At 40.7% G+C, this 72089-nt stretch overlaps 1 protein-coding gene and 1 non-coding gene across 2 annotated transcripts; both read right to left on the bottom strand.

Annotated features, from left to right (window-relative positions):
* Positions 1-16811: 16811 nt before the first annotated feature.
* LOC138880554 (small nucleolar RNA R71) lies at positions 16812-16917 on the bottom strand. The gene has a single exon (XR_011403288.1). It is a non-coding gene; the product is annotated as a small nucleolar RNA R71 (small nucleolar RNA).
* A 33881-nt stretch (positions 16918-50798) lies between these two features.
* On the bottom strand, positions 50799-51452 carry LOC138879130 (uncharacterized). Its single transcript, XM_070158716.1, has one exon. It carries the CDS (start codon positions 51450-51452, stop codon positions 50799-50801), a length of 654 nt encoding a protein of 217 aa, XP_070014817.1.
* Positions 51453-72089: the final 20637 nt, after the last annotated feature.

The following is a 72089-nucleotide window of genomic DNA, read 5'->3' as shown; positions in this document are numbered from 1 at the left end:
CGAAGCACCTGGCATAATCACTTCCCTTGAAACTCGCATCTATACAAGGTATAAATCCTGAATCCTTCCCCAAGTCTGAATATAAGCCAATAAGGCCTACCATAGCACACCTTTAAAAATCCCTTTGCTCAAATTACCACTTATGTTACTTTTCCATAGCTAAAATAACCCATCAATATGCTACTAACCAGAAACCTCGTAAGTAGTTAACCGTGCAACCCAATCATAGGCGGTGGGACTCTCCCACTTAGCTTGAAGCCACTATTACGCACCTTTGGGATTCACCAGGATTCTCTATCTCTTATTGACATGACCTCACACAATTAAACCACCAGATTCCTTCAAATCCTTCCATTAGCACTACATGAACACCCTAAATTTCCATCAACATTCACATATTAGACCTCTTACCAGAATGGCCAGTAAAATCCTCCGCAGAAGCTTCGCCACACGCGACTACTAACCTGCTCACATGGAATAACCCACATGTGGAAATCACTTTCCGACATCTTCCAACACTGTTGCACGGGGTACAATCACTACGACATCAATAACCCATCCTGAGTTTGAGCTCACTCTCTACTTGCACAAGTCCATTCACCCCTCGTGATCAATTAAATGTGCGGCAACATCTGTCCAATTCAAAGTTATATTGTATCCTTCTTCATTTCGAGTAGCTCCTTTCCATTATATCAAATCTCCTGCCGCATAATAGCCCATACTTCAATTTAAATCCGTTGACCCCGATCACCAATCACTAAAATTCCCAAATCATTCCAAACTCTCCTTAAGGTGCGTAGTCATCCTACCGCAAAGCCAATATGCAACTCCGCCACTCTCCCACTTTGGCGGAACTCACCCTTTTAATCGACTACTCGACCTTTGATTCTTATACCTGGCCTTCTAGAAGTTTTAACCACTGCCTGGCACTCCCCACATGTCCTTCCTCATCCTTTGCTGCTCAGCTGTTGCCTTAGATAAAATCCATCTTCGTAGCGCTTGAACCCACGAACCGCTACTAACTTTAAATCTCCCCGAGGTCATCTTTCTTGGGCCATCAACACTAGATATACTGATTCAATCCTGAACCACCGCACATCGCGATCTCTGACAGTTGCCTCTCCAATATTATTTCACAATATCCTGCCCCAAAGGCGAATTGAAGGAAGCCATAATACCGGCGAACTCAACATATTCAATCGAGGACGACGATACCACGTTACAGATGAAAATTCCACCACGCTCGAAAATACCAAGTCTCGTTACTCCATCAAACCAAACTTGAACATTTATAGCCCGATTGACTCTCTTCCGCCGGGAAATAAAATTTTGAATCTCTGAATCTTACATCGAGTAAACATCCTTCCAAGTCATTCACTGCTTCAACGTATAGACAAACACTCTACCATTACACCAATATTGTGCGATAACAACACACGAATCGTCATAACAATTAATGCCAAATCTCAAAACCTTAGGTAATACTGAAACTGAGCTGAAACGACAGAACGACCTTCTACAAGGCGACAACAATAGCCCGATCAAATACACAGGGAGGAACATCCCGCACCACATCTATAGTACCATTACATTTTCTCAATTCCCCATTTATAATAAGCATTTCACATCGCATAAGATTGAGTAGGAAAGAAACAAAGGCATAAGCCTCAAAGGAATCAAACCGCACGATGAGGAATAAAGAAGGAAATTGCTCTTAACAGTCCTGTAGCCTCTCAAAGATAAGTACATACATCTTCGATCGATCCGCGAGACTCTACTAGACTTACTCATGACTTGTGAGACCTAAGGGAACCTAGTGCTCTGAACCATGTTGTCACGACCCAAAATCCACTAAGGGTCGTGATGGCGCCAGACACCGATGCCAGGCAAGCCAACCAAAATACTTAATTAAATTCTCATTTAAATAATTTTGAAAACTATGATTTTCCTTCAGTTTTACCAGTAAAAGATAATCGTTGCAAATCAAATATGAATGTTAAGAAGTTAATACAAGATACCCCATAATCATCCCAGAACCCGGTGTCACAAGTGAATGAGCATTTACTAGGGAATGGAATAAAATACAGTAACTATCCGGAATACAAAGTGGACAAAAATGAAAATACAGTACAATACTCTAAAGGGGACTCTGCTGGCTGCGGGTCGTCTCGATAAATGCAGCTCACCTAAGTCTCCGTATCAACCATACCGCTATGCCACTAAGCAACTAGCCACATATGAACCTGGGCAACAAAAATGCACAACAAGTGTAGTATGAGTACGAAAACAACGTATACCCAATGAGTATCCCATCTAATCTCAAAGAAGTAGTCACGAGAGGTCGACTTCAACACTTACTAATGGTCCATAGATAATATAGTAAAAGTGTGAGGAACTCATGGATTTCATAAATCAAAATTTAACTCATAAAGCCGGAAAGCAGGTAAACACATACAGAAAGTCAATCAAGAAGTCATCAGGGAACAATTATCCAAAGAAAAGCCAATTCTCCTTTAACAATTTTATAAATGAAATTTAATCCTTTTAGAAATTCATTTACCAATATAGGATTTAAGCAATTCAACTGTCAATAAGATTACAATTATTCCAAGTATAGCATGCTTTTGGGTCCTAGACTACCCGGACTTAAACATAATAGTAGCTACGCACTGGCTCTCGTCACCTCGCGCGTACGTAGCCCCCACAAATAGGAGCACAAATCCAATTAATTCACCTATGGGGACAATTCCCTCTTACAAGGTTAGAAAGGAAGACTCACCTTGCTCCGAAGATTCATAACCGGCATTTCACGCCCTTCCGAAGACCCGCATCGATGCTACATGCTCCAAAACTAGCCAATAATTATGCAAATATATTAATATTGGTTCAATTACTCATTATAATCCAATTTATAACAATTCCTAACCTCGATCGAAAAGTTGACAAAAATGCCCTCGGGACTACGTACCTGGATTCCGAAATTTTTCGAAGATAAAATTTACCCATGGCCTCACGAACTCAAATATATAATTTACTCTCAATTTCATGTCCAAAATCGTGGTAAAAATCCAAAATATAATTTTCTAGGTCTTCCACCAAAAATCCACAATTTTCATGCTCTAATCCACATATAATCCAAGTATTTATCTCAAAACTAGTAGAAACCACTTACCTTGACATGGATAACAAAGATGGAGCTCCAAAATCGCCCAAAGATCGGCTCCCATGGAGAAAGTGGGGTTGAAATGAGCTAAACCCCCGTTTAAAACAACCTTACTAATTCTAGCATTTCCGCACCTACGGTAACCTGACCGCTTCTGCGGTCCCGCAAGTGCGGGCTACCCTCCGCTTTTGCAGTCCTCCTCCTAGCCTTAGCTTCCGCATCTACGCTCCTCCTTCCGCAGGTGCGGTCACACATCTGCGACAAATCGACCGCATCAGCGGTCCCATCCTGGCCGGCCCATTTTCGCTTCTGCGATCCAATGGCCGCTTCTGCGGCCCAAACCTTGCAGGTGCGGTTACACCAAAAGGCAGCTGATCTCTTCTCTTTAAATTCCCAAAATTGATCCGTTAACCATCCGAAAATCACCCGAGGCCCCGATCAATCATACCAACCAGTCCCAAAACACATTACGGACTTGCTCGAGGCCTCAAATCATATGAAACAACGCCAAAATCATGAATCGACCCCCAATCCAAGCTTTAGGAACTTTAGAATTTCAAACTTCTATATTCGATGTTTAATCCTATCAAATCACATCCGATTGACCTCAAATTTTGCGCACAAGTCATATTTGACATTACGGACCTACTCCAACTTCCGGAATCAAAATCCGACACCGATATCAAAAGGTCCACTTCTAGTCAAACTTCTCAAAAACCTTCAAATTTCTATCTTTAGCCATATAACTCCAAAATGACCCACAGACCTCCGAATTCACTTCCGATCGCCCTCCCAGCACCAGAATCACCATACAGAGCTATTCCCAAATTGGAATTCCAAACGGACATCGATAACACTGAAATGCACCTCAACCCAAATTTATGAATTCTTCCGAAAATGGTAGCTTCCACAATAGGTGCCGAAACGTTCCCGGGTCTTCCAAAACCCAGTCCGAACATACGCCAAGTCCGAAATCATCATATGAACCTGTTGGAACCTTCGAATCCTGATTCTGAGGTCGTTTACTCAAAAATCCAACCTTAGTCAATTCTTTCAACTTAAAGCTTCCGAAATGAGAATTCTCTTTCCAAATCAACTCCGAACTTCCCGGAATTCAATTCCGACCGTGCACACAAGTCATAATACTTAAAGTGAAGCTGCTTATGGCCTCAAACTGCTGAACGACGCGCTAGAGCTCAAAACGACCGGTCGGATTGTTACATAGAAAAGACACTTATTTTGGACCAAAATAAAAAAGGCCAAAAAGTCACTTATTATGGATCGGAGGGAGTATGAGATTTCTTCTCATATTTTTAAGTTTTGGTGGATAAAATTATTCGATAGATGAAATGGTAAGAAGTTGCAAGAAAAGTTAACTTGCGTGCAAGCTGACTCGAACCACTGCTAGAAAAACGCTAAATTCCGACCGAAAATTTCCGACGGAAAAAGGTTTTCGAAAATTTTCGATGGAAACAGTCGGAAAATTTATAAAAAAATAGTTACATTTTTATTAAATGACTTCGATTATGTTTCCGACAATAGTGGTCGCACAGCTTGGCGCTAAAATCTGCAAACCAAATTTTCGACAGAATCCGTCTCTATTTAAAATTCAAAATTTTACTGTTAACCATATTTGCGACCGAATCAGTTGCAAAAATTAAAACAAATTTAAAATTTAATTTGCGACTGAATTGGCCAGAAAATTTAAATGTATAAAAAAATAATTATTAATGTTCAGACCAAAGCGGTCGAAAATCTGTTTTAAAAACCCTATGCTTGACCCCTTTCTTTCTCTTCATTTCTCTTTCTCTTTTCTTTCTTCTTTAGCCACCCCGTCCACCCCCGTCCCTCTATCCCTCGTGCCTCCACCGGTCCCTACGGTACGTCTCTCTCTCTCTCCACTTCCTTCGTCCATCATATTTTTACATAGTGATTTTTTCTTTCAATTTTTCAGTGAATCAACCGCGATTCCATCTTCTCCAAAGCTATTACTTTCTCTTCTCCGACATTTTTCCAACTAGGTAAGCAATTTATTTGTTAGATTTCTTCCTTTGACTTTGAAGTTTTAGCAAGTTTAGAATTTCATTTATTTGACTTGATTTTTTGAGGCAAATTTGGAAATTTGATTTGTAGGGTTTGTTTTAATTATTTTTGTGAAGATTGTGGTTGATATTTGAGTTCCATTTTTCGTCTTGGTTTGGATCGAACAAGCAAAAAAATGGCAAATTCAAGATTTGTTATCTAAAGTTGAAATTGAATTTAGAGTCAATATTTTAATCTTGAATTTAGGATTTTTAGTTATTCATGATTTTCAGAAACTTTATACTCTCACGAGTCTATTCATATCAAGAACACTGAAATCAGAGTTCAATTGACCCCTCAAATACCCATTTTAAGGTCTCTTAATCTCAAGCCCTAATTACCCATTTTTGCACTGATTTTTACATAATTTTTCACCACTAATTAGACCTTTAATCACATATAATGCGATCACAACCATCTCTATGCGATCGCATAGAGCAATTCCATCACTTCACTGCCACTCCAAGTCCTTCTACGCGAACGCAAAGGTCTCCACGCAAACGCAGTGACCAAGACTGCTCACCCTACGCGATCGCACTCCTACCTTCGTGATCGCGATTCACAAAATCCGCCTGGCCTCAACTTACTCTACGCGATCGCGGATGATCACAATGAACAAACCACTACTGCTAAAACATCAGAAAACCAGCAATCTCCTAAAGACCAAAAGTGCCCGTTTGAGCATCCGAAATACACCCTAGGTCCCCGGGACCTCAACCAAACCTACCAACATATACCATAACACCATTCAAATTTGTCCCAACTTTCGGAACGTTCAAAACAACATCAAAACACCAATTTACCATCGGATCCAAGCCTAAGAACTCCAAAAACTCTCAATTTATGCTTTCGATCAAAAAGTCTATCAAACCTCGTCCGAATGACCAGAAATTTTGCACAAACGTCACGTTCAATACTACGGAGCTACTCCAACTTCCGGAATTCCATTCTGACCCCGATATCAAAATCTCTACCGAACCGGAAACTTCAAAAATTCAACTACATTTCAAGCCTAACTTAGCTACAGACCTCCAAAACACAATCCGAATGCGTCCCTAAGCCCGAAATCACCTAACAGAGCTAACGGATCCAACAGAATTCCATTCCGAGGACATCTTCACACTGCTCTGACTACGGTCCAATTTCTAAAACATAAACTCTCATTTAGGGACTAAGTGTCCCAAAACTTTCCGAAACTCAAAACCAACATCTCGGCAAATCAAAATAGCAGAAATAAACACGAGGAAAGCAGTTAATAGGGGATCAGAGCGTTAATTCATAAAATGAGCAGCCGGGTCGTAACATCCTCCCATACTTAAACATTCGTTCGTCCTCAAATGAGCATAGAGACATACCTGAAGTAGTGAAAAGATGAGGGTAACGACTTTGCATATCCTTCTCGGTCTCCCAGGTCGCCTCTTCGATCGGCTGACCCCGCCACTGAACTTTCACTGATGCAATGTTCTTTGATCTCAGCTTTCGAACCTGCCTGCCCCATATTGCCACTGGCTCCTCAACATAGGATAGATCCTTGTCCAACTGGACTAAACTAAAATCCTACACGTGCGACGGATCACCTTGATACCTCGGGAGTATAGAAACATGAAATACCGGATGAACTCCTACCAAGCTGGGAGGTAAGGCAAGCTCATAAGCAACCTCCCCAACACGCCTCATATCTCAAAAGGGCCAATAAACCTCGGACTCAACTTCCCCTTCTTCCTAAATCTCATAACGTCCTTCATAGGTGAAACCTGAAGTAGAACCCGCTCTCCAACCATATAGGAAACATCACCAACCTTCCATTCCGCGTAACTCTTCTGTCTGGACTGGGCTGTGCGGAGTCTATCCTAAATCACCTTAACCTTCTCCAAAGCATTCGAAAACAAGTCTGTACCCAGTAATCTAGCCTCACCCGACTCAAACCAACCCACTGGGGATCTACACCGCCCACCACATAAAGCCTTATACGGTGCCATCTGAATGCTTGACTAATAGCTATTGTTGAAGGCAAACTCCGTCAATGGCAAAAATTGATCCCAAGACCCTCCAAACGCAATCACACACGCACAGAGCATATCCTCAAGAATCTGAATAGTGTGCTCGGACTGTCCATCCATCTGAGGGTGAAATGCTGTATTCAACTCTACCCGAGTACCCAACTCATGCTGAATGGCCCTCTAGAACCGTGATGTAAACTGAGTACCCCTATATGAAATGATGGAAACTGGGATACCATGCAGTCGAATAATCTCCCGGATATAAATCTCCGCCAACCGCTCCGTAGAATAAGTAGTACACACAGGAATGAAGTGCGCAGACTTGGTCAGCCGATCCACAATCACCCAAATAGCATCGAACTTTCTCAAAGTCCGTGCAAGCCCAACTACAAAGTCCATGGTGATCCGCTCCCACTTCCACTTCGGAATCTCTATCTATTGAAGCATCCCACCCGGTCTTTGGTGCTCATACTTCAACTGCTGACAGTTGAGGCACCTAGCTACAAATCCGACTATATCTTTCTTCATCCGCCTCCACCAATAGTGCTGTCTCAAATCTTGATATATCTTTGCGGCACCCGTATGAATGGAATACCGCGAACTATGGGCCTACTCTAGAATCAACTCCCAAAGCCCATCAACATTGGGTACACAAATCCGACCTTGCATCCTCAATACCCCTTAATCACCAACAGTCATATCTCTGGCATCACCATGCCGAACCTTGTCCTTGAGGACAAGCAAATGAGGGTCATCATACTGGCGCTCCCTAATACGATCAAATAAGGAAGACCGAGAAACCCGACTGGGCTCCTAAAGATCCAATCTCACAAACTGGCTGGCTAAGGCCTGAACATCTGTCGCCATAGGTCTCTCTGATGCTGGTAAATAAGCCAAACTCCCCAAACTCTTTGCCCGGCGACTCAAAGCATCGGCCACCACATTGGCCTTGCCCGCGTGATACAAAATAGTGATATCATAGTCCTTCAGTAACCCTAACCATCTCCTCTGGTGCAAATTTAGATCCTTTTGCTTGAACAGGTATTGCAAGCTCCGATGATCAGTATAAATCTCACAAGGGACACCGTACAAATAATGATGCCAGATCTTCAGGGCGTGAACAATGGCAGCTAGCTCGAGATCATGGACAGGATAATTCTTCTCATGTACCTTCAACTGTCTGGATACGTTGGCAATCACCCTACCGCCCTGCATCAAAACAGCTCCAAGGCCAATACTCGAGGCATCACAATAGACAGTATAAGACCCCGAACCTGTAGGCAATATCAAAACTGGGGCTGTAGTCAAAGCTATCTTGAGCTTCTGAAAGCTCACCTTACACTCTTCCATTCACTAGAACGGAGCACCCTTCTAGGTCAGCCTGGTCATAGGGGATGCAATTGATGAAAACCCCTCCACAAAACGACGGTAATAACCCGCCAGGCCAAGAAAACTACGGATCTCTGTAGTTGAAGATGGTTTGGGCCAACTCTGTACTACTTCCACTTTCTTCGGATCCACCTGAATACCCTCACTCGATACCACGTGGCTTAAGAATGCCACGTAATCCAACCAAAACTCACATTTTGAGAACTTAGCATACAACTTATTTTCCCTCAGAGTCTAGAGCACTATCCTCAGGTGCTGCTCATGGTCTTCTCGACTCCGGGAATACACCAGAATATTGTCAATAAAGACAATGACGAACGAGTCAAGATACAGCCAGAACACACTGTGCATCAAACGCATAAAGGCTACTAGGGCATTGGTCAGTCCAAATGACATAACAAGGAACTCGTAATGACCATACCGAGTCCTGAAAGCAGTCTTCGGGATATCTGGCTCCCGAATCTTCAACTGACGGTACCCTAAACACAAGTCAATCTTAGAAAACACTCGTGCACCCTGAAGCTGGTCAAACAGATCATCAATACGAGGAAAAGGATAACAGTTCTTCACTGTAACTTTGTTCAACTGGCTATAATCAATACACATACTCCTACCATCCTTTTTCTTCACAAACAAGACAGGAGCACCCAAGGTGATACAGTGGGCCGAATAAAACCCTTATCAAGCAATTCCTGCAACTGATCCTTCAACTCCTTCAACTCAGGAGGAGCCATATGATACGGAGGAATAGAAATGGACTGAGTGCCCGGCAACAGATCAATGCCAAAATCAATATCTCTATTAGGCGGCATGCCCGGAAGGTCAGCTGGAAAAACATCAGAAAAATCCCGTACTATTGGGACTGAATCCACTGAAGGGGTATCAATACTGATATCTCTCACATAAGCTAGATACGTGTCACACCCCTTCTCAACCATACACTGAGCCTTAAGGAAGGAAATAACTCTACTGGGAGTGTGATCTAAAGCACCCCTCCACTCAACACGCGGTACACCAGGCATAGCCAGCGTCACGGTTTTGGTGTGACAATCAAGAATAGCATAATGGGGCGACAACCAGTCCATGCCCAAGATAATATCAAAATCAACCATGCTGAGCAATAATAAATCGGCTCTGGTCTCAAAACCACTAAGAGCAACCAAACACGACCGATAAATGCGGTCCACAACAAGAGAATCTCCCACAGGAGCAGAAATATAAACGTGGGAACTCAAAGAATCCCGAGATACACCCAAATATAGAGCAAAATAAGAAGACACATAAGAATAAGTGGAGCCTGGATCGAATAGAACCGATGCATCTCTTTGACAAACCAGTATAATACCTGTGATGACAGAATCGGAGGCAACAGCCTCGGTACGGGAAGGAAGGGCATAGTATCTGGTTTGGCCTCCCTCTCTAGGGCGACCTCTACCTCCCCGACCTCCACCTCTAGCTGGTTGAGTAGGTGGGGTAGCAACTGGTGCTGTGATCATAGCCTGAGAACTCTGCGGGGCACGCTGTGGTTGAGAAGTCTGTGGAGGTGCACTCCTCCCAAGTCTAGGGAAATCCCTCACCACATGGAATGTTTCACCACACTCAAAACAAGCTCTGGTAGGACGTGACAGTTGTGACTGGCTCGAGCCAGGTCTGCTGGACTGACCTCTGAAAGCACCCCACGCAGGAGGCGCACTGGATACTGGAGGTGCATAATAAGGCTCCTGAGGCCTAGGAGGAGCTGGAATACCACTGACTACTGGAAGATCTGAATGAACGAGGCGACTCATATAACCCCTACCATGACAACCTACAGCTGGGTCACGGGCACTAGAATAATGGCCCGACTCTCGAGAACTCTTGGCCTCCCTCTCCTCTCTCTCCCTAGCATGCATACCCTCAATACTCCTAGCAATGCTCACCACCCGCTGATAAGAAATATCCATCTCCAACTCACGAGCCATGCTAGATTTGATGCTGGGAATAAGCCCCTCAATAAACCGGTGAACCCTCTCACGAATAGTAGAAACCAAGGATGGGGCATGTCTAGCCAAGCTAGTGTAATAGACAGCATACTCTGAGACAGTCATAGTACCCTGGCGCAAATGCTCAAATTCTGCGCGCCATCCGTCCTTGAGGCTCTGAGGAACAAACTCCCTCAGGAACATATCTGAAAACCGAGTCCAAGTCAGTGAAGCTGCCTCATCCGGACTGTCTAACTCATAGGTACGCTACCACTCATAGGCGGCTCCTCGAAGATGGAAGGCAGTGAAAGAAACCCCACTCGATCTTGATATACCCATAGTGCGGAGGATACAGTGACACTCCTCCAGAAATCCTAAGGCATTATCTGATGCTAACCCACTGAATACAGGAGGATCATACTTCTTGAACCTCTCAAGTCTTCGCTGCTCATCCTCTAAAGTCGCTGCCCTGTCCTCGGGCTGACTTGGGACTACAGGCTGTACAGGAATAATCTCTAGGACCTGATCAACATGCACTCACTGCTTAGGAGTGCAGGCGGCGGGAGTCTGTGCTCCTCTCCCGGCCTGAGATGTGGCTGCAGCAAGGGGAAACAACCCTGCCTGAGCCAAAGTGGTGTACATGCTCATGAACTGCGCAAGAGTCTCTTGAAGAGCTAGAGTAGTAGTAGCAGTAGGCATATCAGGTGCCTGGACTCCGGCTGGAACTGCTGGTGGTACCTCGGTGGTAGCTCGCGCGGGTGCTCTGGTTGCAATGCGTGTGCGTCCTTGACCTCTACCCCGGTCGCGGCCTCAGACGGCTAAAGTAGGGGCGCGAATGCCTGATCATCTCGGGTAACACGTGTCCTAACCATCATTGAGAGAATAGAAGACAGAAGTTTAGAGTTGTAATATAAAAAATCTCGCACGATAAGGAAATCAAATGAAGTGGAATTTTCCTAACAATTACATAGCCTCTCGCAGATAAGTACAGACTTCTTCGTACCAATCCGCGAGAGTCTAATAAACCGGCTTGTGATTCATGACTCCTATGAACCTAGGGCTCTGATACCAACTTGTCACGATCCCGGTTCACCCTCCGTGAACCATCGTGACAACACCTACTCTCTACGACTAGGTAAGCCTAACAATGCGGAAAAATAAACAAAATTGCAGAAGAAATAATTAAAAACCGAAATAATAAAGTAAAACAGTGTTTAAGATGCCGCTCGGCATATACAATAACAACTCTCGAAACTCACAACATTACCCAAAACCCAGAATCTCATGAAACATAAGCTTTTGAATGTCTACAAGTGTCTAACTCTAGAATATCTAGCAAGGAAAAGAAATACAAAAGGGCTAATACTAAAAAGGAGAATAGATAGGGACTCTTCGGTCTACGGACGTGGTAGATATACCTTGGAGTCTCTACAAGCGCCTCGTCTCAAGCGTGATAACTCTGAAGGGAAGTACCTGGATCTACACATGAAAAAAAAACATGTGCAGAAAGGGCATGAGTACACCACAGCGGTACTCAGTAAGTGCCAAGCCTAACCTCGGTTGGGTAGTGACGAGGAAGGTCAGGGCCCTACTGAGGTTAAATAAACTACAAGGTATAACAGTTTAGAATGAGACAGTTTAATTAAGTGCAACAGTAGGAAATAACACATGATAGGAAGAACAACATCAATTATAACAGAGAAAAGATAATCATGGAAAGGAATACAACTCACATGGAAATAACAACCGGGGATCTCTCGGTATCCCGAGGATCTCTTGGTATCCTTAATATATACTAGGGATCTCTTGGTATCCTCAATTTATGCTAAGGATCTCTTGGTATCCCGAGGATCTCTTAGTATCCTCAATATACATGCTGGGGATCTACCGGTATCCCGCACTTCAGTTCCAATTAAAGTACGTACAGGGGATCTCCCGGGATGCCATTCCATAGTCCCAAAGTAAAACACACAGCAATAACACAAATAATACTCAACTAAACTCAACTTCGTACCAAGGTAAAACGGGTAATTCTAACCTAACATGCTTCACATAATACAAATAAGGCAGTTTAAGCAAATAAAGAAGTTAAATCAATTAGACATGCTTTTCTAAGCTAGCAGCAGGCTTAAATTTCAAGTAATGTAAGCAGGAAAGGAAAAACACAATTAAAGCTACTTTAGCGAAAATAGAATTTTCAACAATTAGCATAAGTACGCACTCGTCACCTCACATACAAGGAATTCCAATTATCACAATACCAATCCTAAGGGGAATGTCCCCCACACAAGGTTAGGCAAGCCACTTACCTCGAACCGGCTCAAAATCAACCCGAAACCACGTTCTTGCCATGAGTACTCGACTCCAAATGGCCCAAATCTATTCAATTCAATTGCATAATGTAAATAACTGATTCTACAAACAAATTCTAAGCTAATACGCGAAATTAGGTTAAATGACAAAAATGCCCCTCAGGCCCACATCTCAGAATGGGTAAAATTTATATTTTCAGAATTCTCATGCTCTCACGAGTCTATACATATCAAGAACACTGAAATCGGAGTTCAATTAGCCCCTCAAATACCCATTTTAAGGTCTCTTAATCTCAAACCCTAATTACCCATTTTGCACTGATTTTTCCCTAATTTTCACCACTAATTAGACCTTTAATCACATATAAATGAGTTATGTAGTCAAAAATATTACCTCCAAGTGATTCCCCTTTGGTTTCCTAAAAAATCTCCCTAAAAGCTTCAATCCCGTTTAAAAATGGTGGAAAAATGAAGAAGGGTCGCGGATTGGCTATTTAAATACTGCCCAGTTATTTAACCCTACTCGGTTGCAGAAACACCTATGCGATCGCATAAGACAACTCCTAACAACAATGAGATCACGACCAGCTCTATGCGATCGCATAGAGCAATCCATCACTTCACTGCTACTCCAAGTCCTTCTATGCGAACGCAAAAGTCTCCACGCGAATGCAGTGACCAAGACTGCTCACCCTACGCGATCGCACTCCTACCTTCGCGATCGCGATTCACAAAATTCGCCTGGCCTCAACTTACTCAACGCGGTCGCGGATGAACTCACGCGATCACAATGAACAAACCACTGCTGCTAAAACACCAGAAAACTAGCAATCTCCCAAAAACCAAAAGTGCCCGTTTGAGCATCCAAAATACACCCGAGGCCCCGGGACCTCAACCAAACCTACCAACATATCCCATAACATCATTCAAACTTGTTCCAACCTTCGGAATGCTTAAAACAACATCAAAACACCAATTTAGCATCGGATCCAAGCCTAAGAACTCCAAAAACTCTCAATTTACACTTTCGATCAAAAAGTCTATCAAACCTCGTCCGAATGACCTGAAATTTTGCACACACGTCACGTTTAATACTACGGAGCTACTCCAATTTTCGGAATTCCATTCCGACTCCAATATCAAAATCTCACTACCGAAACGGAAACTTTAAAAATTCAACTTTCGGCATTTCAAGCCTAACTTAGCTACGGACCTCTAAAACACAATTTGAACTCGCCCCTAAGCCCGAAATCACCCAACGGAGCTAACGGAACCAACAGAATTCCATTCTGAGGTCGTCTTCATACTACTCCGACTACGGTCCAATTTCTAAAACTTAAACTCTCATTTAGGGACTAAGTGTCCCAAAACTCTCCGAAACTCAAAACCAACATCCGACAAATCAAAATAGCAGAAATAAACACGGGGAAAGCAGTTAATAGGAGATCAGTGCGTTAGTTCTTAAAACGACCGACCAGGTCATTACAATTTCTGACTACTCTGGTCGAAAAACTTCACTAGGAATTTTCAGATTTAAGTGGTCGAAAAAATAATTATTTTTTAATTTAATTTTTATTTTCCGACCGATTTGGTTGGAAATTATGAATTTAATTTAAATTAATTATTAAAATTACCATCCAAAATGGTCAGAAAAGTCAAGAAATTATTAATAATTTATTTTAAATATGTGACATATTCAGTCGCAAAAGTCAAATTTTGCCAATCTCCTAGTTTTTTCCTCTTTGCGACTGTTTTGGTCGTAAATTTTCGACCATTTCGGTCAAAAAAAATTTGTGACAATTTATATTCTCACCACTTCATTTTCGTAGGAAATAAGTGATTTTTGACGAAAATGGTGGTCGGAAAATTGACATTTTCTAGTGGCGAATACTATTGTTATTGAAAAAATAACATTTGAGCATAAATAGAAAAAATAAGGATTAAATTATGATTGGAGTGCTCATTCAATATACTTTTATTGGTAGATATTTAGTTTATTAGAATAATATATATATATATATATATAAAATACGTGTTTAACTTTACACTAGTTAAACTTGGATAAACTTTTATTTTCAATTTTAACTTTAGTTTTCTAAAGGCCTTGAGAGTAGATTTTTATAGACGGCATCATTTTGCTATTTATCCAAAAATTATTATACAATATTGATGAGGGCGACATAAAATTAATACTACAATTATAATATAAATGATCCCAAGATTTGTTATACTGAATTAAAATTCAATCAAATGCGCAATAAAATAATTTTATATTTTATTCCAAAATTGTCGTCCCTTATCCTCTTAAACCAATGATGTGTGGCTATAATTCATGATTTTTCCACATTATATGCTTTGCGTTTTACATGCTTTAATGTTAAAATACACTTTGTTTGAGCGTAATGGAGGCTATTTTATGTGTAGGTGCATCGAAAATAAAAGTAGAGTTAAAGGGATGCATAAACGTCGAAAGTGCGCTCGATAAGGGTGAAAAGGAGAAGCCGGGCAAAAGCTAGCTCGACCAGGCTTTATCCAGGTGAGGCCAGCTTAAAGCCAGGCCTAAACAGGCTTTATCCAGGTGAGGCCAGCTTAAAGCCAGGCCTAGGTTGGCGTTATCCAGGTGAGGCCAGCTTAAGCTAGGCCTAGGCTGGCGTTATCTAAGCGACGCCAGGCCTAAGGCCATGCCAAGTCCGAGTTTTGAATGTTTTAAGTGTTTCCCGGTTTGACTAGAAGTTAACCTACATGTTTAGGGCTTGTCCCAAACATATAAATAGACCAAAAAATGCCACTTTGAATGATTTTTGCAACCGGAGGCAAGAATAGCTCGTGGAACACAATTGGGAGTTGAAGACATTGATTTCTACATCTCTTAATCCTTACTCTTAATTATGAAAATCACTTTGGATATTTGTACTCTGAGTATGAGTAGCTAAACTCATAATTTAGGGTTTTGATGGAACCTATTGAAGGGTGATTTTCTCGTTATGTTAATATAGATTTGCCATAGTATTTTCTCTATTTGTTCTACTACATGCTTATTGTTGATGATTGAAGGGCCCTCAATTAGTTGTTCCTATTTAGTGTGCATTACTCAGGAGAGAGTGCATATTTAGGTAGTTGTTGAACATCATCACTCCTAACGTATATGATGGATCAATATGAAGGGTTTAAAGGTGGGATTAGGGATAACGAAACCTTGGGTGCGATCTAAGTAAGCTGTACTTAAAGCTAGCTAGCATAATTCGGGATAATATATCTAGTATATTGTTGTAATTACTCCGGAGAGAGTTACGATAGTTAGAGTTCTCATGATCGATAGAGAAGACTTAGGCAAATTTACAGCAAACATAGTGAAAAGGATTCCGACAACAAGCGAAATCCGAACCTTAGATCATCCCATTCTTGCTTACAAACTATTCATAGTTAGTGCTTAATTACAACATTTTTATTACGTAATATTTAGTTAATGTATCCTATTTATTATATTTGAAGATTGAATACATGAATTTCTATGAGTCCAATAGCTGTGGTTGATAGGTTAATTCCCTGTGAGATTCGACTCCGGACTTGTTAACCAGAATATATTTGCAGCGATCACTTTGTCCTTTTTATAAGGCATAGTTGGGTGTGATCAACCAACTACATTTGTTGCAGAACAAGGGACTATTCTCCGGGTCATACGTTGAAGATCCTCAGTAGTATCTGAAGAATTTCCTATTAATCTGTGCCACGCAGAGGCAACATAACGTGACACCGGAAGTAATACAGCTGTTGTTGTTTCCATTCTCTATGACAAGAGAAGCTTAGACTTGGATTAATTCACTCCCCATAAACTCCATCACTACTTGGGAGGAATTAGTCAAGCAATTTGTGAACAAATTTCACCCACCCAACAAGACTGCTCAGCAAATTGATGAGATATTGAGCTTCAAACAGAAACCAACAGAGACGTTACAAGAAATGTGGAAGAGATTCAAGGGTCTGTTGGTTACGTGTCCACATCATGGTATTCCGGAGCAGAAGTTGGGGTAGAGATTTTACATGGGTTTGGCAGATAGCTTGAAGGCAAATGTTGATGCTTCAGCAGGTGGAGCATTTTTGAGCAAAACTTTTAGAGAAAGCAAGATCCTACTTGACAAGATGGCACAAAACTCTGGATGGACAACAAGAAATGCTCCAATCACTCCTGTAGTTCACTCAGTGGCATTAGACCCAACTAACTCCATAGCTGAAAATATGACCACTCTACTGACACAAATGAGTATCCTCACCAAAAAGGTTGATGAATCAGGCCAGAAGTAGCAGGTACACATAGTTGATACAACTAATGGGGGTTTATTTACATCATGCATTAATCAACCATATGTCTACTCGTGGAGTGCTGAAGGTGATAACCAATAATATCAGGAGAACATGAATTATGTGGCCAACTATGGGGGACCGAGACCAGGTGGTCAGAATTGGAGTCAGCAGAATCAACAATATAGGTTGGCTCAGCAGCAGTACAACAACAACAATAACCTTGGGGCTATGCGACCACAGGGTCAAATGGTGCCTTACCAAAGGCAACAAGGTTACAACTAGCAAAATCAGTAGCAGGCTTATCAACAACCTCAACATCAACATCAACAGACTGTGAGACACAAAGATGGGTTTGCTAAACTCAAGGGAATGATACAACAAGTGATTGGGTCTACTAGAAAACTAACTGACAGAGTAGACTCACATGAATCAACGATAAAGAATATTGATATCCAATTAGGACAGATTTCTATGGCCCTAAATAATCGTCCCCACGGGATATTACTTGTAGATACCCAAATCAATCCAAATGAGCGGGGTCCGAAGCAGTTGATGGCAGTGATTCTCTGAAATGGTAGAGACCTAAATCTGGAGCAAGAAATTGCTCGCAAAAGCAGATCGACTGAGATACTGGTTCCAGTACCCAATGAGATAGATGATTCAGCAGGGTTAACTGAGGTGACAGTACATCATGTGCAAGAGAACACCAACAAAGAAGAAGAGGTTGTGAAAGAGACTGAGGTTGCACTGGAATCGACAGTAGAAGCAATGCCTAAACAAGAGAAAAATCAAATCACAAGGAAGAAGTTACCTCCATCACCATTCCCACAGAGATTGGCCAATTATCAGAAAGATGAGCAGTACAAGAATTTCTTGGAGATGTTGAAGCAAATTCAGGTAAACATTCCATTCATTGATGCTTTAAAGGAGATGCCTTGTTATGCGAAGATTATGAAGGACTTGATGTCCCCCAAGTTCGACTTTCAAGACTTGGCTACGGTTACACTAACTCAGACCTGTAGTGCTGTTGTGACGAGGCCCATAGTTGAGAAGCTATTTGAGAGGGAGTTTCATAATCCCTTGCACAATAGGTAACTTTGCATTTGCTAAGGCACTATATGATCTGGGAGCAAGCATAAACCTTATGCCCCTAGCTATCTACAAAAGGCTAGGCATTGGAAGAGCTAGACCCACATCTATGTTACTACAGCTGGTTGATCGAACAGTGAAAAAGCCATCTGGGATTCTAGATGATGTATTGGTTCAGGTTGGGAAGTTTGTGTTTCTAGCAGATTTTGTCATCCTTGATTGTCGGGTTGACGAAGAAATTCCCATAATTTTGGGAAGACCATTCTTGTCCACTGGGAGAGCTTTAATTGATTGTGAAACTGGAGAGCTCAAGATGAGATTAAACTATGAAGAAATAACATTCAACGTGCAGGAATCTATGTGGAGGCCAAGTGAATTTGCTACTTGCTCACTAATAGATGCGGTGGCTGTAGTTTTGGAGGAGGAAGATGAGGCATTGAACATTAAAGACCCTCTAGCAACCTTTCTCATGAACTTAGATGAAGCTAATGGTGAAGACTTAGCAGAGTGGGTACTTGCTCTTGAAGGGCAAGGTTTTTGGAGAAGGGAGCTCGAATTTGAGCCCTTTCACTTAGAGAAAAGAAAAACTCCTCCAGCTAAGCCATCAATAGAATAGCCACCAAAGTTGAAACTAAAACCACTGCCATCTCATCTCAGGTATGCATTCTTATGACTTAACTTAACTCCACCTGTTATTATCTCATCCAGTTTGTTAGATGCGCAGGCAGAACAGCTTTTGCAGGTACTGACTAAGTGTAAGACTGCAATTGGGTGGACCATTCTAGACATAAAGGGGATCATCCTGGCCTTCTGTATGCATAAGATTTTATTGGAAGATGGGCACAAACCTTCCAGAGAACATCAAAGAAGGCTGAACCCCAACATGAAAAAAGTGGTGAAGAAAGAGGTGATCAAATAATTAGATGCGGGAATCATATTCCCCATCTCTGACAACAACTAGGTTAGCCAGTTCAGTGTGTACCAAAAAAAGGAGGCTGATGGTAGTGAAAAATGAGAAGAACGAATTGATCTTTACACGAACAGTCACATTGGTGAATCTGTATGGATTATAGGAAGTTGAACTTGGCTACCAGAAGGACCATTTCCCACTGCCATTCATTGATCAGATGCTAGATAGATTGGTAGGTAGGTCTCACTTTTGCTTCCTCGATGGGTACTCGAGGTATAATTAGATTTCCATTGCCCTAGAGGATAGATAGAAAACGTCGTTTACCTACCCTTATGGTATCTATGCCTTTCGGAGAATGCCGTTTGGCCTATGCAACGCACCCGCCACATTTCAAAGGTGCATGATGGCCATCTTCACAGATCTGATAGAGGAGATAATAGAGGTTTTCATGGATGACTTCTCAGTGGTGGAGAATTCATTCGATGATTGCCTTGTGAACTTCAGAAGAGTTTTGCAAAGGTGTATCGAGACTAATCTGGTGCTCAACTGGGAAAAGTGCCAGCTCATGGTATATGAAGGTATAGTCTTGGGGCACCTGGTGTCAAGTAACGGTATTGCAATGGTTGATGTGATATAAAAGCTTCCACCACCCACCTCCATCAAAGCAATTAAAAATTTTCTTGGCCATGCCGGTTTCTATAGGAGATTTATAAAAGATTTTTCCAAAATTGCTACCCTTGTGGAAATTGCTTGAAAAAGATCACCCTTTTGTGTTTTCTAATGATTGCAGGGTAGCTTTTGAGGAATTAAAGAAGAGGCTGGTAACAACACCTATTATAGTTGCCCTTGACTGGGAGCAATCATTTGAGCTGATGTGTGATGCGAGTGACTATGCTGTGGGAGCAGTTCTTAGGTAGTAAAAAGATAAAAGCATGCATCCAATATACTAGGCAAGCAGAATGTTGAGTGGAGCCCATCTAAATTACACTGTGACCGAGAAGGAGATGCTAGCAGTGGTGTTCGCATTTGACAAGTTTAGGTCATACCTGATAGGCTCGAAGGTAATTGTTTATACTAACCATGCTGCTCTCAGGTACTTGATTGAGAAGAAGGAGTCAAAACCACGCCTGATTCGATGGGTGCTACTGCTGCAAGAATTTGATTTGGAGATCCGTGACCGAAAGGGAATAGAAGTGGCTGATCATTTGTCTCGGCTGGTAGGAGCTGAAAAGAAGGTTGAGGAGGAAGAGATTCTGGAAACTTTTCCAAATGAACAATTACTAGCCATGAATCTCGAGGCAACGCCATGGTATGCAAACATTGAAAACTACCTGGCGAGTGGTATTTTTCCTTGTGACCTTTCATCTGTTCAAAAGAAAAAGTTCTTTTGTGATTGTCGCATGTATTATTGGGATGAGCCTTATCTGTTCAGGATTTGTGTTGATAACATGATCCGGAGATGTATCCCCGAGATAGACCAGTCTTCTATTCTGTAGGCATGTCATGCGTCACCATATGGTAGGCACTATGGGGGAGTAAGGACAGCTGTGAAAGTCTTGGAGTCGGGCTTTTACTGGCCAACATTGTTCAAAGATGCACATCTATGGATAAAGGAGTGTGATGAATGCCAACGAACCGGGAATATTTCCCGCCGACATGAGATGCATATGAACACAATTCAGGAGGTTAAAGTGTTTGATGTATGGGGGATTGATTTCATGGGGCCATTCGTTAGCTCATATGGAAACAAGTACATACTCGTTGCTGTGGACTACATGTCCAAATGGGTGGAAGCTGCAGCACTCCGTACAAATGATGCAAAGGGAGTAATTGGTTTTTTGAGAAAGAACATATTCACCCGATTTGGCACCCCAAGGGCAATAATTAGTGTTGGAGGCACTCACTTTTGTAATCGAGCCTTCGCGAAGTTGTTGGAGAAGTATGATGTACGCCACAAGGTGGCCACCCCATATCATCCACAAACAAGCGGGCAAATGGAAGTCTCGAACAGAGAAATAAAGAGTGTGTTGACTAAGAATGTGAATGCTACTAGAACTGATTGGGTGAGGAAGTTAGATGATGCACTTTGGGCTTATCGAACCACTTTCAAAACTCCGATCGGCATGTCGCCATATAAGTTGGTGTTTGGGATTGCATGTCATTTACCGGTAGAGTTGGAGCATAGAGCCTGGTGGGCGTTGCGACAGTTGAATCTTGATATTGAAGCTGCGGGAACAAGTAGAGTAATGGAGCTGCACGAGCTTGATGAGTTCAGATATCACGCTTTTGAGAGCACGAGATTATACAAGGAGAGAATGAAGATGATGCATGATAGAAATATTATATAGCGGAATTTTAAACCCGCAGATACGGTATTGCTTTACAACTCAAGACTAAGGTTATTTCTGGGGAAATTGAAATCACGATGGTCAAGGCCTTTTCGTGTGGTTGAAATTCACCCCACGGGTGTCGTAGAGATTGATTAGATCCAACCCTGCACCACTACAAAGTAACGAGAGTGGTCGAAGTAGCTTTTACCCGAGATGGTCGGGATCGAATTCCATAGGGAGCTAGAAATGGGAATCGGGTTCCTATCTAAATTAGAGATGCGTAATTGCTCTTAATTGAACTTCTAATCATAGTTGGTATTTTGATTACTTCTAATATTATGCTAATAAGATGCTAAAGTAAGCTCAGAGTAATCTACTTGAATGGTTGTCTAAATAGTTAAGGAGGCACTAGGAAAATGACTTTCTCCTAGGTGGATACTTGACGGGTTCTCGAGTCTAAGGCTAGGTTGTCATGTACGGGATTATGATATAACCAATGCACGAAACTTCTCACTCTATACCTCTCGGTAGTTTGAGTGATTTTGCCCTAATTGACTTTCTCAAGACCAATTGGGTATGATAATTTATGCAAGCAATTGAGGTTCAAGTCCAGTATTACTATCTCTAGGTTTAACCCTTTAATTGGGGCTATCAATCTCTTGAATACGCCCCAATTACTATCTCTGGAACCCAAACTCATACTCCTCAATGCTCCCTAAGCAAACCTCACTTTTAGATTGTAGTCCGGCTCTAAGTAGCATAAGCTTGCCCCTTATGTGAGTCACCACTAATGTAAGCTTCATTCAACTCAAGATCATATAGGGCTTTTGTGGAGATATAATGAAGGCTTTTGGTTCAGGGTGGGAAATGTTTGGTCTAAGTAGGTTCCATCTTCCCTTTAGCACTTCATTTGCTTTATTTTGGCACATATTCTCTTGACTTTTTAAGTCATTTAACTTCTTTCTAAGGGGTTAGAGAGATACACTGTCACTCTTTCTTGTTCATTTCAAACCTTTTTCTCCTTTCTCAACTTTCCACACCTTTCATCTCTTTACTTTTATTGAATCCCTTCATTTTTTTCTACATTGATCATTCTCTTTGTCTTTTTGATTTTCTTTCTTTTTCATTGCCTTTCCTTTTCTTTATTTTGTACCTTTTACCACTTTGTTGCATTCCTCGTCTCTCCCTCCAAACTTATGGTTTTGCTTTATGCTAAGGAAAGATCGGGTGCCAAGAGAGGGTATTTTTAGAACAGATAAAGGCTTGTATCGTGGTTTTTGAAAGAAAAAAGGTCTATGGCTCTAAAGGGTTGACTAGGGATATTATCATTGGTAGGCTATGGAAGTGTTCAAGATATCATTCGGATCAAGGAGAGCCTATAATCACATCTCAAGTCAAATTACACTAAAAATTTCGCCTAGACAAACATTCAGGGTAAGTTCTAGACTAATGGCTCGGTGCTTGGACTTGCAATTCAACTTCTCACCACACAAGCTATGAGATTGCTAAAGAGATAGAGTTGGGGGCCTACAACAACCTTAGCTAAGATTTGAGCAACACAATGGTCTCGAAAAACCACTTTATGATTATCGGCCAACACAAGAGTCTCAAGGTCACAACTTTCACCATCCCATACACAACAATTTGTTTTTGACCATAGACTCAAAGGGAATTTGTGTTAGGCCCAAGCGAAGCTTTGACTGAGGCTCCATTACTCACTAGCTACTATGTACATAAAAAGCAAAAAGAAAACAGACTCAAACCCTTAAGAAGGTTGTCATGCCATCCATCATCGAGAAGAGCCACCCGGTTCACACAAATTTCACCTGTGGAAAGAACCGTCGCATTAAGAAAACCAAAGGCTTATTGCACGGAAAAACTCAAACAAGAAGCTACGAAAATAAAATAAGAAGTTATGAAAGGAAAAATGCGGAAAGTAAAATGAATATATACAAGAGGGGATTAAGTCAAATATACATAAGGGAGAATGAATATATACATTAGAACGTAACTTTATATACAGACCAAAAGTAAAAAGTACGAAAAGTGCAATAAAATGATAAAATTATGTACTTACCAAAGGTAAAAAGAAAGCATAAAGAAAAAGGTAATGTCATATATACAGTCATCCAAATAGGGCTACCCCCTCAAATGAAAACTAGCATTGTCCTCAATGCTAACCAACCAAAATAAGCACAAAACAAGATAGAGAGGAAAAAGAAACTCCCTATTGGCCCTCCATTTGCATAGGATCCTAAGTCTGGGTCCCTAGGTCCTCAGTCTGCTCGGGAACCTGTGACCGGCTCCCTATAATCTGTGTCTCCACTGGGGCCTGGGCCTGTACTGAGTCTTGGGCTTGTACTGGAATCTGGGGTTGGCTAGAGGAACCTCCCTGCGAGTCCTCCAACTCTATAATAGCATCATCAGTACGGGGAAGCACGCTCTTCCTCTTGGGTGGCCTCTCTGTCTCCTGCTCTGGCTGGGGCTGGGCTGCTGGAGCCGGGTCATGCAATAAAAGATCCAGAGGCAAGTGATCAGCCTTCAACCTCTCTACCTCCACCCTTAACTCTTTCACTGACTCCTTTGAAGCACGAGTCTTTCTCATTTTCTTTGCCTCCTTAGCAAGCTCCTTCAATGCCTTTCCACGAGAATCAACAGCATCCATGATCAATTTCTGGTTCTCTAGGAGCTTCTTCTGGTTGTCCAAAATCTCCTTGAGAGTGTCCTCCACGGACTGTGGGAACTGTAGCTGAGGAGGTGCAGAATGGGCTGCCACCAAAGTAGAAAGTACAGACAGCTTGGAAGTGGCTGTCTGCATCCAGTTGTTAATACTAGCAAGGGTATGGCTCAGGCGGTGGGCAGTTAAAGGATATGCTGTGGATGATGGAATATCTGGAGCTGTAGAAGTGGAGGATCCTGGGGCCATGTCTGGTGTGGCTGAAGGAGGCTGAATAGGAGCCACTACTACTATTGGCTCTTCAGACTGGCCAGTTGAAGTAGTGGCTTTGCCCTTAGGGTCCTTGGGGTTGTCAGGACCCTTGGTGTTGTACAAGGAGAATGGGGCCTTTGCTATCACTTTCACATCAAATCTCCTCTTCTCCACATGTAGATCCTCAAAGTACATGGTTAGGAAATTGGGGAAGGGGTAGGATCTATCACCTTCGTTCACCACCCGTGTAATTACCTTGTACATCACATTCCCGATGTTGATCGGGTACCCCTCCATGATCAATGCCACCAATATAGCCCGGGAGATAGGAAGTGAGTTGTCGTGAGTGGTGGGGTCTAGCCTGCTACAAACAAATATTTCCTACCCCTTTGCTTCAAAGTTAAGAGTTCACCTCAGAATGTTTACCCCCGTTGTCAACCATGTTGGGGTGGTACCTGGGATTGCCAAGTACTCAGCTAGCCATGGACGGGCATCCTCCCCCAAAGCTACCTTGTCTAAGTACAGGGTCTCATCCTCCTCCGGGAAGCCTAGGTAGTCATTTATCATCTTGCCATCAAATTTCACTTTCAGATTTCTCACCTTAGTCACTTTAGTGCCCTTTTTGATGTGGGCAACATTGGTGTAGAACTCCTTGACTAAGTGTTCATTGGAATCATCTACATGGCCTATGAAGTAGTCCCAGCCTGCTCTCTCTTTGAACTGCCTCAACACATTGGGGTTGTGAGGTAAAAGATCCTGTGTGATGAATTTCTGCTCCGATATTAACTTCCTCTCGGGCCACCATTCTATGAACTTGTGGTAGGCCACTTCACTCGCAAATTTGTCTTGCCATGCCTACAGGTTCCTGGTTCTCTCTACTCCTCCTGCTTGGGGCTCACCTCCTCCTACTTCTTCTCCTTCTTCTTCTACGAGATCCTCCCCGGATAGTGATTTTGTAGGTGAGGTGGAATATTCATTGTCACTGCCTGCAGCTGAGCCCTCAGATGACTCAGTAGATATGTGCACTGATGCTTGGGCAGTAGGAGAGCCCGAAGGTGTATCCCTAAATCTATTCCTCTCCGGCCAGTCAGGAACATATTATGGCACGGAGTCTGAGTCCTCCCCGGAAGGCACATACTCACTCACCAATTGGTCAATAGCTCTATCAGTAGCCCTTATGATCTTTCTGGTATTTTGATAGCTTGCGGGGTCAATCTAATAATGGCTTTTCCTCTACCCCTGGAGGACTCTCCTTTTCCCTATTGTTTATCGCCTCTGCCTCGTGATTTCACCATTATTTGCAAAGAGAACACATTCAGTTGACCTTTGTTAGTATCAGCAGAATCAGTGAAGCATTGCAGGATAATATTGTAGACAGTCAGAATTGCAGACTGCGGATCGCACAAAATGAAGTGCAGCAGCAAAGAAGCTACCGTGGACCGCACAAAATGCACACAGTCCGCACTGAGGTGGGGATCAGACTACCCACTCTCTGATTCTAGGCACCGCAGACCGCACAAAATGCGCATTGAGGCACCGGGGACCACACAAAATCCATCGCAGCCGCGGTCCTCAATTATCAGCTTTCAGAAGTTTCACCACCGCGGTTCGCACAAAATAGCATTGCGGACCGCACAGAAGCACCGCGGACCACACAAAATCCACCGTGGTCTGCGGTAAGTGGTGCCCAGTAACACCAACCTAGGATTTCAATTTTTCACATTTTTAGTCCAATTTTTCACCTATTATTGATCCCCTAGGTGTTGAATCAGTGTTTTTAACTACTTAGTCCTAATTTAAACATGATTAAATCAACCTACGATACATAATTGAAAGAAAACGAGAAGAAAAAGAAGAAAAACTAAGAAAAATAAAAGTTAAAAGAAAATAACAAAGTTAAATAACTAAGACAAAATTAAAATTATCAGAAGTGAGATGCACTGTAGATTAACGAGATTTAGCAGCTGAATTCAAGCAAGTATGAGGGATGAACAGTGATTTTTTAAGCTTTTGAGTGCAAAGGATCGAAAAGTTTGAAATGAGGGCCTCATGTCCTATTTATAGAAAAAGGAGCCGGGGCCCATCTCACCTACGCACCGCGGATCGCACAAAATGGGACCGCGGTCTGCGGTACTCAAAAACAAGTGGCACTGGGGAGATGTGCACTGCAGACCGCAAGAAATGCAATGTGGCCGCAGTGGTCCACCGCGGACCGCACAAAATGCATTGCGGCTGCGATGGCAAACTTCAGAGACTCCTCATTTTTGACCAAATAATTCTGCGATCCGCATTGAATTGTTGCCCCCAAAAAGAGGCCACTGCGGTCCGCACAAAATGCCTTGAGGCCGTAGTGCAAACTTCAGAGAGTGTGCATTTTTCCAACTTGGTCCTGCACTGCATCAAAACAATCCTACAACATCTCACAACCAGTTAGTCCAAAAGTAAATCCTATACTACAAAGAAAATCATAGAAAAACAAAAAGAAAGATACATGGGTTGCCTCCCAAGAAGCGCGTGATTTAACGTCGCGGCACGATGCAGGTTACCATCAAATCACTTTAGATGGAGCAGTGCCACCACGTGGCTATTATCAATCTTGCCCAGGTAGTGCTTGACCCTGTGCCCATTAACTCTGAAAACCTCCCCATTTTTGTTCTTCAAGTCAAGTGCACCAAACGGAGTCACAAACACCACTTCAAAAGGTCCACTCCATTTTGACTTAAGCTTTCCCGGAAACAGACGTAACCGAGAGTTGAACAAGAGAACCAAATCACCCACTTTGAACTCTTTGCCACGCACATATTTATCATGAAGGTACTTCATCTTTTTCTTGTACAAGGACGAACTGGAGTAGGCATGGAATCGGAATTCATCAAGTTCATGAAGCTGCTCCTCACGAAGATTTGCTGCCACATCCCATTCAAGATTCAGCTTCCTCAAAGCCCACATGTCCTTGTGCTCTAACTCAACTGGTAGATGGCAAGCTTTCCCAAATACTAACAGATACAGAGACATACCAATCGAAGTCTTGTAAGCAGTCCTATAAGCCCATAGAGCATCATCCAGCTTCTTTGACCAATCAGTATGTCTTTGACAATATACTCTTGATTTCCCTGTTTGAGACTTCAACTTGGCCACTCTCTTGAGGATGATAAGGAGTAGAAGCTTTGTGATTGACACTATACTTTGCAAGCAAAATGTCAAAAGCTCTATTACAAAAATGAGACTCCCCATCACTTATGATTGCACGAGGAGTGCCAAACCTTGTAAAAATGCTCTTTTTGAGAAATGCAACAACACTCCGGGCCTCATTGTTGGGTAAAGCCACGGCTTCAACCCACTTTGAAACATAGTCAACCGCCACAAGAATGTATGTGTACCCACACGAGCTAACAAATGGGCCCATAAAATCAATGCCCCATACATAAAAAAATATTAACTTCAAGAATGGTATTGAGAGGCATCTCATCTTTCTTCGAAATTCCACCCGCTCTTTGACATTCGTCACAAGTTCACTTGCATCTTTGTACAAAGTTGGCCTATAAAACCCACAACTAAGAACTTTTAAAGCCGTCCTCACCCCGCCATGATGGCCACCATAGGGAGAGGAATGACAAGCCTCTAAGATACTCAATTGCTCCTCCTCCGGGACACACCTTGGGATCACACCATCCGTGCAGATCTTGAACAAGTACGACTCATCTCAATAGAAATCCCAACTATCCCGTTTGAGATTCTTTCTTTGGTTAGAAGAGAGCTCACACAGGATTATACCAGTCACAAGAAAATTAGCAACGTCCGCAAATCATGGCATACCATTCACTGACACCGAAAGGAGTTGCTCATCGGAAAATGAATCATTGATCTCTAAGCCATCACGAGGCCTCCCCTCCTCCTCCAAGCAGGACAAGTGGTCCGCCACTTGGTTTTCACTACCCTTCCGGTCTACAATCTCCAAATCAAACTCTTGAAGTAACAAAACCCATCGCATCAGTCTAGCTTTGGAATCCTTCTTCGTCATCAAGTACCGGAGTGCGGCATGATCGATATGAACTATTACCTTGGAAACCATGAGATACAGTCGGAATTTCTCCATCATGAACACAATAGCCAAAAGCTCTTTCTCGGTCACCGTGTAGTTCACTTGAGCATCATTCATTATCTTCTCACATAGTACACCGGATGAAACATTTTGTTCACTCTTTGACCCAAAACTGCCCCAACCACAACATCGCTTGTATCACATATGAGCTCAAAAGGCAAGCTCCAATTGGGTGCGGTAATAATAGGAGTGGTGGTCAACTTGTGCTTGAGAAGTTCAAAGGCTTGCATCTCTCATCGAACACGAACTTGGCACCTTTTTCCAATAACTTGCATAAGGGATTCACTACCTTCGAAAAGTCTTTGATAAATCTCCGGTAGAACCCCGCATGCCTAAGAAAACTTCTCACTCCCTTGACAGAAGTAGGGGGAGGGAGCCTTGAAATCACATCAATTTTTGCTTTGTCCACCTCTATACCATGCTTTAAAATTTTATGCCCAAGAACTATGCCCTCCTCAACCATGAAGTGGCATTTCTCCCAATTAAGAACAAGATTGGTTTCTTTACAACGGGCCAACACTCTATCAAGATTATTCAAACATTCATCAAATGAATCACCCACAACACTAAAGTCGTCCATGAACACCTCCAAAATATCTTCCACCATATCAGTGAAAATGGCCATCATATACCGCTAGAATGTAGTCGGTGCATTACACAACCCAAAAGGCATCCTAGAAAAAGCAAAGGTGCCATATGGACAAGTGAATGTTGTCTTCTCCTGATCTTCCGGAGTAATGAAGATTTGGTTGTATCCAGAATACCCATCCAAGAAACAGTAGAAGGCACGCCCAGCAAGTCGATCTAACATCTGATCAAGAAAAGGCAATGGAAAGTGATCCTTGCGGGTCACTTTATTCAACTTTCGGTAATCCATGCATACCTTCCACCTGGTGACGATCCTGGTAGGAATCAACCCATTTTGCGAATTTGCAACCACGGTCATGCCACCCTTCTTCGGTACACATTGCACCGGCGAAATGCAAGAGCTATCAGAGATGGGGTACACAACCCCAACATCCAACAACTTGATCACCTCCTTTTATACAACTTCTTGCATTGCCTTGTTCAACCTCCTTTGATGTTCCATGGAGGGCTTTCATCTTCCAGAATAATCTTGTGCATACAGAATGCGGGGCTCCAAATATCAGCTAAGGTTCCAATTGCCTTTTTCCGCTTTTGGCACACCGCCAATGTGGCATCAACCCGCATGTTAGTAAGACAAGAGGAAAGAATAATGGCGCAGTTGAACTTGCGCGTAAGAACTCATACCTTAGGTGTGGAGGCAACGACTTCAACTCCAACACCGGAGGTTCCTCGATTGAAGGTTTTGTTGGTGGAGTCTTCCTATTTTCAAGATCTAAAGATAGTTTCCTAGGCTCATAAGAGTAAGAGCCCATTCCATGTAAAGCATTCACACACTCCACTCGGCCTTCATCGTCATTTACAACAAGACTGCCTCTAGAGGGTCCTCCACATTGATCATTGCACTGGTATCATCAACTATCACTGCCGTGACAAGGTCCACAAAAGAGCACACCTCAGAACTATTGGGCTGCTTCATTGACTTGCACACATGAAAGACCACTTTCTCATCACCCACCCGAAAGGTGAGTTCCCTGCTTCCACATCAACCAAGGCCTTCCCAGTGGCAAGGAAAGGTCTTCCCAATATGATTGGAACTTCATAATCTACCTCACAATCCAAGATCACAAAATCAGCTGGCAAGATAAATTTGTCCACCCGGACAAGAACATCATCAATAATACCCAATGGTCTCTTCATAGTTCTATCCGCCATTTGCAATCTCATGGAAGTCGGCCTCGGTTGCCCAATATCCAATGTCTTGAAAACTGAGTAGGGCATCAAGTTGATACTTTCCCCCAAATCACATAGAGCTTTAGCAAAGTCCGCACTCCTAATGGTGCAAGGAATGGTGAAAGCACCGGGATCTTCTAGCTTCGGGGCCATCGAGTGCGCTATTGCACTAACTTGGTGGGTCATCTTGATAGTTTCGAAATCCATAGATCTTTTCTTTGTCACCAAGTCCTTCATGAATTTAGCATAGCCCGACATTTGTTCTAGAGCCTCCACCAAAGGCACATTAATGGATAAGCTCTTCATCATGTCAATAAATTTTTTAAACTGATTCTAATTTTTCTGCTTCGTGAGCCTTTGAGGATAAGGCAGAGGTGGACTTGGCAAAGGAGCCTTGGCTTTAGGCACAACCGTTTTCGGCATGTCTATTACGTGTTCCCTAGACGGGTTCACGTCATTCTGGGTCTCCACCTCGGCATCTTGAATATCAATCCTCACTTCCGCATTCACATTCTCATTAATCACATTTTCGACCACAAAGGGAATCTCATCTTCTTGCAACTCAATTTCATCACTCAAAATTTCTTTTTGCTTGGAGAGGCATTCACATCACCGCTTCGTCCACTTCTTGTAGTTACCGCCATAACATGATTATTCCCACCCTTCGAGTTAACTACCGTATCACTTGGTAGAGCCCCCTTAGGGCACAATATTCAAGGATTGGGATATTTGGCCTAATTGAACCTCCAAGTTTCTGATTGAAGTATTGTGGGAAGCCAACTGAGCATTAGAGTCCGCATTCCTTTTCATCATCTATCAAACATCATTTCAATTCTCCCCATTTCATTGTTGGAAGAACTAGGACCTTGGGATGGAAATGGGGGTGGATTGTTCGGTTGTTGATACATTGGGGGCTTTTGAAAGTCTAGCCCCCGATTTTATTGATTGCCATTGTTCCAACCACCCTGATTGTTGTTACCACCCCAGTTGTTGTTGTTGCTATTCCAATTACCCTAATTGTTCCGATTATTGTTCTGATTGTTCCAATTAGAATTTTGGTTGTTGTTCCCCCAATTACTATTCCCTTGTTGTTGTTGATTGCCCCAATTGCCTTGGGGTATCCATTGTTGTTGGTTAGAAGAATTGCCCCTTTGGCCCTGATAATTGTTCACGTATTACACTTCTTCATTCTGCCCATCATAACCATCATCTTGGAATCCACCACAATCATTATCATATTGATCCGAATTCCCTTGGTTCTGTTGACCTCTTTGTCTTCTTTTGTTCACTAGCATGTTGACATCCTCCATAGCATTTACTTGTTTCAACTGTGCCTTTGCTAGCTAGTTCATTGTTGTTGTCAGCTCTGCTATAGCCTGCCCATGATCATGTAGCTCTTTGTGCAAGTGAGTGACCGTGGGGTCACCCTGTGGCACATTGGCTCTACTTTGCCAAGCGGAGGACATGTCAGCCATCTCGTCAAGAATGTCACAAGCCTCATTATAAAACATTTTCATGAAGTTACCCCCAACAAGTTGGTTCACTATACACTGATTTGTTGTATTAATGCCTCGGTAGAAAGTCTGTTGTATCATTGCCTCAGTCATATCATTGTTGGGACATTCTTTTACCATGGTTCTATATCGCTCCCATATATTATGTAATGGTTCGGTGGGCTCCTGCTTGAAAGCTAAGATCTGCCATATGCCCCGGCGAGAAAAACTTTGCAATGAACTTATCCGCCAACTCATCCCAAGTAGTGATGGAATAGTTGGGAAGTCGCTCAAGCCAATCCGATGCATTCCCTCTATGTGAGAAATGGAATAGTCTCAACCGAAGTGCATCCTCCGACACATTAGTTTGCTTGCTCCCCCAACAGGTATCCACGAAACCCTTGAGATGTTTGTAAGCATTCTGATTGGGAGCACCCGTGAAATACCCTTGCTGCTCCAGCAATGTCAGCATCACATTAGTAATTTGAAAATTGCCCGCCCGAATCCGGGGTGGGACAATTCCGCTAGCATATCCTTGGTTAGGAAGCACTCGAGCAACCACTCTTGGAGGTGGTGGGGGAAGGTTTGGAATATTATCATTGACCTGGCGGCCTCTCCTTTGTCCTTGAGGTACAAGAGGAACCTCATCATCAATGTTGTCATCTACCTCCTCCCCCGGCGGAAGATCTCCAATAGGTGTGTTGTTTGCTACCATTTTGTACCTGAAGTTGTGACACAGACAAATTAGTAATGCAGAAGGAAAGAAGAACAATACACAAAACTATTTAGATAGATAGTCAAAATCGTTAGCTCCCCGACAACGGCGCCAAAAAGTGATCGGAGCCAACCCTGCACCACTACAAAGTAGCAAGAGTGGTCGAAGCAACTTTTACCCGAGATGGTCGGGATCGAATTCCACAGGGAGCTAGAAATGAGAATCGGGTTCCTATCTAAATTAGAGATGCGTAATTGCTCTTAATTGCACTTCTAATCATAGTTGGTATTTTGATTACTTCTAATAGTATGCTAATAAGATGCTAAACTAAGCTAAGAGTAAAATACTTAAATGGTTGTCTAAATAGTTAAGGAGGCACTAGGGAAATGATTTTCTCCTAGGTGGATACTTGATGGGTTCTCGAGTCTAAGGCTAGGTTGTCATGTTGGGAATTACGATATAACCAATGTACAAAACTTCTCACTCTATACCTCTCGATAGTTTGAGTGATTTTCCCCTAATTGACTTTCTCAAGACCAATTGGGTATGTAATTTGTGCAAGCAATTGAGGTTCAAGTCGGGTATTACTATCTCTAGGTTTAACCCTTTAATTGGGTCTATCAATCTCTTGAATACGCCCCAATTCCTTGTTGGACTAATTTTCCTAGACTCAAGATCTCTTTCTCAAGAAGAGCCCAAGTCAAAAAGGCACAAATTAGTGTTTGCAACCACTAATTCAACATGGAAAATACAAATTAGTCCAAATATCAAACATTCGTAGACATTCAAGCCCTAAAACTCAAGACCCATCAAATACCCACACTAGGGTTGAGCCACAACCCTAGCTAATGGGTCTAGCTACTCATAATAATAGAAGAAAACTGATAAATAGATAAAGAAAAACCCATAAGATTTAATTACAAGCTAATACTTGAAGATTCAATGATAAAACTACTTTAAAATTACTCAAAATAGTTAAGAACTAATGTTCACGAGCGCAGCTGAAAGTTAGAATACAACTGATGACCTAAAAATGGAAAAGTATTTATACTAGGTCAAATTTTTTGGACAAAAATACCCCTGCGGACTATTTTGTGTTGATCAAACCCTGCAAACAAGTACAACATGTAAGCCTTTGGGACTATTTTGTATACATTTTTAATCAAAACTAAAATGAGAAGGAGTGTAAAATGAACCATAATCCCTAGTTATTAGAGATTGTTGCGAGTAATGACTCTCGCACGTTCAGAGCCAATGGGCACAGATTAAAACATTATGTGGGCATGGATGAAGCAAAGGTAGTGTCAGTGACCCATTTGATCGAGCCTCCGAGGTTGAGCGTACTTTAAATGCGCTTATCTGCATCGTACCGCGACATTAAATCAGGCGCTTCATGGGAGGCAACCCATTGATCTGTTGTATTCATCGTGCCACGACGTTAACTAAAGCGCTTGTTGGGAGGCAACCCAATTCGTAGTTGATTTTTTTTAGTGTAGTTAGAATTTTTCTTTTTATTTTTAGACACTAACAAGTTTGCAGGTGAGTTTGGGCGAGTCGAGCAAGGTTTAAATGTCTGAGGATGACGACGACGTTTGACCAGGGAGTTTCTTGCATCCTACTCTTTTTATTTTTGTCGTGTCGAATTCTGTATGCACCGAGGACACTGCATGATTTAAGTGTGGGGTGAGAACTTGTAACTATTGTTAGTTGTTAGCATTTGTTTTGTTTTTATTGTGATTTTGTTTTCTTGTTAGTGGTAGATATTAGTAGTTGTTAGATTGTTTTTATTTTTTAGAATCTGTCTTGTTTTATTTTTAGGAGGAAATTTAAAAAAAAATAAAAAAAAATAGAAATAGGTTGGACTTTTCCCGACGATGGATCTCCTAGACAGTTTTCTTGAGGGAAGCAAGTCTAAAGAAAATACCAAAAAGATTTTTTTTAGGTAGTGTAGTAATTTCCCCTTGATTTTTTTTTGGCCCGCAGTTCTTTTCCAAGGGATTTTACTTGAACCGAATGTAGGTAGTTTTAATTTTTAGGAGTATAAATCACATGGCTAAGTAATTAATCGCAACAATATCTCTGAGCTTGGTGATGCTTTGAGAATAGTCAGTACTCTGGTAGAGACTTAGGCTCAATTTTTGACTCTAGAATAAATACCATAAATCGTGGATTCTTAAATTTGCTTAACTGCTTTGACTGGAGTGTCGTGATAGAACCAATTCTGAATGAGTTATGTGCCATGTCTGTGTGAGGTTTGCATGTATTCTGTGCATTGCATTTGTTGTCTAGAACATGCCTCGTGTATGTGCAAAGCGAAATAGTAGGATTGTTCAGTCTGAGAAGTGATATATGTAGTTCTTTGATAAGCCAGATTTATATAAAGTACCCACCTAAATGTTATGTATCGTAGTTAACCCCTTTGAGCCTATAATCTTGTTTCTTTGGTAACCACATTACTCCGTACCCCTTGATAACAACATGATAGGGGATTCAAGAATTACTAAAGAAAATCAAGAAACGTGCGGAAGCTAAAAGAAAATAAAGAAACGAAAAAGGACGGAAAATTAAAGATACCTTTCTTGAATTCAAGAAGTCTATTCTTGAAATTGAATCCTAACAACAATAATTAGCTAATAAAGAACTAATCGCCTTTGGTAGAAAATTAAAAACAAGAGATAGATTGTGAAACCCGACCCTTTAGAATAACAAGAACAACAATAAGCCTAAACTTATCACCTTTCTTGAATACCTAGAAGTGATCTAAGATTTCAAAAAGGGTTTAATCTTACCACCTTAAGTTGAGTCTTGAAGGTTGAAGAATAAATCCAAGAGTAGCCACACATAAGAGTGCAATAAAAATCTCACAATTTTTATTGATAATAATCTGAATAATCTAAGTCTAAAAATAAAGAAGATACCCCTTATATAGGTAGGAGGGGTCACGAAATTAAGGCTAAAAAAATAAGAAAATAAAGTCCTAAACAACAAGTCCAACTACCTTAGGAAAAGAAAAATACTAGGAAGCAAAAATCAAGTCATTCTTGGAAAGTGATTTCAAAAATCTTAGGAAAAGGAAACATAACCTTAACTAACTAGGAAAGCAATAAATATAGTCCTAAAATATATGGGAATAAGTCTCAAACGAATCTTGGATAGAATCTTGGAAATCTTGAAGGAAATTTGCAAGCAAATTGGCACCAACTTGCACTCAACAGAGCACGCCTATTTTACCATTCTTGGACATCAAGTAATTCCTTTTTATGCTATTAAAAATGTGATTTTTGTAGGACTTCATGGGCAGCAAGTTTGGACACATTTTAGATGCCAAAATTGTCCAACAGTGGCCTGATTTGGACTTTCCTCAGAGGATGTTTCTTGGGATCTAATCCACCTCTTCTTGGACATGAATTTGGGCCATAAAATAAATATAACACCTAGATAACTCATATACTTTATCCTTAAGCTCTTCCTCTCAACTAACAACTTCTTTGATCGCTCCTAAAGTCCAATGACCTTGTTTTGTAGCTTTTTAGCTTGAGATCTTGTTAAAGGCCCTCTTTAAGATTCCAAAGCTTTATCCTTGTCCTTGAATAGATTTGAGTTTCCTAGGATGCTATCATTCCCCTCTTCTTGAAGATAATTCGTCCTTGAATTTCGACCTTGCAAGAAAACGAAGATAAACACTGGTAAATGGCATCCACTAATCTGAAAAAATGGTAAAAATAAAACAAGATAGTGATCATGTGTCCACTTAACCCAATTAAGCCTAATAGGTGTAAATACTCATTTATAAAGCATATGGACATCATAATCTCAATAAAATTTATGCCTACTTAGATTTGTCCCATAAAAACCTCTCTTAAGGTAGTCAAAAAATATGCATGACAATGAAATTACAAAAGATTGATCACGCGGTCATTTAAAACAAGTATCTCTAGCACATGTATCAAATAAGACACTTTTATGATATAGCCAAGTATCAATTAAAAATTTCATGGATTCTTCTACATATAAGCTATTCAAAGAAGCACATAAATCCTCAAGAAGGTTAGAAGAACCCATAATTCCCAAAATAAAAGTTTCAATACATTCAAGCTCATGATTATAACTTTCCTAAATAATATTCTCAACATCAAAGGATTCTAAGCAATTGCTCAAACTGTCACAGAAAGAGTCATAAATAAGCTCATGAAAGAGTATTTGATCATTAACGTCACAATAATCATGCATAGCCTCTTTACTAGTATTAAATACTTTTACATGCTCACAATCAACATGACTAGAAGAATGACTTCCTATCACACAACAAAACTCATATTCTAGCAATTTATAACATGAAAACTCATTTCCAAGCCTCTTCTCATAAATTTCATGCCTCTTTCCACCAAGTTCGAACATATAATCATCTATGCCATACTCAATTTCAAAAGGAAACAAATTACTCTTGCACTTGAACTTAGATATTACAGTTAGTGACTTGATATGCATTAAAATATCATCATCCACAAAAATTATAAAGTCACCAACATAAGAAATTAGAGTATAGTTCATTACCTCCAAAAATACCTTAGGTGTTCTATAAAGGCCAAGAATGTAAATAAACCAATTATACATACCATACATGGACTTATTTACTAATGGAATAACATCACCTTTTATTCTTTTATGCAATGGCTCTAACTTGGCAATGCCTTTAGGGAACTCTATGTTATAAACCTGTAAATAAGGATCAAAAGAGTCAAAAGGTTCAACAATAAAGAAATTAACCAAGCTTTTATCATCCACCATCCAACAAAAAATGATTTTGCTAAATGCATGTTGGAATCTAATTGGATCCTTTGCTACCATCTCTTGCGCCTCACCTATCCTTTTAGAAGGTCTTTCAACGTGTGGCTGCACAAAAACATAAGAACTAAAACAAGAAAGATTTAGCGGGTTAGAAAGTAAAGAACATATTTTCTTACTTTCACTCTCAAGACTAACTTTTTCCTCACCTTTAGCCTCTTTTCTCTCACTAAAGTTTTCTTCTTTTTCTTCACTCAAAGCCTCATGTTTTTCTCTCTCTACGTCACATACTTTTGTTATCTCATTGTCTTTCCTCTTTTCTTTTCCTTCAAGTTCGCTTTTTTTCTCACTTGACATCCCATTCTCTTCACTCAATACAACCTTTCCTTTTTCCTCTCTTGGGATGTCGACATGCACTCCCTTACTCCTCTCATTCTGATCTCTCTCATATTTTTTCATATTCTCTTTAACGGTCTTTTCATCTTCATAAATTTGTGAGGGAGTCAAAGGTCCAAGAATGAGTTTCTTTTCGTTAACCTCAAAAGAGTATCTATTTTTTCCATGTTATATGAAGTTCTTCTATAGACATACCATGGTTTTCCCAACAAGATATGATAATTATTCATGGGAATCACATTACACCAGATCGCATCCTCAGACCTTCCAATTGAGAATAGTAATAAGACTCTCCTATCTACCTTTACGCCTCTCAACATGTAGGGTTCAATATGCTCAACACAAGGCAACTTTAGTTTCTCAACCATATAAGTGCTAATTGAGTTATAGCCAAATTCTTTGTCAATTCTAAGGGCACAAATCGTAGACATCACTTTAGCTCTAGTTTAGAAAATAACTTTACCATCGCGTTTCTTCCATTCGCCATACTGAAAGTTCGACCTTTCAAGTTGTTGAGTCATAGCTCACCTCCTTTCTCCATAACTACCTGTTTGAGACATCTCGAACAAAGATTAGAAGAAATATGTATCTTTCAAATTTGGCTTTTTCCCTCTAATGTTCTCACCTCTCTTTCTTTTTACACTCAAAGCAACTCTTGTTCGTTAATCTTTAGATTTATTAATAAACCTTACTAATCACAACCCTTAGTGATAAGAATTTAGAGTTAGAAAAAGAAAAGGAAAGTGGAAGATCAAACCTAGAAAGAATAGGAATTGGTTAGTAGAAAAAAAAGGAAAGAATTTAAGAAATCCAAAACCCATAAGAATAAGGAAAGAAGTTACCTTAATCTTTACGAACTAGGATCCCCTCTTCTTGTTTTCCTTCTTGACTTGAAAACTAAAGAATTCTTGAACTTTGAAATAATAATGACCTATTCACTTTCCTTTTTTGGGCTGATTTTTTTTCTTTTTATTTTTCATTTTTTTTCTTTCTTTTTTTTTGGTTTTTTTTGTTGCTCAAGAACCTCCCAAGATTATCAAGATTGAAATCTTTATTAGCCTATGCTCTGATATCACTTGATAACAACATGATAGGGGATTCAAGAATTACTAAAGAAAATCAAGAAACGTGCGGAAGCTAAAAGAAAATAAAGAAACGAAAAAGGACGGAAAATTAAAGATAGACTGAATTCAAGAAAGGGTTTCTTGAATTCAAGAAATCTATTCTTGAAATTGAATCCTAACAACAACAATTAGCTAATAAAGAACTAATCGCCTTTGGTAGAGAAATAAAAACAAGAGATAGATTGTGAAACTCGACCCTTTAGAATAACAAGAACAACAATAAGCCTAAACTTATCACCTTTCTTGAATACCTAGAAGTGATCTAAGATTTCAAAAAGGGTTTAATCATACCACCTTAAGTTGAGTCTTGAATATTGAAGAATAAATCCAAGAGTAGCCACACACAATAGTGCAAGAAAAATCTCACAATTTTTATTGATAATAATCTGAATAATCTAAGTCTAAAAATAAAGAAGATACCCCTTATATAGGTAGGAGGGGGTCACGAAATTAAGGCTAAAAAACAAGAAAATAAATTCCTAAACTACTTTGGACAACAAGCCCAACTACCGTAGGAAAAGGAAAATACTAAAGGCCCTCTTTGAGATTCCAAAGTTTCATCCTTGTCCTTGAGTAGAGTTGAGCTTCCTAGGATGCTATCATTCCCCTCTTCCAAGAGGAGGAAGATTGGGTCACCAAATCAGCCCTTGAAGTCCATCAAAAAGGGCTCAAAATACGTTTAAAAGAGGTCCAAAAGGGGGTGTTTCAAAAGGAGCCCAATTGGAGTCCAAACCAACAGCCCAAACTAGTTGTTTTAAGACCCAAATCTGCCGCAAAGTATCTTGGCCGCCCCCCGCCTAATTTTAATGACTTTTCTTACTCTTTAGCAACCACCCTACCTAATTGTAATGACTTTGTATGCCTTAGCAACCACCATACCTAATTGTAATGACTTTGTATGCCTTAGCAACCGCCCTACCTAATTTTAAGGACTTTTATGCCTTAGTACTCCTATAAATAGGGAGTTCTTCTCATTCATAATACACTACATTATTTATTAAGTATATCATACTTTGAGAGTTCTTTTGAACCCTTGTACTTGTGCTTTGAGATTTATCTTTCAACCTTTACTAGTTCATAGTTCAATGTAGTAAGATTACTTCTCTTTTGTGATATCTTTGACTCCTTTGTGGTATTCTTAGAAGGCGATTAATACTAGTTATTAATTGTTGTCTCAAGTTACTCGTAAAGCGGTCAAGATCCGAATCTATTGTTTTGATTTGCTTTTAAGTAAAGGCGTTTGATTTCTTCCATAAATCAAGACGTTGTTACTTTGATCTTGTCAAGGCTGTAGAACTTGCGTTCTTGGAAGTTCTCGAAAATTCTTTCCTTGAATTTTCCCATATCCTTTATTTTCATCTCTTTAATTCTATTTGTTCAATTCCTTGTTGTTATTGCTTCCGCATTTACTTCTCAAATTCTTACTATAGTTTGGATTCCCGACCTAGTTGCTATCAAGTGGTATCAGAGCGGTTCTATCAAGATTTCGTTCTTGGTAAGTCTTGGGATTTCTTGAATACTAAAAGCAAAAAAAAAAGAATAAAATTTAAAAAAAAAAAAACAAAAAAAACAAAAAAAAACGAAAATCAGTTTTTAGAACTAAAAAACGAGAGTGCTCTCCGGGATATTTCTTTTGTATCTAATTTGTTTCCAAAAATTAACAAAGGAAACAAGAAGAGGGGATCCTAGATTTTCTTACTCTTTCTAATCTAAATATATAATCCTTTCCTTTTTGTTCGCGTCTTGTTTCAACCGAGCCTAATAGTTCTAGGATTTGGTTTTTCTTTCATTAGTTTCCCAAAAATCTGAATTTTACTACTAAGAACTTCATACGAGTTGGGTTTAACTATAAATCTACAAAGTATTTTGTTCAAATGTTATTTCGAGAGAAAAAAAGGATAAAGTGTGTGAGAGAACAATTGAGAAAAAAAAAACAAAGAAGCCAAATTTGAGAGATACATATTTCCTTTAATCTATGTCAAGATATCTCAAATAGGTAGTTGCAGTGGAAGGAGTAGATCTATGACTCAACAACTTGAAAGGTCGATATTACAATATATCGAATGGAAAGAAGACAATGGTAAAGTTATTTTTCAAACAAGAGCTAAAGTGATGTCTACAATTTATACCCTTAGAATTGACAAAGCATTTAACTATAACTTAATTAGCACTTATATGGTTGAGAAATTGAACTTGCCTTGTGTTGAACATATTGATCCCTACATGTTGAAAGGAGTAAAGGTAGATAAAAGAGTGTTATTACCATTCTCTATTGGAAGGTATGAGGATGTGATTTGGTGTGATGTCATTCCCATGAATCGTTTTCATATCTTGTTGGGAAGGCCATGGAATATCTATAGAAGTGCTTCATATAGTATCGAAAAAAATAGATACTCTTTTGAGGTTAATGGGAAGAAACTCAGTCTTGGACCTTTGACTCCCTCACAAATTTGTGCAGATGAAAAGATTGTTAAAAAGAATATGGAAAAATACGAGAGAGAAAAGAATGAGAGGAGTAAGGGAGTGCATGTTGACATTCCAAGAGAGGAAAAAGGAGAGGTTGTCTTGAGTAAAAAGACTGGGATGTCAAGTGAGGTAAACAATGATCTTGAGAAAAAAGAAAAGAGAGAAAGCAATAAGAGAAACAAAGTCTGTGAGGTAGAGAGAGAAAAACAAGAGAGATTGAGTGAAGGAAAAGAACTCTTTAGTGAGAGAAAAGAGGCTAAGGGTGAGGAAAACATTAGTCTTGCGATAAAAGCCAAAGAGAGTGTAAGCAAGAAAAAAGTTTCTTTACTTCCTAACCCATTAACTCTTTCTTGTTTTAGTTCTTGTGATTTTGTGCAGCCACGTGATGAAATACCTTTTGAAAGGAGTGGTGAGGCGCAAGAGATGGTGGCAAAAGATCCAATTGGATTCCAACATAAATTCAGCAATATCAATTCTTGTTGGATGGTGGAAGACAAAAGCTTGATTAAATTCTTTGTTATTAAACCTTTTGACTATTTCGATTCTTATTTACAGGGTTATGACATGGAGTTGCCTAAAAGCATTGCTAAGGTGGAGCCATTGCATAAAAGAATACAAGGTGATGATGTTCCATTGGTAAATAAGTCCAAGTATGGTATGTATAATTGGTTTATTTGCATTCTTGGTCTTTCTAGAACACCTAAGGTATTTTTGGAGGTAATGAATTACACTCTTATTTCTTATATTGGTGACTTTATAATTTTTGTAGATGATGATATTTTGATGCACATCAAGTCATTAACTATAATATCTAAGTTAATGTGTAAGAGTAATTCGCTTCCTTTTGAAATTGTGTATGACATAGATGATTACTTATTCCAACTTGGTGGAAAGAGGCATGGAATTTCTGTGAAGAGGCTTGCAAATGAGTTAAATATTTCTTCTTATCTTATTCAAGTGGATAATGAGTTTTCATGTGCTAAAGTGCTAGAATATGATCTTTGTTGTGTGATGGGGAGTCATTCTTCAAGTCATGTTCATTGTAAGCTTGTAAAAGTATTTGTTTCTAGTAAAGAGGATATGCATGATTGTTGTAACACTGGTGATCAAATACTCTTTCATGTAGAGGAATCCATGAGATTTGTAATTGTAGATAGTAGTCTATATCATGAATGTATCTTGTTTGATACATGTGGTAAAGGTACTTATATTAAATGGATGTGTAGTCACTCTTTTATAATTTTTTTGTCATGTTTACTCATGGATTGCCGTACCGACAAGATCGAATTGCAAGTTCCATTGCATGGTGCATCTAAGAGAGGTTTTTATTGTATTAATCTAGGTAGACATAAATTTTATTGGGATGATGATGTCCATATGCTTTATAAGGGAGTATTTATACCTATTAGGATTTATTGGGTTAAATGGACACATTGTCACTATCTTATTTTATTCCTACTATTTTTTCAGATTAATAGATACCATTTACTAGTGCGTGTTTTCTTTTTCTTGCAAGGTCGAAATTCGAGGACGAATTTTCTTCAAGAAGAGGGGAATGATAGAATCCTAGGAAGCTCAACTCTATTCAAGGACAAGGATGAAGCTTTCTAATCTCAAAGATGGCCTTTAATAAGATGTCAAGCTAAAGAATTACAAAACAAGATCATTAGACTTCAAGTGCAAATGAAGAAGTTATTAATTGGGAGGAAGAGCTCAAGGATAAAGGATGTGAATTGGCTAGGTGATAGCATCAAGGACAAGGATAGAGTTTTGGAAGCTCCAAGGCCATATACAAGATCTCAAGCTAAAGAGTTGCAAACTAAGGTTGCTAGACTTCAATGGCAAATAAAGAAGCTTTTAATTGTAGAGGAAGAGCTCAAGCCCAAAGGAGATGAATTGTCCAAGTTTTACAATTATTTGGTAGTCCAAATTGAAGTCCAAGAGGAGGAAGATTGGGTTACCAAATCAGCCCTTGAAGTCCACCAATAGGGCTCAAAATGACCTTAAAAGAGGTCCAAAAGGGGGTGTTTCAAAAGGAGCCCAATTGGAGTCCAAACCAATGGCCCAAACTAGTTGTTTTAAGGCCCAAATCTGCCCCAAAGGGTCTTGGCCGCCCCCACCTAATTTTAATGACTTTTCTTACTCTTTAGCAACCACCCTACCTAATTGTAATGACTTTGTATGCCTTAGCAACCACCCTACCTAATTTTAAGGACTTTTATGCCTTAGTACTCCTATAAATAGGGAGTTCTTCTCATTCATAAGACACTACATTATTGATTAAGTATATCATACTTTGAGAGTTCTTTTGAACCTTTGTTACTTGTGCTTTGAGATTTATCTTTCAACCTTTACTAGTTCATAGTTCAAGGTAGTAAGATTACTTCTCTTTTGTGATATCTTTAACTCCTTTGTGGTAGTCTTAGAAGGCGATTAATACTAGTTATAAATTGTTGTCTCAAGTTACTCGTAAAGCGGTCAAGATCCGAATCTATTGTTTTGATTTGCTTTTAAGTAAAGGCATTTGATTTCTTCCATAAATCAAGACGTTGTTACTTTAATCTTGTTATGGCTATAGAACTTGCGTTCTTGGAAGTTTTTGGAAATTCTTTCCTTTAATTTTCCCATATCCTTTATATTCATCTCTTTAATTCTAGTTGTTCAATAATTTGTTGTTATTGCTTCCACATTTACTTCTCAAATTCTTACTATAGTTTGGATTCCCGACCTAGTTGCTATCAGTGCTTAAGGGAGGTGTAATCACTTATATCCAAATGTATCCTACCAGATCTGCAGCCTACTGTCGCGCCCCTTTTTTCCCTTTTTACGGGGAAGTCCGGGTTCCTACATTCCATCGGGTGTAATAACTCATTTCCTTTTGGGAATTGGGTATTTGAAGAGTCACCACCTAACGGATTACGGTGCGTTAGGGAACCTAGACTGATTAACTCTTGGATTGGTTTGCATTACCAGAAATTAGGGTAAGGGCTCGAAGTAACCTCAAATGGAAGGTGTTAGGCACTCTTCTTGGTCCACAATTGTGGGTCCCGACCGAACTTATATTCACAAATTATTCCATTACAAGTAAACAATTGAATCAAATAGGTTGCAAGTAAAGCACGTTGGATAACTCATGTAATAAGATTTGGACAAGTTGTAAAACAAAGGTTTGAATAAAAAGGGAGTTTTGGTAAAGGAGGGGTCCTAGGTTTGTTATCCTATAGGATCACCCCATACAATGTCCGGTAAATACTCCTCAATGAGGGGCTACACGTGACATTAGTGCGTAGTCATCATATCCCATATCTACCCTTCCCATTCCCTTATTAGTCATGCAAAACGAGTGTTTGGTCAGCAATCTCTATTGCGTGCTGCTACCCATCCCGTCTTAATGGTCCTAGAGGGAGTTAGGGCATCTACCTATAAGTGGTTCTAGACGGACCCCTAAGGTTTTAAAAGGTGAAAATTATAAGGCAACAAACAAAACACTTAGGACTTTCAACACATAGAAAGAAGCAATTAGAGGCTCAAAGTTTCCTCCTCAAATAGGTATGGCATCTAATAGTTAATCCGATTTTAGGACATTGAAGGCATGATTATTTGGATTATATAGGCATGGTTTCTAAAACATGACCAAAATGTAAAGCCTTATAAACATGATTTCTACCTAGTAAGGCAATCGAATTTAAACATAAAGTCCTAGGAGCATGATTTCTACTGGAAAACAATCTGATTTAAACATAAGGCCCTAGGAGCATGATTTCTACCCGTATTACCCCCACAAACATACATATACCCATCCCTTTCACTAAATTCCACAATATTCGTTTACAAATTATTACAAACTAGATGAATGAATTACATAAGTAAATAAGAAAAATAAGAAGCTATTCTATAGGGAGCCTTCATTTAGGCCCGGGTTTCCAAAGCCTCCAATGACCTCAAATGCTTCAATTCCAGAGACAATGTTTGAGTCTAGGTGCATCAAAGTTCCCTAAGGATCTCAAGGATCTCTGGCAGTGCTTACACTAGACTTAGTAACCAAATTTAAACAAGTGTAGTGTGGAAAGGCCAGCCTCAGTATGCCAGAGTTCAAAGGGTTCTCAAGAGGATCCCAAGGCAGTACACATACTGGAGGGGGCAGAACTTTTTGACTAAGAGTAGAATGAAAGTGATTGACACAAGTTGAGAGGTTTCAGTAAAAACTGTATTAAAAGAGGAAGTCTGTTTGAAAGCAATGTAGTAAAACAACAGAGACTATTTGGAAAGAGATTGAAGAAATGAACAGATGTCCAAAAACCTTAGGACAGGTTTATACACAGCTAATAGTCACAAAACCAAAGTAAATTCAGTAGTCACAAACATGGGTCAAGGGGTTTGGGATATATAGAACACTTGATTGCAAGCACATAATAGAGCAAAGGTCTAGGAGTTGGTATACATATGCTCAGAAACAGCTGACCAGGCATAGTCACAAAACCAGACACAAAGAACTAGATCACTTACAAGGGGTGATAGGGATTTGGGAATTCATGGTGGTAAACACATAACAAGTAAGAGATATTGGTAAGACAAGCTCAGAAACACACATAACGGGGAATATACTGATCTCAGGGAAGGAGAAGACATAATAACATGCAAATAATGTAACCATCAACCACAAGTTTCACAACAAAACCACAAATAGAAGCAAACTAGAAACAAATTGAACTGAAGCAATAAGAAAATCATATTGTTGTTGGGACTTTGAATTGAAACTAGAACATACCAGTAAAGAGGATAGTAAGCAGAGTGAAAGAACAAGAGAACACAATGGTGAGCCTTGGCTTGCAGCCGGCTAACTTAGAGCAGTAGGAAGTAGTACAAAAGAGAGAGCAGAAAGTTTGAGTGTGAGAGATAGTTTTTGAACCAAGAGTTTGTGTGTTGTGATAATGAAAGTCTAGGGTATTTATAGTTTGAAAGCAGGTAGTAAATAGGGTAAAAATCAAAGTCCATTAGTAATTAAGGAACTCAGAATCAATCAGTTTGGATATCAAGGTAAGTACTCCCTTTAATTGGGGAGTTAACTTCAAACAGTCATAGACATATGACAAGGAAGAAAATCGTATAAGGCTGAACATGGTAAATAAGGAAGTATTTTCTACATAGTACAAGTACACATAGGCTAGATTCAACATATTTCAATCAAGAAAAGTTTTAAGAAATCAATTAATAGCATAATTGACCATAGAATAAGGTCAGAAAACATTCTACAAGGTAAAACTCCGTAGGGATATCGTGCGGAATTAGTGAAAAATCAATCACAAAGATTCAAGGATTCAAAAATAGAAGATAGTACCAATTTAGCACCACTATATAAGAACAAGCACATGGTAAGCAAAAATCAGAACCTTAAGAGGTCGAGTAGGACAAGAATCACATATAAAATCAGGGATTCATGTAGAGCATAGTCTGAATTAGTAAGCTAAGCATGATACTGGCAGGAGAAGTGAAGAATCAGAAATGTTGGTGAAACAAAAAAGGCAAAATCACACAATATGTAGGGGCAACCACAATTAGGAACCATAATCAAGCAAACATAGAGCAAAAATCACAGAATCATAGAAACATACATATTTACTGAACACGTTATCAAACAAAACCCAGAAATCCAAGATTGGAACTAAGAAATTAGGGTTTTCAACATAGGCGAGTTGAAAAAGGAGTAAAATCATAGAATTAGTCAAAATATGCATGAGATAGAAGTTTCAATCATAACGAATCAGTTTAAACAAAGTGTAGAAGAAGTTCCGAAAACCCTAGGTTTAGAATAAGATGAAAATGACTTGAAATCGATGATTTTTATAAAAGAGATTCAAGAACAGTATAAAACATCAAAAGAAAAGACTTGAATCATTTAAAAGTCATATAGATCTAAGAGATGTAAGCAAAAAAAGTAGGGTTTCAGAAGAAACCCAAGTATAGATGAAAGAACCTGTCAAAACCTCAAGGATCGCAACAAGTATAGCAGGATTTCACTTGATATCATACTGAAATAGCTAAGAACGGACCAGATGGCAAACCCTAGATGCAAGTCGGTGTGACCCAGGGCCCTTGAAGGCCTCAGAGAAGATGAGCATGGCAAAGGAGGAGCCATTGGAGGCTTGGGGTTGAAGGGTGGTCACCGGAGAAGACCGGAGAAGGGAGGCGGTTGAAAGGGGTTTAGGGTTAGGTTGAGAGAATAGAGGAGATGAGAGAATCTAAGGGCGGCGGTCTTTTAGAAATGAGGTAGGGTAGGGGGTCTTAGGGATTAAAAAAGGAAAGGAATCATATGGGTCGTTTATCTGGGAGATCAACGACCAGGATTTTGATTTAGGTTGGATCGGGTAGATGGGTTTCAGGTTTGGGTAAGTGTATATAAGGTTTGGGTCAGGTAATTTAGTAGGAAATTGGGCTGGGGTTGGGTTCAATTTAGGCTACAATTGAAAGCCAAATCTGGCTATAATTTAAATAGCCAATTTTCCCATATTTAATTTATAATACACAATTTCTAGAAAATAATTTTATGTACCAAAATGATTTAAAATATATATTTATCATTTTAAAAATATAAGGACAAATTTTACACATATAAAATGTAATTATACATTAAAAGGGGCTAATATTGCAATTATATGCAATTTAGCTTAAAAATACCAAATGTAATTATAAAAATACATAAAAAAATATATTAATCATATTTTGGCATAAGTATAGAAGTTAAATGACTAAAGCATCATAACAATAATTTGGAAAAAAATTACTGGAGATTTTATGAATAAAAGGGAAGGAAATAAATCAATTTAAATCCTTAAAATTATGGGAAAATTATAAAAGCCTTGTGCATGCTTATATATATTGTATATGCTATTTTGAAGGTATTTACGCATGTTTAAAATATATAGGGAAAAATTGGGTATCAACAGCTGCCCCTCTTTACATGGGAAGGATGAAAGAGTTTTCGGGTAAAGAAATGATGGCCAATTTTGACCAGACGGGATGTTTTGAATGACGGAGGTCGGACTCCAATTTTCGAGTTGCCTACATATCCCTTGTTTTATAGGAGTCAGGCCATGTGTAGTTCTGGATATCCGTGGAGTATGCCGACAAAATTACTACAAGAATGGACACACGATGCGGAAGCGGCTACGGTGAGCGGTTGAAGCTCGGGGCGGTTGGGAGAACTGGAGCGAGATCGCTCCTACTAGGATAGTGGTTGCTTACTAGTTACCTGCAGATAAAAGATGCTACAAACGTATTTGCGAAAATTTAAACATGATGCAGATTCCCTTTGGACCATGAAGGTTGTCTTTGGACGGTTAAAGATGATGTCCTTAGACCATGATGTCCCGGGCCATGAATTATTTAGCGAGGGATTCCCAGGCCATGAAATGATGTTCTCGGGCTATGACAATGGTGCCTCCAAACCTTGACGCCTTTGAATAATGATATGCAATTTTGAGAGATCCTCAGGCCATGGCATGGTGTCTTCCGGGTATGAGGATGATGCCTTTAGACTATGATGCCTTCGGATAAATTGGCGATATTTCAGCCCATGAGATGCAATAATAAGATGTTAACAAGACAAGGCTTAGTCTTCTGAAATGGAGGGCAGAGCTTCGCCCGATTGAAAAACGAATAGATAGCAAAAATAGAGCAATATCTTGTGCAAAAGGGACAGTGCTTAGTCCCATGAGAATGTGGAGGCAAGGATTAGCCTCATGCAAACAGGAAAGCAAGGATTATCCTTATGGAGTCAAGGATTAGACTCATGCAAATAGGGAGGCAGGGATTAGCCTCATGCAAGTATGGAGGCAAGGATTAGCCTCATGCAAGTATGGAGTCAAGGATTAGACTCATGCAAATATGGAGGCAAGGATTAGCCTCATACAAATATGGAGTCAAGGATTAGACTCATACAAATATGTAGTCAAGGATTAGACTCATGCAAATATGGAGGAAAGGATTAGCCTCATGCAAGTGGGGAGGCGGGGATTAGCCTCATGCAAGTGGGGAGGCGGGGATTAGCCTCATGCAAATATGGAGGCAAGGATTACCCTCATGCAAGTATGGAGGTAAGGATTAGCCTCATGCAGGTATGTAGTCAAGGATTAGACTCATGCAAATATGGAGGCAAGGATTAGCCTCATGCAAATATGGAGTCAAGGATTAGACTCATGCAAATATGGAGTCAAAGATTAGACTCATGCAAATATGGAGGCAAGGATTAGCCTCATGCAAGTGGGGAGGCAGGGATTAGCCTCATGCAAATATGGAGGCAAGGATTATCCTCATGAAAATATGGAGTCAAGGATTAGACTCATGCAAATACCCAAGGAATGGCCTCATGCAAATGCAGAGTCAGGAATTACATGGAGTCAGGGATTAGACTCATGCAGGTAGGGAGACAAAGATTAGCCTCATGCAAATGTGGAGTCAGGGATTAGACTCATGCAAATGGGGAGGCAAGGATTAGCCTCATGCAGGATGGAGTCAAGGCTTAGACTCATGCAGATAGGGGGACAGGGATTAGTCCCATGCAAAGAGCGAGCAGTGAATAAGAGTAGGGTATGTCTTATCTAGAGATGTATCTGATGTCTGATGGCCTGATTGATAGTGAATTATCTTTGTGTATACATGTTTTGCGAGTTCTATCGTTATGTCAAATGCACTTGCGTTCAAAGAAAAGTTGTAAGTTTGGTGAGGGGAGGTTGGTTCTTGCTTCGTCTGCCGGCCTTGCTCTGCTTCATTCTGAAAGCCTTTCGAGTTCCCCTGGGTGACACTTGACTATTATGGAAGTAGAGTTTTTGAAAATATGCAATATTTGAAAAATAGAGTTGTTTTAGAAATGTATTGATATATCAAGTAATTTTGATGAATGAGTGACTGTAACACATCTCAAAGACATTGCAATTCTCTTATGGAATTTTGAGGGTCCTCCTCAAAATTCTGCCCCAGTTTGGTAGATGCCTTCGGCTGTTTGCGGATAATAGGCCTTGTTGAACCTTTTTCAGAATTTTGAGAATCCTTCTCAAAATTCTGCCCCAGTTTCTTAACTGATTACTGACCGTCTGACGCATGTTGGCGTTGGCCGGACTTGCTTCGGATATTTGAGGACCCTTCTCAAAATTCTGCCCTAGTTTTTTATCTTGGGGGGAATGAAATTTTATTATGATATGACCGAACCCATAAGGCTGCCTACGTATCCCCTCTTAAACGGGAATCAGGTCAAGTATAGTTCAGTTACAATCAGATGAGTAAAATAGTCTAAGCATAGTATCTCTTGACCGCGTCTGAATTGATTGGTTTTGGCCAGAATTCTCTATCCATCTCTACAAGTATGAGTGCTCCTCCTGTCAGCACCCTGTGAACCATGTAGGGACCTTGCCAGTTTGGATAGAATTTCCCTTTGGCTTAATCTTGATACAGGAAGATCTTCTTCAACACCAGCTGTCCTGGTGCAAATTGCCTTGGTTTGACCCTTTTGTTGAAAGCTTTGGACATCCTGTTTTGATAAAGTTGGCTGTGACACACTGCATTCATCCTCTTTCCATCGATAAGGGCCAATTGCTCATAGCGACTCCTTATCCACTCTGCATCGCTGAGTTTAGATTCATGTATGACTCTTAAAGAAGGAATCTCTACCTCGGCTGGAATGACAGCCTCGGTACCATAAAACAACATGTAGGGAATTGCCCCGGTTGATGTGCGAACCGTGGTGTGGTACCCCAATAGAGCAAAGGGTAGCTTTTCATGCCATTGTTTGTGGTTTTCTACCATTTTCCTTAGTATCTTCTTGATGTTTTTGTTGGCGGCTTCTACGGCTCCATTTATCTGCGGTCTGTAGTTTGTGGAATTCTTGTGCTTGATTTTGAAAGCTTCACACATAGCTTTTATCATATCACTGTTGAGATTGGCGGCATTAGCAGTAATAATGGACTCGGGAACTCCAAATCGGAAAACAATACAATCCTTGACAAAATCTGTGACGACTTTCTTTGTCGCAGCTTTGTAAGATGTAGCCTCTACCCATTTTGTGAAGTAATCAATGGCTACTAGGATGAACATGTGTCCGTTTGAAGCACTGGGCTCAATTGGACCAATAACATCCATTCCCCAAGCGGCGAATGGCCAAGGTGAGCTTGTTGCATTGAGCTCGTTTGGCGGCACTTTTATCATATCGGCGTGTACTTGACATTGAAAGCATTTGCGGACATACTTGCAATCCGTCTCCATGTTCATCAAAAAGTAACCTGCCTTGAGTATCTTCTTTGCCAAGGCGAAACCATTCATGTGCGGACCACAGGTCCTAGCATGCACATCCTCAAGTAGCTTAGAAGCTTCCTTCGCGTTGACACATCTTAGCAATCCCAGATCGGGGGTTCTTCTATACAGGTTTCCTCCACTGTGGAATAAGTGATTGGACAATCTCCGGAGTGTGCGTTTCTGAGCATGGTTTGCATGCTCCGGGTATTCTTCTTTTGATAAGTACTCTTTGATGTCATGGAACCAAGGCCTTCCATCGACTTCTTCCTAGACATGGGCACAATGCCGGCTGATTATGGATCCTTACTGGAATGGGATCAATGTAGTTCTTGTCTGGATGTTGTATCATAGATGACAAAGTGGCCAATGCGTCGGCAAACTCATTCTGAACTCTAGGCACATGTCGGAATTCTATTTTTGCAAACCTCTTTCTCAATTCCTGCACGTGGTGCAGATATGGCAATATCTTGGAATTCTTGGTGGCCCACTCTCCTTGTACCTGGTACACAAGCAAATCTGAATCACGGATTACCAACAACTCCTGAATGTTCATGTCGACTGCCATGTTGAGCCCTAGTATGCAGGCTTCATATTCTGCCATGTTGTTGGTTTAGGGAAATCTGAGTTTAGCATATACCGGATAATGCTGACCCGTTTCTGATACCAAAACTGCTCTAATGCCCACTCCTTTGAAATTTGCGGCTCCGTCAAAGAACATCCTCCAACCTTCATATGCTTCGATAATGTCTTCTCCTACAAATGATACTTCTTCATCAAGAAAATACGTTTTCAAGGGTTCATAATCTCCTCCCACCGGATTTTCAGCAAGGTGATCTACCAATGCTTGTCCCTTGACTGCCTTCTGAGTTACTTAGATGATATCGAACTCACTTAGCAATATCAGCCATTTGGCCAACTTTCCAGTCGGCATGAGTTTCTGAAATATGTACTTTAAAGGATCCATCTTGGATATGAGGTATGTATCGTAGGCATAGAAGTAATGCCTCAACTTCTAGGTTGTCCAGGTCAAAGCACATCAAGTGCGTTCGAGCAGAGAATATCGTGCTTCATAAGGTGTAAACTTCTTACTCAAGTAATATATGGCTTGCTCCTTTCATCCTGTCTCATCATGTTGTCCCAAAACACATCCGAAAGCTCCATCCAATACAGATAGATAGAGTAGCAAAGGTCGTCCTGGTTCTGGTGGGACCAGAACTGGTGGTGTGGACAGGTACTCCTTGATCTTGTCAAAAGCTTTCTGACAATCCTCGGTCCAACTTGTCTCGGCATCTTTCCTCAGCATCTTGAAGATGGGTTCACATATGAATGTGGACTGTGCTATGAATCGACTGATGTAGTTGAGTCGTCCTAGAAAGCTCATCACATCCTTTTTGCTCTTAGGTGGTGGTAACTCCTGAATAGCTTTGACTTTAGACGGATCCAGCTCGATCCCCCAAGATGAATCCTAGCTACTTTCCTGCGGGAACCCCGAATACACACTTTGTGGGGTTCAACTTCAAATTGTACCTCCTTACCCTGTCGAAGAACTTTCTCAGGTCCGCTATGTGATCTGCGGCACTCTTGGATTTAATAATGACATCATCCACATACACCTCTATTTCTTTGTGTATCATATCATGGAAGATGGTTGTCATAGCTCTCATGTAAGTGGCCCTAGAATTCTTCAGACCGAATGACATCATCTTGTAATAATATACACCCCATGGTGTAATAAAAGCTGTCTTCTCTGCGTCTTCTTCACCCATCCAAATTTGATGATAACCCACGAAGCAATCTACAAAGGATTGGAGTTCATGCTTGGCATAATTATCGATCAGGATGTGTATATTTGGTAGTGAGAAGTCGTCCTTGGAACTTGCTCTGTTTAAATCCCGGTAGTCAACATATACCCTGACCTTCCAGTCTTTCTTCAGAACTAGCACAATGTTAGCCAACCATGTTGGGTACTCAACCACCCTAAGAACTTTGGCTTTGATCTGTTTGGTAACTTCCTCCTTGATTTTCAAACTCATGTCTCGTTTGAATTTTCTGAGTTTCTGCTTGACTGGCGGATACATGGGATTAGTAGGTAACTTGTGAGCCACTATAGATTTGCTCAAACCGGTCATATCGTCATACGACCGTGCGAATATGTCCTCATATTCCTTTAGAAAAATGATGTGTTCTTCCTTCTCTGTTGGTGACAAATGAATGTTGATGTGAGTCTCCTTAACGATCTCGGTGTCTCCCAAATTTACTGCTTCGGTTTCGTCTAGATTGGACTTAGGCTTGTTCTCAAAATTCTCAACCTCCCTGACAATTTCCTCGGGTATCTCATCTTCCTCCACTGAATCACTATTCTTATGTTACGTTGCCTCATTACATGTCACAGTCACTGGTTCATCAGGAAAAGTAATAATAGTGTTGTGGAAAGAAAAAGTGTAAAGATAGTAGTGAATAATAAAGAGCAAATGCATTTGATTAAAACTTTGAGAAATTGTTCAGACAAAGCACGGCTCGATGAATCGAGCATTTATTTTGAAACAAAGAAATCTTAAAACAAAATTGCCGAAAATTTTAAATGCCTAGAACGGCTATAAATTCTGCCTAGCTACCCAAGGACTCGGCGGGCTCGGGATGGTGTGGCGGTCCTATTTCTGAGAACAGCTCCCTTTGTCACGGTCTGAATGGTGAGACCTTCTTCCTCCTCCTCCTCAATTATGGCACAACAATCCATGTCCTCGTCTTTCAAGAATAGATCCTTCAGCCCATCTAGTACTTCTTCTTCTGCAGTTCCCCATATTGTGTCAGCCTGATGAAAAGCATGTTCCAAACTTGGCACCGATTGCTCAAGAGGGTAATATGGTCCACGCCATGGAGGCGACCAATCCCTGTACTCTTGCTATGTATATTGGTATCTGAGCCCAAAGATGATACTATGATTTTTCAGCTGTATTGGCTTGGTGATACCTTGGAGGTTCTTTTCCAACCCTTTACCGGGTTCATATCCGGACCATGCTAGTATGCTTTCTATCTTGTTACTCCACCACTTATCCTTCTCGACGGCATTGACCCGTTCGATGTGATGATAGGTTTCCCCTCCTAGCCTTCTTCTATGTCCCATGGCTGAGATGATTTGGCTAGTGTAGATGGCGGTTCCATTCAAACTTCACGGCTTGATGTAGTGTGGAAGGTACGGCTCTAGCAGCATGGATCCATGGGCGGCCCAACAAAAGATTATATGAGGCTGGTATGTCAAGCACTTAGAATTCAACGTCGAACCAAGTTGGCCCCATCTGCAATCAAAGGTTGATTCCCCGATCGTGGCCCTCTGGGACCCATTAAAAGCCTTCACATTCATGCTTCCTGTCCGTATTTCATGGAAACCTTTGTCCAACCTTTTCAGGGTGTCCAATGGACAAATATTTAGTCTTGAAACTCCATCTAACAAGACCCTGACAATGAACTTGTCTTCAAATTGCACCGTAATATGCAATGCTCGATTGTGATTTGGCCCCTCAGATGGTAGCTCATCTTCGTGGAAGATAATCTTATGGCTCTCCAACACTTGACCGATCATGTTGGCCATTTCTCCACCGGTGATGTTATTGGGTACATAAACCTCACTCAACACTTTCATTAAAGCGTTCTTGTGTGCCTCTGAATTCTGCAATAGTGACAGGATAGATATCTGAGTAGGAACTTTGTTCAGATGGTCAACAACAGAGTACTCCTTTGCCTGCACTTTCCTCCACCGGTCATCCGACCCAATCTCAATGATAGGCTGCCTAGTAGTGGCCTCCTTACTTGAACCTCCCAAGTGTTCAAGTGTATAGACTCTTCCGGTTCTAGTCATTCCATGTGCAGTGTCAGATTCCCCTACCCTGGTCTTCCCTTTCCGCTGAGCCTTGGCAACATAATCCCAAGGTATTGCCTTTGAGTTGAATGGGGGTGTGGTTGATACTGTCACAGTGAAAGGTGTGACCACTTCTACCTAAAATGGAGCGGGGGTGGCTGCAGGCGGAGCCACTTGTACTTCGAATGGAACTGATGCGGTTACCTCAACATCGATTGGTGCCTGAGTTTGAACCACAATAGGAGTAAGTGTGACTGCAACCTTGAAGTCATCGCCTTCTCGAATAAGCCCGATCGACCCCTCAGGATCCCATTCTTCATTTGTCTCTATCACATGTACACAATCACATCTGTGATCAGGGAGGGGATTGTTGCGGACATTAGGTGCGACTTCCTTTGCTTGTATGACCTTGTTGTCAATGAGTGTCTGGATCTTATCCTTTAATGTTCGGCACTCAGCGGTGGTGTGCCCTTTCATACCGGTATGCATAGGTTTTGTTCGGATTGACCCATTGGAATGGATTTTCCAATGCCACAGTAGAAACAAGAGTGATATAGTCGGTGGCTTTCAACCTTTCCTACAATTGGTCGATGGGCTCAGCAATGGCGGTGTATTGTCTGGGTGGCTTGCGGTTGAAGTTGGGTCTTGGTCTTGGATAATATTGGCGAGCTAGTGGTGATTGAAAGTGGGATGGTTGGGAGTTATAGGTGTGATGGACAGTGGCTGGTTGGGAATATCTAGGAGATGAAGGTTGATATGTAGGTGGTGATGCTTGGTATGTAGGCGGATGTGTTTGATATGTAGGTGGAGGTGTCTGATAAGTAAGTGGAGATTTTGGGCCCTGGGCCACTAATACTGCCCCAACATCTCTCTTCTTCGATATGCCACCTGATTGTAGTGCCTTATTCGTGGCTTGCAAGGCCTCGAAGTTCGTTACCATCCTGCTCTTGATTCCTTCCTCGATCCTTTCCCCGAGCTTGATGATATCAGAGAATTTGTGATTTTTTATGACCATCAACCTCTCATAATATTGTGGATCATGTGCCCTGACGAAGAATTTATTCATCTGTTCCTCGTCTAAAGATGGTCTGACCTTGGCTGCTTCCGACCTCCAATGAGTAGCATACTCACGAAAAGTTTCAGTAGGTTTCTTCTTGAGATTCTGAATGTAAAAGACATCTGGTGCATTCTCTGTGTTAAACTTGAATCGGTCCATGAACTCCGATGCCATGCTTACCCAATTAGCCCATTTCTTGGGATTCTGGCTGATATACCAAGACAAAGCATCCCCAGTAAGGCTCCTCATAAAGAGCTTCATCCGGATCTTTTCATCTTTTCCGACCCTGACAAGCTTGTCATAGTAGGTCCTCAGATGAACCTTGGGATCACCTGTACCATCGAACATTTCGAACTTAGGAGGTTTGTACCCCTCTGGCAGTTCGACATCCGGCTGTATGCACAGATCCTCATAATTCAAACCCTCTATTCCTCTATCGCCTTCAACACCTTGAACTCGGCTTATCAACTTCTTGAGTTCTTCAGCCATGTTCTTAATGAGCAGGTCCTTCTCAGAGGATTCCGGTGCACAGGAGATTGGTTGGGCAGAATGAGGCATCGTTTCCACATATATGGGGTTGCTCTGATGGGTACCAGGAACTTGGGTATTGTGATGGTCATTGGTGGAGTTTTGTGGATCGAGAATGAGTGGTGGTGTATTTTGGGGAGTGTGGTAAGTGGTGGTCGGTGGGTACGGAATTGGTTGATGATGATGTGGTGGTGGTGGAGTTGGTATTGGTAGTGGATTGATGACTTGGGGTGGAGTTGCGTATTGATTTGGCACAGGAAGATTTTGTGGTTGTTGGTTTTGTGCGTTCTGAGGAGGTGTCGGTTCTTTGTGTTTTTTGGTGGACATCGGGGACATTGAGGGTAAGTGACAGGTTTGCCAAGTTACGAACCTGCTCAAGTTCTCCTTGTAGTTGTAGTATCTTTTGTTCCAGTCTCAAAACTAGATCATTTGGGGCCGGAGTACTACGGCCATCTGAAGTCTTTGTGTTCTCAACACTTTCCTTTCGGATTCCACTTAAGTCGTCCATCTTTGTAATTCCTTTGCTCTTTGTATTGCTTGGAGGAGGAGGAGGTAGAGGGTCCCTAGATCTAGTATGATACGATGATGAGGCCAGTATGAGTGAATCAACCTAAGGGGATGAGAATAATCAAAAATAAAGAAAAACAAAAGGTAACAAGTTAGTGAAGATTCTGAAATGTTTGCAGTATTTAAACACATATTACGAAAATGTAAATTTGTGTCCTAATTTGGGAACCTCATTGTGCCCGAGGTAGGCCTAGCGACAAATAAATTTGGAGAACTTTTAATGCCAATAAATGCTTCATTTTATAATATAAAAATAGATGAATCCCAAAACGACACTAAGATGATAATAAAAATAAATCATTACTGGCACTTGGCCTTATTACATTTGGAAAGCGAGTAAACCTAATCTACTTGGTCTCGGAAAGACCTTCCTCAGGTTGAATGTTCTCTTTGATCAAATCCTCCAGTTCGCGTAGGTTCATCAGTAAGAATGCCTTTGCTAAATGTCCTCCTTCGTTTCTCTCGGCGTTCTGGCAGTCGGTGACTCTCTTTCTCACTTTTCCTTCCAATTCCAACAGACTGTATTCCAGATATTCCAGCTTTTTGCTAGATTTGACGACCCTCTCTTTCCATTAATTGATTTGGTCACTTGATGGAAGATTCCTCCACCAGTCCAGCAAGAGTGAGGGTGTGTTCCTCCACCAGTCCAGCAAGAGTGAGGGATGCTAACCATACCGAAGTTGGGGACCTCGTGCCTCAATTTCTGCAAAACAAAAAGGTTATACCTTACCCCCACCGGACTCGATTATTTATACATTTATGATCAACATATCGACATATAGTTCTCCAAATTAATGCACAGAACGTGGTTGTATCCGTTGGGATTATGGAAAATCCGGTGGACTTTGGATAAGGCTTATCTTAAATGAGCATTATGTGGACAACATAACTTATCCGGCTAGGTTTGACCATAATGCATGCACAATTTTAATCAGAGTAAGGTTTCTATGGTGTTTTAGACTTTTACCCTCAAGCGGACAACTCGAGGGGGAAGGCACGGAACCGTCAACTACACCGCTGATCGACTAGTTTTATCACAATAAGCCTTTCCGAATTTAAAGGTAGTAAATAGGAAGAGCGCAACCACTCATTAAAGCGTTGCTATAGGATTTGATACGCATAAGTGGAATATGATGCGGAGCATGATTTATGCAGCAATTAAATAACATGTGTAGCCAAGTATTTTCACGTACGAAAAGTAAATACGGCATTTAAATAATTGAAAGACAGTTACAGGAAAAAGAAAACAAAGAGACAAGTCAATTTCAAGGCAATAAAGAAATCATAAATGCTTGAAAAATAGACAATTAAATTCAAATAAGGGAGAAGGGTAAAGGATAAGCATGCTTGGACTAATTTTGTAAAAGACAATTTCATTATGGTAAGAGCCTAGAAAAAAATCCCCAGTAGAGTCGTCATGCTATCGCGCCCCCTTTTTTCCCTTTTGATGGGGAAGTCCGGGTTTCGACATTCCATGGGGTGTAATGACTCATTTTCTTTTGAGAATTGGGTATTTGAAGAGTCGCCACCTAACGAATTACGGTGCGTTAGGGCACTTAGACTGATTAACTTTTGGATTGGTTTGAATTACCAGAGATTATGGTAAGGGCTCGAAGTAACCTCGAGGGGAAGGTGTTAGGCACCCCTCTTGGTCCACGACTGTGGGTCCCGACCGAACTTATATTCACAAATTAGTCCATTACAAGTAAATAATCGAATCAAATAGGTTGCAAGTAAAGCACGTTGGATAACTCAAGTAATAAGATTTAGACAAGTTGTAAAACAAAGATTTGAATAAAAAGGGAATTTTGGTAAAGGAGGGGTCCTAGGTTGGTTATCCTATAGGATCACCCCACAAAATATCCGGTAAACACTCCTCAATGAGGGGCTACACGTGACATTAGCGCGTAGTCATCATATCTCATATCTACCATTCCCATCCGCTTATTGGTCATGCAAAGCAAGTGTTTGGTAAGCAATCTCTATTGCGTGCTGCTACCCGTCCCGTCTTAATGGTCCTAAAGGGAGTTAGGACCTCTACCTATAGGTGATTCTAGATGGACCTCTAAGGTTTTAAAAGGTGAAAATTCTAAGGCGACAAACAAAACACTTAGGACTTTCAGCACATAGAAAGAAGCAATTAGAGGCTCTAAGTTTCCTCCTCAAATAAGCACATAACAGCACGACTCAAGCACAATTAAGGTCTTTTATCAGACGGTATCCTAAGGCAGTATATCTAGGTGAATATGCAGAAACAAGCAACTTATTTTTAGACACTCAGGAGTAGTGATCCTAGCAGTTGCCTATGGATTATTAAAAGCCTGATAGGATCAGGAAAACGTTAAGCAATAGAAACAGTTTTCAGGAATGCAATTTTGAAAACGCCCTAAGGGCTTGCCTATATGTGGAGCATTTATTAGCATATTTGTTTAACAAAACAAAGCAGGTTTTGAAATGGATTTTCTGTAATACTCATAGGCATGATATCTAATGAGATTGAGGCAGTTTTAAAAGACTCATTTCAGGAAATATGGAATACTTAGTTAAACCAATTCAGAAGTGAACTAAGCATGAACTAAGTTAAATTATTCAAACTAGCTTAGATTAAAAGGCAGGAATTCGAGTATGATTTCCTATAGGCATGATATCTACGTTTGATACTGATTTTAAAGACTTGCAGGCATGGAAACATACATAACACTCGTTGTAACAGAATTTGAATTAAGTCCTATAGGCATGACATCTATTAGTTAATCCGATTTTAGGACATCGAAGGCATGATTATTTGGAATCTATAGGCATGGTTTCTAAAACATGACCAAACTGTAAAGCCTTATAAACATGATTTCTACTTGGTTAGGCAATCGAATTTAAACATAAAGTCCTAGGAGCATGATTTCTACTGGAAAACAATCAGATGTAAACATAAGGCCCTAGGAGCATAATTTCTACCCATATTACCCCCCACAAACATGCATCTACCCATCCCTTTCACTAAATACCACAATATTCATTTACAAATTATTACAAACTAGATGAATGAATTACATAAGTAAATAAGAAAAATAAGAAGCTATTCTATAGGGAGCCTTCATTTAGGCACAGATTTCCAAAGCCTCCAAAGGCCTCAAATGCCTCAATTCCATAGACAATGTCAGAGTCTAGGTGCATCAAAGTTCCCTAAGGAACTCAAGGATCCCGGGCAGTTCTTACACCTAGACTTAGTAACCAAATTTAAACAAGTGCAGTATGGAAAGGCCAGCCTTAACATGCCAGAGTTCAAAGGGTTCTCAAGAGGATCCCAAGGCAGTACACATACTGGAGGGGGCAGAACTTATTGACTAAGAGTAGAGTGAAAGTAATTGACACAAGTTGAGAGGTTTCAGTAAAAAATGTATTAAAAGAGGAAGTCTGTTTGAAAGCAATGTAGTAAAACAACAAAGACTGTTTGGAAAGAGATTGAAGAAATGAACAGAAGTCCAAACACCTTAGGACAGGTTTATACACAGCTAGTAGTCATAGAACCAAAAGTAAATTCAGTAGTCACAAACAGGAGTCAAGGGGTTTGGGATACATAGAACATTTGATTGCAAGCACATAATCAAGCAAAGGTCTAGGAGTTGGTATAGACATGCTCAGAAACAATTGACCAGGCATAGTCACAAAACCAGACACAAAGAACAAGATCACTTACAGGGGGTGATAGGGATTTGAGATTCATGGTGGTTAACACATAACAAATAAGAGATGATTGGTAAGACATGCTCAGAAACACACATAAGGGGGAATATACTAATCTCAAGGAAGGGGAAGACATAATAACATGCTAATAATGCAACCATCAACTACAAGTTACACAACAAAACCACAAATAAAAGCAAACTAGAAACAAAATAAACTGAAGCAATAAGAAAATCATATTGCTGTTGGGACTTTGAAATGAAACTAAAACATACCAGTAAAGAGGATAGTAAGTAGAGTGAAAGAACAAGAGAACACAATGATTAAGCCTTGGCTTGCAACCGGCTAACTTAGAGCAGTAGGAAGTAGTACAAAAGAGAGAGCAGAAAGTTTGAGTGTGAGAGATAGTTTTTGAACCAAGAGTTCATGTGTTGTGCTAATGAAAGACTAGGGTATTTATAGTTTGAAAGCAGGTAGTAAATAGGGTAAAAATCAAAGTCCCTAGTAAATAAGGAACTCAAAATCAATCAGTTAGGAAATCAAGGTAAGTACTCCTTTAATTGAGGAGTTAACTTCAAACGGTCATAGACATATGACAAGTAAGGAAGGAAATCGTATAAGGCTGAACATGGTAAATACGGAAGTATTTTCTGCATAGTACAAGTACACAATAGGTAATAGAGGCTAGATTAAACATATTTCAATCAAGGAAAGTCTTAAGAAATCAATTAATAGCATAATTGACCATAGAATAAGGTCAGAAAATATTCTACAAGGTAAAACTCAGTAGGGATATCATGTGGAATTAGTTAAAAATCAATCACGAAGATTCAAGGAAACAAAAATAGAAAATAGTACCGATTTAGCACCACTCTATAAGAACAAGCACATGGTAAGCAAAAATCAGAACCCTAAGAGGTCGAGTAGGACAAGAATCACATAAAATCAGGGATTCATGTAGAGCATAGTCTGAATCAGTAAGCTAAGCATGATACTGGTAGGAGAAGTGAAGAATCAGAAACGTTGGTGAAATAAATAAGGCAAAACCACATAAGAGGTAGGGGCTGTGATCACGTGATTTTTTGCTTCACGAAAACTACTCCCAAAGAAATCGAAAAATAAAACAAATTGCCTTTAGGTACAATTTTGAGAACTTTGCGTGACATTTTGGATAATTATTTTTGTCTGTGAATATTTGGTTTGTTTTAATTAATTAAAAATACAAAAATATATATTGCATACACATTTAAGATTTAATTGTGCACTTAGGAATTAATCGAACCATGTTTTGCTTTTAAGAGAAAGAAAATCACAAAATAATGTATTTTTGCATGTTTAGCATTTCATGTCCAAGTTATGTGATTTTATTTGATTGTGTGTGTGTTATTAAAAGTTAGTAGTACTTTTGTAAATTAATCTAGTCCTATAAGTTAATTTAGGATTTTTGGAATTTTTAGTTTTATTAGTTTAAGAAAAGAAAGGCAAAATAAAAGAGTGTTAAGTCATATTTGGGCCAAATCAATTTAAAGTCCAAACAATTTTTCTTCCCATTTGAAATTGAAACACGGATACCTAGCCCATACCCCATCCCCGACCCGGTCTTCCCCATAGTCCAAACAACCACCCCCCCCCTTTCTTCATTTCATTTCCAAACCCCTAACAAAAAACCCTAAACCACCCGCCCCCTCTTCTTCTCCTTCTCCAAAAGACCCCTCTAGCTCCCACGTCCATGGCTGCCCTCCTTCTTCTTCTTCGAACCAACGACCACCCCACTGCCAAACGACCACCTGAAACAGCCCGCCTCACCTTCTCCAGCCAGTCCACCAGTCGCGAGCTCCAGCCTTCTCCATCGACGTCCAATTCCATCAGACCTAACGTCGTCACTCGTCGGCCACCTTAAACAGCCCGCCCCACGTCCACCACCTCCCGACCACCAGCTTCGTCTGAAAGACCACCTCCCTTCACGCCAGCCTTACTACCATCAACCCGTCGACAACCTACAGCCCAACGACCCTCCAGTCGCGAGCTCCAGCCAGTCTGCCATTCCAGCTCCACAGTCATCATGCTCGAGCAGCCATGGAACTCTGGCTCAAAACCTTCAAAACCCTCCATTAAAAAGCGACCCATTTTCAGTCGGCGAGTTCAAGTTTCGGACGGGGTCTTGGTTCCAGATTTGCTCGAGTTTCTTGGAACATTAGCTTGAAGCTTTTGTTCGTTATTTTCCTTTGCTGTACAGCTCTGCTCAAAGAGTTTTCTGTATTCAATCACTTGGGAAATCCATTTTTTGGCAACAATGAAGGTCCATTTCCTTTTTCTTTTTCATCTTGTCTTTTGGTTAAACTGATATCAATGAGCTGCGTGTTTCCATGATCGAACGTAGTGAGCAGCAGTACAAGTTCATGAATCTGTCGTTCTTCTTGCTTGTTTTAATTATCTTGCCTCGTTCTACTTTCTATCTTTTCTTAGTTATGTTATGTTGTTTCTTTTCTTGTCGTTGTTCATCATTTCTTGCATATGAAGTCAGTTTGTTTTCATTCAGTACGTTGACAGTGTTCGTTGATTGGGAGTTAGTTTCATGTGTCTAATTAGTCAATTGTTAGGATTTCTCAATTAAGATTGGTTATAGCTACTATAGTTTGGTTAATTGATTAGGAGGATTGGATATAGCTGATGGGGGTAGAATGGTAATTTCAATAGTTTCAGGGGTATTTTGGGATTTAAAGTTTTAAAAATGATTAATTTGAGTGTTCTGTCCATTAAGCACTAATAATATTAAAATAAGGCATTATTTAATACATAGTGGGGGACAAGACATTTGCTAGTGGGAGACAAGACATTTGCTAGTGAGGAACAAGGCATGCAAGTGTGGGGAACAAGGCATGTAAGTGTGGGGAACAATACATAATGGTATGAAAAGCTTAAAAAGGATTGATTAAAATATGTTGCTCATACCTGTTTTTGGGTTATAAATAGGGTCATTTCAAGAGAGAAAAAAGGCTGTTTTTTTAGAGGAAAAAATCAGTTCTTTTTCAATCTTTTTTTTCCAGAGAGTTTAGGCTGGATTTTTAACATTTAAAAGTTCAGTAATTTGAGAGTAAAAAACATGATGGTTTTTAATCCCAAAAGGTTCAATGTTTGGAGAGCTAAGAAACTGAAAAGTGAGTCTTTTCTTTTACTGCTGAATATCAGAGCTAGTGCAGTGGCTGATTTCATTGGTGTTGATGTTTGGTATTTCTGGAGTTTCAATTGGTTCTTCCTGAGTTTGCTATTGGTTATTGGCTACCGTTTTCATTGGGTGTTGCTGGAACTCTGTTGGTTCTTTCCTTTTTAATCTGTCACTGGGTTGTTCTGTCACTATGTTGCTGTGTTATTACTGTTGCTGACTGCTCCTTCATCTTCTTGTATTTCCGTTATCCAGGTACACGTTCTAAAGCTCTCAAAATTTAAAGGAAAGGAAGTAAAGAGTTGTTGGAATGGATTTCTGAATTTCCCCTGTTTCTTTGTGTTTAATTTGATGTATAAGCAGTAGTTCACTTGATATTTCATAGTATGTATTGGAATGACTTTGGAATGCATAAAATGGACTGATTGAATCTATTTCTACAAACATGGGATATCAATTGTAATTAATCTTAGTTGGTGATTACTAGTTATGAAATATACTGTATTTAATTTTTTTTTTCAGTAGTCGTGAAATAGTTTCAAATAGTTTATGTCACAAGACAGGTTCAAATAGTTTATGGAAATTAGCATGTTGGTTTAATAGGTCTAATTCTGAAATTGCGAGTTCACTTGAGTAAATAACATCATTTTAAATAGAAACGTAAATAATGGTAGTAACTAATGTTAGTTCTCAAATGTTAGTGATTAATGTTAGCTTGATGATAGTTTTTAAGCATTGATGCATTTTTCAGCAAATCGTAAAAAGAGCTCAAAAAAGAAATGGCTTTGTATTCCACATAGTTAATTCCAATAGTCCAATTCATGTAATAAAGCTAAAGTTGAACTGAATCGAAATGGTAGCTGGTTTGTTAATATTTACAACGGCAGGCGGCGGATCTTAAGTTAGGTAGCGGGTTCAAACTAGAAGGTGTTTCCTTTTGTTTGGACCCGGACTTGAACTTGAAGCCCGAACTTTTAATGCTAATTTATTAGGATTTTCTTTATTCTTAGAGACAAATAAATAGAAAATCATAGTCGCTTTAGGATATCCTTGAATAAAAATGAGATGAGCCTCGCCGAATAAAAAAATATAAAATTGCGGGGCCCTCAATAAATATTTGTTTTAAAATACTTAGACTTAGGGACGGGCCGTTTAGCGAATTTCACGGCCTTCCCCAAAAGACAATAACGTGCAAATCACTTCCGGCGCGCTTTAAATAATTTACTCTCTTAAACTCGGGTGCACATTTGTGTGACCCAAATCCAAGTCTCAACGAAGTCGAAATGTGTCGCTAATCACGGGTACATTGATTGTGACGTGGTTCAAGATGCATTTCCACGATGTTGCAAATTCCTTTTAAAAATAATGAATGAGACGAGCCTCGACAAACAAAAATACACAAGCTGCGGGGCCCTCTATACGTGTTGGTAAAAATTACTTAGATTTCGGGATGGGCCGTTTAGCAAAGTTTCATGGCCCTATCCAAAATAATGATACGCTAGTCGCTTTAGGCGCGTATTTAATAATGTTATCTTCTTAAACTCGGGTGCACATTTATATGACCCAAATCCAAATCTCAACAGAGTTGAAATGTGTCAATAACCACGGGTGCATTGATGTGACGTGGTTCGAGATGTATTTTCACGATGTTGCAATTTTCGGTAAAAATATTAATAATAAAAGCGGTAAATAGTTAAAATTTGCACATAGGATTCAACATATATTAAAATCAGATAAATAAGCCGAATATGACAGTTGAGCGACCGTGCTAGAACCATGGAACTCGGGAATGCCTAACACCTTCTTCCGGGTTAACAGAATTCCTTACTTGGATTTCTGGTTCGCGGACTGTAATACAGAGTCAATCTTTTCCTTGATTTGGGATTCAACCGGTAACTTGGGACACCATAAATCTCCTAAGTGGTGACTTTGAATTAAATAATAAATCCCGTTTCGATTGTCCCTTAATTGGAAAAACTCCCCCTACACCCCTGCGGGCGCAGGTGAAAAAAGCGGTGTGACAGCTCTGGCGACTCTGCTGGGAAGATAACCCAGAATCTCTGGTTCAGGGTTCAGAATTTGAGCTTAGATAAATTGTTATATTTGGCTTTGTTTATTATCTGATTTTTACATGTTTGGGCCTAATGTGCTAAATGCTGCTTTTACCGCTTTGATATTATCTGAACTGTATATAAACTGTGTCGAAACCCTTCTCTTCTTACCTCCGGGGATGTGCTTATTGGTCGAGACTCCCTATTCTGTTAGTGTCATACCTTGGAATAAGAAAGAGGCCGGACAAGTTACAAAGCCGGACGATCCCGCGGGTCCCCGATACGTAGCCTCCTCCTCGACTCGAGTTGTCTGCTCGGGTACACAGTCTAGAACAAATACCCAGGTTACGAACTTAGAATAACTCAGCTTCATGTCGGATCCCTAGTAGGAACGTTTGTTTGCATCATGTGTATTTGACTTTGGAGGCTCAACACATGGGTTGGGTCTGTCTAGGACAGGTGTACCAAAACGACAAAAGACCATCCTGATGCATCCAACTTGCTACCTGTGCATTTGTTTTCTTCGGACTTGCATGCTGACCGGCTTTTGAATACTTTGAGGAAAGAGAGATAGAGATGGTTAATCGCCTATTTTGAAAAAATCAATAGCGTCGAAACTCTGTCGAAATTTTGAGAAAATGAAAAAAAGGGTTTTGTTTATGAAAAATGGTTTTTCATTAAAAAGAGTCTTGTTTTCAAAAAAAGTTTGTTTTATCTACCCGAACTACGCCGGTTTGATTCTCACAGGGCGCGGGATATGTAGGCAACTCTCATCGGGTCCAACCTCCCCTTTTACAAAAAATAGCCAAAAATGTCAAATTTTAATTGTCAACATAAATAAGTCGGGTGATGCTGTTTTTGGCAAAAATAGCCGAATGTTCCCGAAAGGGACGCCGGAAGGCTGACTTTGCATAAACGATCACTTTTAGTCATTTTTGGATTTTTGACCGGTTGACTCACCCAGCTTTAAAGTCTTTGTTCCCGAAGTGCTAAAAAACCGTGTGCGGAACCGGATCTTCCTTTTAATCTGTGGAAAATTTAAAAATAGTCAATTGGTTGAGTCAAATAAAATTTTGCTTTTTAATCACCTTAAAAAATGTGCAGGATGAGCACGATGCAAAATGGACCTTTTTCAATAATGACTAAAATCCCTTTCAAGTTGCGGCTATGGTGGGATGATTTAGGTGGTGAAGGGCCACCTTCTTTGCTTCAATAATGATTTATGTCCACTAGATCATGGAAGATTTGAGAGATCTGCAAAGGGGCCTTGCACCAAAACCCACGGTGAGGCCGAACGACACCCCGCGGGCGCCAAAATTCAAAACTCAGAAACATTCATAGTTTGAGTCTGTATTTTCCTTGTCTTCAGAGTTTGTTGTCCGTCGGAGTTTGTATTTCCCTTTTTGGCATAAAGTCTGTAGTCTGTATCAAGTCTGTCAATTTCCTTTCAAAAATGTTTTGCCTTGTAATAAAACGTTTTGCTAGTAAAGGTTGGAAAATCCAAAAATGGTGTCTTTATTTTCCGCACTTGTGGCAGAACTACGCCCGGTCTGATTTATGCGGGGACATGATACGTAGGCAATCCACATAAGATTTGACCACCACTAAAAAGAAAAAAAAGAGCAAAGTGAATAAAAGAAAGGAAAAGAAATAAAAAGAGAGATAAAGAAAGTTTCAAAAACCCTTAAACGAGGCACAAACAAAGTAAGCCGGAATGACGCATGCGGTCGAAGCAAAGACATGTTAGAAATGGTTAAACTGCCTAGGAACATTGCATCCCCCAATGTGAAATTGCCATATGTGTTAAACTCTAACGCTAACAAGTTTGTTGTCCTTTTAGAGATTTCGAACCAGTTAGTTTGTTAGAACGTTCTGGCAGATTACCATTACCAAACAAGATCCAAAGGTCTCATACTAAAAAGCATGACTAGTTCAGACCAAAGTGTCGAAGATGAAAGGACGGAGAATCAAATGCTGAAGGAGGAAATGGATAAGATGTGACAGGAGATGAAAGAAATGTTGTTGGCCTTAGCTAGGGTACAAAAGGTGCCTAACCCTCCCGTTATTCCCACTCTCCCACCAGGACACACGCCGGAATACCCTCCCCCCGGCCCTTCGACAAGCTTCCCCAGTCACCAATACTATCAGGGAAGAAATGCCTATGATCCCCAAGCTTCACAACCCAATCAGAACCCTCCTCCACCAAATGTTCCTGTTTTCGTGGCACCCCCACCAGCCATGCTGCAAAGATCATCCAGCGAGCCGTTGTTTCAGGCTCACGATAACCAATATTACCCTCTGAACCAACCTTCAAAGCACCCGAGCCTCATACTTATAATACTCACTTCGCGATACCGGTAGAGACTGAAAATCCGGCTAAGAGCCTAGAGCAAGATGAAGTGCTTCAAAAGTTTAAAAGCTTGGAGCAGTCCTTCAGGAATATCCATGGGTTAGGCAACCAAGTCAGTGTGGCCTACAAAGATCTGTGCCCATTCCCCGACATTCAATTGCCGGCAGGGTTCAAGATGCCAAAGTTTGATCTATATGAGGGGCACGGTGATCCGATGGCACATTTTCAAGGGTTTTGCAGTAAGATAAGAGGGGTCGGGGGAAAGGATGAGCTGTTGATAGCTTACTTTGGTTAGAGTTTGAGCGGTTTTGCACTGGAATGGTACACAAGACAGGATCCGAGCAGGTGGTACACCTGGGACGATTTAGCACAAGCATTTGCAGGGCACTTTCAGTACAACCTTGAGATCGTCCCTGACCGTCTCACATTGCTGAAACTTGAGAAGAAGCCTGGGGAGAGATTTAGAGAATTTGGGTTCCGGTGGAGAGAACAGGCAGTAAGAGTTGATCCTCCGATGAGAGAGGGGGAAATGGTGGACTACTTTCTACAAACTCTAGAGCCAACTTACTTTGGTCACTTGGTGACGTCAGTTGGCAAATCTTTCAATGAAGTAGTAAAAATGGGCGGTATGATTGAAGAGGGACTTAAGTCCAACAAAATCTTGAGCTATTCGGCGATTAAAGCAACCACTCAGGTCATCCAGAGCGGCACGGGAGGTGCGCTCGGAAAGAAGAAAAGGGAAGATGTCGCAACAGTCAAGGCAGGTACTTGGTCCAGATCCAGAGGTCCCCCCCCCCCTCTCACTACCAACCTAGACCCCATCACTCAAATTACCCACACATTCCATACGGCCCTCCATAGCCCTACTACCCACCACAAGAGCCACATTTCTCTGTCCATCATGCCCAAACTTACACCCAGCCTCCGGCTCGCCCGCAATGGCGTGCGTTGGCTCCCCAGAATACATATCCACCTCCACAAAATACATATCCACCTCCACAAAAACACATATCCACCTCCACAAAACACATATCCACCACCAAGGGCCTACAGGAATCCTTCGGGACCAGGTTTCCGTGGGAATCAGACTTTCAGGAATGAAAGGGTGCAGAGGCAGAGAACATTCACTCCGCTGGGAGAAACCTATACTACTCTGTTCCACAAATTGAGGCATTTAGGCCTATTGAGTCCTATGGAGCCCAAATTGCCAAATCCCCTTCCCAAAAATCTGGACCACTCGGTAAGCTGTGAATATTGTTCGGGGGCTCCCGGGCATGATACTGAGAAGTGTTGGAGGTTGAAGACTGTCGTACAAGATCTCATTAACACAAATAGGATCGAGGTCCAGGAGCCAGAGGTACCTAACATCAATTAGAACCCGTTGTCGGCACACCATGAAGCCCACATGATCGAACTAGTGCACGAAGGAGGGAAGCTCAAGAAGCTCTTACAAATGGTAATGATGATCCGTGCCAGTCCGAAAGAAAAGTTGATCAGTGGAAAAACGGTAGTACAGTCGGAAAGGGTAGAAGGCAAGCCAGTGGTGGTGATAGGGAAGAGTTCGCCTGATGTTGCCAAGAATCCAGAGTCGGTCAAAGTAACGGTGCAAGGGATATCAAGCAAGCCAATAGCCGTGAAGGGGGCATGGACAGGACCAATTGTTATCAGGCCAGTAATGCAGTTGCCGATAATCAGCGAGAAAGTTGTGCCATGGAGCTACAGTCAAATAATGGTAATGCATAAGGGGAAGGAAGTTGTGGAAGAAATATGTGAGGCACAGGGGTCAACTCGTTCGGGAAGGTGTTTTGCTCCCGCAGAGTTAAGAAGGGCCAATCCAGTAGCGACAAAGAATCCAGTTACCGAGGAAGAGACGGAAGAATTTTTAAAGAAAATGAAGGCACAAGATTACTCCATTGTGGAGCAGTTGAGGAATACCCCGGCACAGATCTCATTGTTATCATTGTTGATCCATTCAGATGAGCACCGCCAGGTATTGATGAAAATTCTGAATGAAGCCTATGTTCCGAATAAGATCTCTGTGAACCATCTGGAGAAAATAGCAGACAAGATTTTCGATGTCAACAGGGTCACTTTTTCAGATGATGAGTTGCCCGTGGAGGGTACAGAACATAATAGAGCCCTTTATTTGACTGTGAAGTGTGAAGACTCGGTAGTCACTCGAGTACTGATTGATAATGGGTCCAGTGCCAATATTTGTCCTTTATCCACATTGAACAAACTGAAGGTCGATGGTGACAGGATTCACAAGAACAACATCTATGTTCGAGGGTTTGATGGTGGTGGTACAGACACAGTGGGGGACATCATACTTGAATTAACAATTGGTCTAGTCGAGTTCACCATGGAGTTCCAAGTGTTAGACGTGGCAGTGTCATATAATCTTCTGTTGGGGCGACCCTGGATCCACGCCGCCAAAGCAGTGCCTTATACATTACACCAGATGGTCAAATTCGAGTGGGATAGGAAAGAAATCGTAGTACATGGGGAAGACAATGCAAGCGCCGTAAGTGATGCCATCGTGCCCTTCATAGAGACTGATGATGATAAGGGACTGTGGGTTTACCAGGTTTTCGATACGGTTTCAGTGGACAAAGTTCCTGAAGGTGAAAACATCCCACTTCCAAAAATAGCAGTTGCAACTGTCATGGTAGCCTCGGAGATGTTGAAAACGGGTTTGTGCCAGGCAAAGGTTTAGGGGCTGATCTTCAGGGTATTGTTCAGCCGGTTTCTTTGCCCAAAAATCTGGATACCTTTGGTTTGGGGTTCAAGCCTACAGTGGCAGATGTGAGACAGGCCCGCAAGTTGAAGAAAAGAGTTTGGGTTCTTCCTAAGCCAATCCCGCGCCTATCTAGATCATTTGTCAGAGCAGGTATCAAAAAGTTGTCGGTCCCGAAAGTTCTCGGACCACTGATTGGGCCAGATGGAGATTTGAATGAGGGCTTTGAAAGACTGTTCGCCGATGTCAACATGGTAGAAGATGGAGAAGGGTCCAGTAAGTTAGATGTACAGTTTGTGGGGCCTAGGAAAAATATCAACAATTGGATGGCTACTCCCCTTCCTACCCGGAGGGAGTCTTGGTAGTGGGCTCTGATTTTTCTTTCTTGTCTTTTTGGATTATTCCAGGGTTGTAATTCAGTTATGTTTTGTATTCGGCAAAGTGTGAAA

This window comes from Nicotiana sylvestris, chromosome 10 (genome assembly GCF_000393655.2).
Source record: "Nicotiana sylvestris chromosome 10, ASM39365v2, whole genome shotgun sequence".
NCBI lineage: Eukaryota > Viridiplantae > Streptophyta > Magnoliopsida > Solanales > Solanaceae > Nicotiana > Nicotiana sylvestris.
Note: the sequence above shows the minus strand (reverse complement) of the source record. Positions and strands in the feature narration are given on the sequence as shown.

Coding starts and splice junctions, on each gene's coding strand:
- LOC138879130 (XM_070158716.1), bottom strand. CDS start 51,452: ATGTTCATCCTAGTAGCCATTGATTACTTCACAAAATGGGTAGAGGCT.